General features: G+C 37.4%; 3 protein-coding genes and 1 pseudogene across 5 annotated transcripts in view; 2 read left to right on the forward strand and 2 right to left on the reverse strand.

Annotated features, from left to right (window-relative positions):
• Positions 1-532, reverse strand: part of Mettl2a (methyltransferase 2A, methylcytidine) — a 15,860-nt gene extending 15,328 nt beyond the window's left edge. For 2 of the 3 annotated variants that reach the window (XM_047547771.1, XM_047547769.1), the window contains exons 1-2: positions 402-532; positions 104-195 (exon numbers count right to left, since the gene is read on the reverse strand). In XM_047547771.1, coding sequence (XP_047403727.1) covers positions 104-195; positions 402-511 — 202 coding nt within the window. In that variant the 5' untranslated portion in view covers positions 512-532. Of the gene's footprint in view, positions 1-103; positions 196-313 lie in introns of all 3 variants that reach the window. The other variant, XM_047547770.1, reaches the window with a different exon arrangement.
• Positions 533-6,065: 5,533 nt separating this feature from the next.
• On the reverse strand, positions 6,066-35,512 carry Efcab3 (EF-hand calcium binding domain 3). The gene is made up of 9 exons (XM_047546544.1): positions 35,442-35,512; positions 30,143-30,219; positions 25,966-26,109; positions 24,290-24,361; positions 22,422-22,542; positions 16,425-16,618; positions 15,898-16,082; positions 9,509-9,631; positions 6,066-6,392 (listed from the first exon to the last, which is right to left on the reverse strand). The coding sequence occupies exons 1-9, from the start codon at positions 35,510-35,512 to the stop codon at positions 6,066-6,068; spliced, it is 1,314 nt and encodes a 437-aa protein (XP_047402500.1).
• Positions 21,084-21,452, forward strand: LOC124980697 (NADH dehydrogenase [ubiquinone] 1 alpha subcomplex subunit 1-like). Its single transcript, XM_047546545.1, has one exon. It carries the CDS (start codon positions 21,123-21,125, stop codon positions 21,333-21,335), a length of 213 nt encoding a protein of 70 aa, XP_047402501.1. The 5' UTR covers positions 21,084-21,122; the 3' UTR covers positions 21,336-21,452.
• LOC124981066 (proline-rich protein 13-like) lies at positions 31,156-31,563 on the forward strand (annotated as a pseudogene).
• Positions 35,513-72,089: the final 36,577 nt, after the last annotated feature.

Raw genomic sequence — 72,089 nt, forward strand, 5'->3', positions numbered from 1 at the left:
AACAAAGGATCTTGGCAGCTGCGGTCCGCGGGCCGCTCCGCGAGGCACGTTCTGTAGTACGCTAGTTGTGGGCACCACAGCACTGGCGGCCCACCGGGCGCACCTTGTTTCTCTTGGCACACCCGCTGAGCGCTGTTCTCCTGCACTTTCCTCTCTGCCGCCGCGGCCTGCTCTTCCGACCACTCCACATCGTCCCTGGGAAAACCAAACAGGCAGCTTAGGGGGCTCACGTCTCAGCCGCCGGCAGGGTCAGTCGCCGGCCGGGAAGCGCGTCTTCCCTGGTAGGAGCGCGCCTCGGGCAGGGCAGCAGTACCAGTGGCCGGTGGTCAGGGGCTTCTCCAAGCGCTCCGAGCGGCGGGACGGGGGCAAGCCGCAGGTCGGACGAGGGGCAGGGCAGTTACCAGGCATTGTGGTGGAAGACGCGCGCTGGGTCGCTCAAGAACCGGCTCCCGAACTGCTGCCTCTTCCCGCCGCAGGCGGCGGACACACCCTCAGGGAACGAGTCAGCCATGGTGCCGGAGCCGGAAATGCCCTCTTTCCGCCGCGCGAGTTCCCCCCGCGGGCCACGCCCCTTCCTGGGCGGGAAGCCGGGGGGCGAGGCGGCCAGCGGGTAGCGGAAAGGCCGGGCGGAGCGGTGCGAGCTCTAGGTGTTGCTTCCCGGACATGTGTCTTCCCGGGAGGTCGTTGGTGGGCGTGCAGGGTGGGAAGAGAGCGGGAGGCGTCCCTCTTGAGCCCCAGTTCAGTGGTGGAATCCTGACAGGCTTCCCAGTTTCCCTGAAGTTGTAAGGAAAAATCTTAAGGAGATGAAGGTCCTTAGACCCAGGTGGAGTCGATGCCCAGAGAACTGAAGGTAGCAAGCCGCGGAGTAACTGAAATCGCAGGCGAGCACCACTTCCGCGACCCGCACCGTCAATTTTTTTTTTTAAATCATCCATAGCCCGGCTTAATTAACAATCAAGATTGTACTGGGGTTCAATCCCCAGTACTGGCGGGGATGGGAACTGTAATACATACATACCAATACTTAGTAGTAGTAATACATTTTCAGCTTTACATTTCTAGTTCCAGAACTACTACGAATTGATTCTCAGGGGTCTAGAAATACTCTGTTAATATAAAATAAGGCCGGGTATGGCGACAGCATGCCCGTGATCCCATTTATTCCGGAGTCTGAGGCAGGAGGATCTCAAGTTGGAGGCCAGCCTGGGCAATTGAATGAGATCCTGTTTCAAAAAGAGCTGGGGATGTAGGTCAGCGTGCAAGGACCTGGGTTCCATCCCCAGTACCGAATTTATCTATCAATCATCTATGTGGTTGAAAATACTTTCAAGAGAAGTGTGATGGTTACTACCTAGGAAAGGGTTATTTAATTAGTGCAGTGCTAGACATAGTACATTGGTATTTCATTGCAGATTCTTTCTGTAGGTAAAACTAAGGAGAGCAATGAGAGGGTACTTTTCCCACTAAAGAAGCAGAAACAAACCCAAAGCCCTCTCTAATAATGAAGAAAAAGACATGGGTTGATTAAAAAAAAAAAAAAGTCAAGATCATATACTTTGTTTGAAGACAAAGTACTTTTGTCAATTTCATGGACTTTTGAAGCATCTTGAACAGAAGCTCCATTCCAAAATACAAGGATTTCTTTCTTTTCTCAAGGCCAGCTGTTTGCAGATAAGGTGCTTGAATTAAATTTATTTTTGACATCTTGTTCTTTTATCTAAGGACTATTTCTCTCCCCTCACTAAAAGCTGTTAGTGTTTCCATTATAGTTTCACTGCACATTTTTTCTTTTTTCTTTTTTTCTTTTTGGTACCAGGAATTGAACCCAGTGGGGTTTACCACTGAGCCACATCCCCAGATATTCCCCCTTTTTATTTTAAATTTTGCTAAGTTGCTTAAAGCCTTGCTAAGACTTTGCTTTGAACTTGTGATACTCCTGCCTCAGCTCCTGAGTTGCTGAGATTACAAGCGCACTCCACCATGCCTGGCTTCCACCACATGTTTTCTTTCTTTTATCTTCTTTTTTTTTTTATTTTAAAAGACCATTTTAATTTCACAGTCAAATGTGAGACCATTTATATTCAAAAAAGTGTCTAATTTTACCATTGAATAAAGACATTTTATATTTATTTTTCTATTTTAAGTGAACTCGTTAGGAGCCTAAAATCTTGTAGTCCAGCAAGTTGAGGACCTGATCAGGTCAATCTATTGGTTTAAAATTACACCACTTAAAACTATTCAAGTTAACTAGGAGAGAGACACAGTCACGTTGGCAGAATCATGGCTCTACGGGCAGATCCATCATGGGATGGATCCACTGCATATTTTCTTGCAGAGAGCTCCTTTTCTGTCTTTGCTGGAAGTTACTCTACTAGTTTCAATAATTAGAGCCATTTAAAGTGTCCAACAGTTTGGGTCTTATTGATGAGCCATTTTAAAGTATTCTATACTTGATTTTATAGATTTATCTTTGGCTTGTACAACTGAATTTTTTCCATCTTTTGAAGAATCTGAAATAATTGAAGAAGTTTGGAATACACCCTGGGAGTTTTATCATACTATATTGAGAACTCTTTCAGAGGAGCTAAGGGTCCCTCTGGTGGTGAGTGATGAAAACTCTTCTAGCTCAGCAGGTAATAAGGGTTCAAAGCTTGTGAAGGTTAAGAACTCTTACTCTGGATTTTTGCCTTGTGTGTTAACCCAGGACAAGGGTAATAATTGTTTCATGATTTTCTTTCAGTTATAGTCAGTGAGAATTTTGGGCTGTTTAAGCATAAACTCTGGAACAGAATGACTGAGGAAGGATCCTGGTGTCCTAATTTGCTCTATTTAAGGTTGCACGGAGCCATGTCATTCTTCTAGCAACCCTAGATAATTGTAAAACCTGGTTTAATAAATTTATTTTCTTGTAGCACTGAGGATTAAACCCTGGGTGTGCTGTAGCACTTGATACGCATCCCTAGCTCTTGATGTTTTCTTATTTTAAGATCTTGCTAAACTTCCTAGGCTAGCCTTGAACTTGTGATCCTCCTGCCTTAAGCTCCCAAATTGCTGTTATTACAGGCATGCTCCACCATGCTCAGCTTATTTTTTTAAATATTTTTTTAGATGTCGATAGACCTTTATTTTATTCACTTATTTATATGCGATGCTGAGAATCAAACCCAGTGCCTCACACATGCTAGGTAAGCACTCCACCACTGAGCCACAACTCCAGCCCCTTATTCATTATTTTTCAAGATGGGTTTTTTCAAGATGGGATATCCAAGGCTATCCTTGAACTTGCTTTTTTTGTTTGTTTGTTTTGGTACTGGGGATTGAACCCAGGGGCACTTAACCACTGATCCACATTCCTAGCCCTTTTTAATATTTTATTAGAGACAGGATCTTGCTGAGTTGCTTAGGGCCTTGCTAAGCTGCTGAGGCTGGTGTTGAACCTGTGATCCTCCTGTCTCAGCCTCCTGAGCCTCTGGGATTACTAGCCTTGAACTTCTTGGCTCAAGCAATCCTCTTGCCTCAGCCTCCTGACTAGCTGGGACTCTAGGTTTGTGCTGCCATGTCTGGCTTGCAAATATATTTAGACTTTTGAATATTTGGGGGAACACACATTTTAATGTTATTTTAATAATGTCATAATAGTTTTTGGGGATCTTCACTATCATCACTGCTTTTTCCTGGAATTTTATAATTTTACATTATAATCCACTGTCCTCATCAGTATTGAACATGTCTTTCCCTTTTTCTGGATCATGTTTTTCTAGAATAATGATGTCAAAAGTTTTAGTTCTACCTGGGCATGGTGGCTCATACTTGTAATACCAGTTACTTACCAGATTGAGGCAGAATGATTGCAAATTTGAGGACAACTGGGCAATTTAGTGAGACCTTGTTTTAAAATAAAATAAAAAGGGTTGGGGATATTGCTCAGTGGTAGAGTGCTTGCCTAGTATGCGTGAAGCCCTGTGTTCAATCTCTAGTAACACGCACACGCACACACACACAAAGAAACTAAAATGGCTGGGGGTATAGCTCAGTGTTAGAGCACCCTTGGGTTCAATCCCCGGTACCAAAAAAAAAAAAAAAAGAAAAAAAGAAAAGTGCATTTGTCCCAGGCTGGTGTTTAGTTTCCTGGTCTTGCATCTTTTGCACTAAATATGAACCTGGCTACTGTTCAAGAAACCTACAGGGGCTGGGACTGTAGCTCAGTGGTAGAGTGCTTGCCTAGCATGTGTGAGGCACTCGGTTTGATTCTCAGCACTGCATGTAAATAAATAAAGGTTTATGGACACTAAAAATTAAAAAAAGAAACCTACAAATAGGAATTAACTTGCAAAATGATTCATGACTGACCATGCTCTACATAAACTTAAAGCAAACTGTAATATTCAGAGGATTAATTTTAGCTCCCTTTTTCCATTTTTTATTCCCAAACTGAGGATATATAAAGTCCTCTGTGACCTTTTAATTTCTACCTTTTATTAAATTGGTTGTATGGGGCTGGGAAGGTAGCTCAGTGGTAGAGAACTTGCCTAACATACCTAAAGCTCTGGGTTATATTTCAACACTGGGGGAACATTTGTACTATATGATGATTGGAGTGGATTAGCTACACACCTGCAAATCAGTAAATTGGTCTCTTGGATAATTCTTACAAATAGTATATCTCTTCCCTTACATTTTTAGATCAGAATTAGCACTAAAAACAACACTTTTGCTATCTTTACAGTAGATTAAAAGGTTAATATAAACTGGTGTGGTGACTCACACCTGTAATCCCTGTAATTTGGGAGACTGAGGCAGAAGGATCACAAGTTTGAGACCAGCCTCAGCAACTTAGCAAGGCCCTAAGGAACTTAGACCCTGTTTTAAAATAAAAAGGGTTGGGGATATAGCTCAATGGTGAAGCACCTCTGGGTTCAATTCCAGCTACCAAAAAGAAAAAAAAAAGTTAATATAGATTAATGTTGGTACAATCCAAAAGTTGTCTAAGATCAGCCCTCAAGAACCATAGAAAAATGCCCTAAGAACTATGAGAGTGGAGCTGGGCATGGTGGCACATACCTGCCAGTAGCTTGGGAGATTGAGGCAGGAATATTGCAAGTTTAAAGGCAGCCTTATCAACTTAGCAAGACACTGTCTTGAAAGGAAAAAAAAACTGATTGGGGATGTGGCTTAGTGATTGAGTGCCCGTGGTTCAATCCCTGGTATTGGAGGGGAGTCTGGGGAACTACAAGAATGGAAGTAGGAAGACTAAAAATGCAACAGATGAGATAATACACACTTAAACATTATTAAAACAGTAAATTTTTTAAAAATATTTTTTTAGTTGTCAACAGACATTTATTTATTTATTTATTTTTATGTGGTGCTGAGAGTCAAACCCAGGGCCTCACGCATGCCAGGCAAGGGCTCTACCACTGAGCCACAGCCTCAGTCCCCAAAACAGTAAATTTTATGTAATGCACATTTTACCACAATAAAATTACAATCTTCCAATAACTTGTACTATAGTTATATATTTGTTTCTTCATTAGATATGTGTTCTTCATTAGCATAGGCAATGGATGAGATCAGCAATGGGTAGGAGCAAGCCAAGTGACAGGTGTGCAGGTGTGTGGCTAAGAAGACTTAGGAACATCCAAATCTAATCACCATTCCTCTGGGGGTGGGGGTGGTGATATCATTTCCTGGAATGGAAGGGTTATTATCATGTGCTACCTCTAATCACTTCCACATACATTTGAAAACCTCCTCCCATTTATAGTCACTCAGATGCTTACCTGTTTTTTTTTTTTTTGTTTTTTTTTCCTTTCCTGCTGAGGCCCTGGCTGGTTTAAGCCAGGTGGGGGCAGCAGAGTGTAGGTGGAGCTAACAGTGTGGCATCTACTTATAAAAGATTTAAGGAAAGGGAAACCATTTTATGACTTAAGTTTTTTACTGGTCAGAATCCAAAAGATGGCAAAATTTCCAGCTACTAAGAATGTGCTAGACAAAAGCAAGAAACCATAATTTTGACAACTATGAAAAAGTAGTTTTTGATGAGCTGTTTAGAAAATGTAGAAATTTCATTGTTGAAACCCTTTGAAACCTTTCCGTTTTCTTTTTCTTCCTGTCTCCGTGTCACCTTCATTGGCATTCGATGGGGAAGAGAATCCAGAGTTATGTGAGGAACTTTTATTGGTGTAGGCATCATATAACCGTAAGTCCTTAGGAGAAAGTAATTCTTGGCAAACATTCCAGGACCATGTGTAAGTAGAAAAGGTGTCGTAAAAGGACTCATTTTTAGTGTCTATTCCAATCAAATCCCCTCGAATCTTCTGCCAGAGATTTAGCATTTCTTTCCGATGTGCAAGGGCAACTCCTAAATTATAGTTATCTGTAGCTCTCTTTACCTGCAATGAGAGAGTAGTTTACTGTAGTTACTGCCAAATATCTTTGACTTGTGGATCACAATTATAGTAGCCCAAGAGTTTTATGTATGGAGAATCATTGAATCTGTACGTTAGGTAGTGCCTCTTAAGGACATGTGAGCTAAGTGTTGCTGGACAATCAAAATGTTTTGCTTAGGAAAAATGAGATAAGAAATTTTATAAAAATACAATGGACTAAAATAGGGAAAAGTATGGGATGGAGGTAGGACATATAATTGGTACTTGATTCAGCCTAGGACAGGAGAACCATCTGGGAATGAGTTGAGCTTATAAGTCTTTAAGGATTTGGTAATATTGAGGGAGGGAGTGAGTGGTGATGGGAAGCTGTTTCCAGGGAGGAGACAGCATAAACAAAGGCTGAAATACAGCCGGCATCCTGGAATTGATCAGGGAACTCAGGCACTTTGGTATTGCTGGAGTGTCACATTGAAAGTGGGAGGGAAAGCTGGGCATGGTGGTGCATGCCTGTCATCCCAGTGACTCCAGAAGTGAGGCAGAAGGAGTGCAAGTTGGAGGCCAGCCTTGGCAACTTAGCAAGACCCTGTCTCAATAAAAAATAAAAAGGCTGGGGATGTGGCTCAGTGGTAGAATGCCCCTGGGTTTAATCCCCAATACCAGAAGAAAAAGGTGGAGGTGCGGGGGAAGAGAGGGATGGAGTATCAGTGGAGAACCAGCAGACCCTTAGACTTAATCTTGTAAGTCAGTGATCTCAGTGTGGTTGGAAAAGTCCTTCCTAGTGAAAATCATGTAGTGAGACAAATCCTTCAGTTGTGTGAAGTAGAAAATTGAAAAAGCCTGCCATAGCTGAGAGGGAAGCCTTCACATTTTTGCAGGACAGTGACATGGTTGGATCTTCATGTCAGATCATTAGCAGCTATGTGGAGCATGGTTGGAGGGAGCAGCTATACAGCTAAGGATTGTGGGTTGCAGGTTGTTCTACAGGTTTACACAGGTAAGACCTCTGGAGGGCCTCAGCTAAGGCAGAGGTAATAGAAATGGGATGAAGATAAATTTCAAAAATAACCCAGAATGAGAGGGACTGGATTTGGTGATTGATAGAAGTGAGGAATGAGGAAAAAAGCAAAAGTTAAGGATGGTTCCTGGTCTTAAAGCTTCAGTGACTGAATGGATTCTGTATCAACAACTGAGATACAGAATCCCTAGGGAGAGCCAGTTTGCTGCAAAAGATGAGTTAGTTAGGACATGTTGAATTTGATGTGCTGTGAGATAGCATAGAAGTGGAAATTTTTTTAGGTGATCACTAAGACAAAGTACTGGAAACAAGTCTTGGCGTGGGACAAATTTAAATTCGCAGTATATAAGTGATGTTTGAAACAAGGAAGGTAGATTGAAATAGCTCAAAGAATATCATGCTAGCTGATACAGAGATCCCAGTGTTCTGCTGTGAGTGGATTACAGGGATGCCAAACTGTTGATCTCAAGCTTTATAGGTCTTGGTGCCTGAGGGATGGAGCCCTCTGGCTACATGCACCTTCCATTTACTCTGTTGTGCATGTGAGCCATGATGAGACACAAGTTGGGTGCTCGCTCCTTTGTTTCTGTGGCATGTACTACTGATTCATTTATCCCAACCCATTACTACTGTCTATTTCCTTCGCCATGACTTCTACCCTTACTCAAAACTTACTGAGGGTAAGTATGTTACACTGTTTTTCTCTCTGTGACATCTCCGGATCTCAAAGTTCCTGGGTAAACATTACTGAACAAATGAGTGGGTCAGTGTAAACAATGAGAATAGAAGACTAGGAAATATTAGTACTTAAGGGACTAAGAAAAAAAGGGAAAGGACACAGAAAGACAAGGATAGCTGAAGAGGCAGTATGTAAAGGTCACAGGAAATAGAAGTGTTGAGGAGAACTGGATCATTAGTATCAAGTGCAGAAGGGACAGGAGGCTGAGGCAGTAGGATCACAAGTTCAAGGCTGACCTCGGCAACTTAGTGAGTCCCTGTCTCAAAAAAATAAAAGGGGGTGGGGATGTAGCTCATTGGTAGAGAGCCTCTGGGTTCAATTTCTAGTACCACCAAAACAAAGAAAAAATGCAGAAAGGAAATGGCAAAAAGTAATTATATCCTACTGTTTTTCTGTGGGGTACAAAAATTGCTAAGAAGTCAGGACACAAACTAGACAGGAAGCATAGAGTTGTTAAAAGTGTTTATTCTGGATCCACTCCCACGCTTATAATCCTTAATCTGTTACTAGCTTAGTACCTTTAGGCAAGTCATTTAAACTTTTTATGCACATCTGTAAAATAACAAGGAATAATAACATCTCTTGTCTCAAAGGGTTGTTGTGATAATTAAATGAATCAGTACCCGCAGAGCACTTGTAGAATACTTGTATAGCGCTGCGTCCAGCACTTAGAAAGCACCTTTAAGCTATTGTTAACATTGTTAGTTGCTATAAGGAAGCTTTCATTCTTCTCAATTCTCTGAGTACATTACTCACTGAGATAGTGGGTTTATCACCTTTATTCATTTGCTATTTCCAGCATGAAACATGAATGTTACAGAACTGATGCTGGGTGTACCTACATAGGTGATTGCCAGGATGAATCCTAACATTTAATATTTGAATCTGATTATAGAGCATGAAATGTTGTTGTTACAGTGGATAGAAATGAGAAACCATCCTGTGTCATTTTAATTTTTTTGGTACTAGGAATTGAACCTAAGGGTGCTACACCACTGAGCTACATCCCCGGTCCTTTATATATTTTTTTGAGACAGTCTCACTAAGTTGCCCAGACTGTCCTTGAACCCATGCTCCTCTTGCCTCAGCCTCCCAAGTTGCTGGGATTACATATGTGTGTCACCATGCCCATCTTCCTATCTTGTCTCTTTTTTTTTTTTTTTTTTTGGGTGCTGGGGATCGAACCCAGGGCCTTGTGCTTACAAGGCAAGCACTCTACCGACTGAGCTATCTCCCCAGCCCCTATCTTGTCTCATTTTAAAGACAGGGAGCAGATAAAAATGCTCCTGGTTTTATGGAACAGTATTGAAATGGAAAATATTTTTGTTAATGTAGCTGGGAAGGCATTCAACTATGAACACTCACATGCTGTTTAATAGCAGCTGCATCAGCCACTGTCCAAGTCTGCTTTTTCTTGAGTATTTGGTTGATGGCGAGGATGTCATCTGAATAGTTTGAAGATACGTTGACAGGCTTTATATTTGCTGCCTTTATGTACATTTAAAAAAGAAGATTAGTAATACATTTTAGTTTGAATTATGCATAAAGATATAATAAACAAAAATATATTTCAGTATGAGAGGATCTGCATATGATTTATAAGGTTGTTGTTAAACTATTTGTCATTTGTGTTGGACCCCCTAGCATAGTACCACATATAAATTGGGCATTAGTAAATGCTCTTTAATAATGATGAAACCTACTCATAAGAGAAATACAGATCAGATGGCTTATGGTATGAATATGGGGGGTAGGGGGCGCCAACTCCATCCTGACTCAAACTTTCCAAGCTATTACAAAGCACCAAAAATGAAGGTGCCCTCCACAGAGTACCACCTCTATTACTTCCAAACTTCTCACAGGCAACCCATGTCTGTTTCCCCTATACTGTGCTACTGAACAATTACTAGTGGAAATTACATATACTGCTTGCTCTCTTTGAAAATGTATATTATGTAGTTCTATCCAAGTCACCAGTACTGCTTGACATTCCCTTTCATCATTCACTATTATCACTCTTACAGTGCTTATAGTGGCTGCTGGAAAGCCAGATCTTCAAACTTCCTCAACTGATGATTTTGGCTCTTTTTCTGTTTGTTTGTGGTACTGGGGATTGAACCCAGGGCTTTGCACATGCTAAGCAAGTACTCCACCATTGATCTACATTCCCAGCCTTTTTAATTTTTTATTTGGTGGTAGGGTGTTACTAAATTGGTCAGGTTGGCCTCAACTTGTAATCCTCAGCCTCCTGAGTAGCCAGAATTAATTGGTGTATGCCAACATGCCTGGCTGATCTTCTCTCTTTAAAGCTATTTAATATGAATTCTTTTAACTCTTCTGTTCACCCTGTGATTTCTCCATCCTTTAACCCAATTTTTCTTCCTTTCCTTTTTTTTATGTGAGAGTTTTTCCTGAATTCCTAGGGCAAAGTCAATCCTGTATCCTTTATTTGTTCCTTCCTGTTTGTTTTTTTTTTTTTTTTTTTTTTTTTTTTTTTTTTTTTTGTAATTGAGCACTAAACCACTGAGCCACGTCTCAGCTCTTTTTTTAATTTTTATTTTGATACAGAGTCTTGCTAAGTTGTTTAGGGTCTTACTGAGTTGCTGAGGCTGGTCCTGAACTTGAGATCGTTCTGTCTCAGCTCTGGGATTACAGGCATGGACCACCACACCCAGTCCTTCCTGGGGTCTTATCCCGTTACTTTTCCTTTCTCTAAGGGCCAGCTTCGTGGGCATGTGACTTGTACAATTATATAGGTCTCACACTTAGGAAGGTCCTACATTTGGTTTAATATTCTATTATTGTTGTCTTTCAGTGCTTTGTGTGTGTGTGTGTGTGTGTGTGTGTGTGTGTGGTGCTGGGAATCGAAGCCAGGACCTCACTCATGCCAGGCAAGTGTTTTACCACAGAGCCAAATCTCCAGGACCCTCTGGTTGTTTTTAAAGTGTATTTTCCCATGATCTTCAATTTCACTGCAATGTTTCAAGTCAGTTTTACTTTTATGTAGCTAGCGCCAGAGTGTTTTCTTCAATCTAAGAATTCATGTCTTCCATCACTTTGGATAGTGATCAGTTTACGTAATTCTCAGCCATTATCTATTCAAATATTGCCTCTTCTCCACCCCTTCTATTTTTTTTTTCCCTTTTGGCGCTCTTTTTGTATTATGTTGGAATTACTCATGCTACCCTCCATGTTTATTACCCCTTTAGTTTTTCTTTGTGTTGCATTTTAGGTTAAGTTCCTCAGCTCTCTCTTCCAGTTCACAATCTTCTTGCTATAAATAATCTGCTGTTTAATTTTTAAAAAATTAAATTCTGCATCTCTGGTAGTTCCACTTGGTTCTTTTAAAATCAGCCCTTGTCCCCCATTCTGTATATCACCCCCCATTAGGGTTTTCATTCCTTTTGAAAAATCTCCTGAATAATTTAAAGAGAGTAGATTTACTTTTTTTTTTTTTTTTTGGTACTGGGAATTGAAGCCAGGGGTGCTTTACCACTGAGTCACACCCCTAGCCCTTTTTATTGTTTATTTTGAGAGAGAGTCTCACTAAATTGCTTACAACCTCGCTAAGTTGCTGAGGCTGGCCTTAAACTTGAGTTCTTTCTGCTACCTCCTGAGACTCTGGGATTACAGGCATGTGCCCTTACACCCAGCAAAGAGTAGTATTTACTTTAACAGTTTTTCAGATATTACTCTGTTATATCAAATTATTGTAATACTACTCGTATTTATTTTATTCCTGACTTTCTCGGAGTAGGTTTTTTCCCTTGTATAACTAATTTTTGTCTATCTGTGAAAAAATGTGTGTGTGTGTGAACTGTGTGAATCCTAGGATTTTGATATATTTGTATCTGGTAGACTTTTCAAGGTAGCTAAGATCTGAAATCAGTTTTTAAAATTTTTTTTTTTTTTTTAAATTTCAGTGCTGGGGATCAAACTCATGGCCCCATGGTAGGCAAGTGCTCTACTGCTGAACTACATCCCCAGACCTTAAAATTCGTTTTTAGGATGAATTTAGAGATTTCATCAGATATGGAAATTATAAATTCAGATTACATATCTGTATATTTCACAATCTCAACTTTTAAACTTATCACAAAATACTTGCTTTTCCATTTAGAACTTTGGGCAAATCAAACTTAGGCCTGTGTAGAATTTTTACTTCTCTTTTCACTGAGAAGACAGTCCTTCCAAAATTTGTTTTTGTGGAGGTCTCAATGCCAGCTTACCTCCAGGGGTATACATTTTCTCATCCTGGATGGTCACCCAACCCTAGCCCTTAGACATCAGGGCCTGGAGCCATGTGCTCTACTGCCTCCCCTCCTTGGCCATGCCCAGAGCCACTTCATGAGCTTTCATTCTGGCTTTAGTTTCATTTGGTTTTTATTTTTCATTTTTAAAAATTTATTTATTTTTTGGTACTGAAAATTGAACCCAGGGGAGCTTACCACCAAGCTATATCCCCAGTCCTTTTCATTTTTTATTTTGAGACAGGGTCTTGCTAAGTTGTGAAGACTGGCCTTGAATTTCAGGTCCTTCCACCTCAGCCTCCCAAGGTACTGGGATTACAGGCATGCACCACTGCCAGTTCTCTCTTGCTTTATGAAACCTGAGGATTTTCCTTGCTTTGAATACTGGGAATGTTGTACTGGGGATTGAATCCCAGGGGTACTCTACCACTGAGCTACATACTCAGTCCTTTTTTATTAGACACAGGTCTTGCTAAATTGCCAAGGATGGCCTCAAACCTACAGTCCTTCTGCCTCAGTCTCTGAGCAGCTGGGAATTATAGGTGTGTGCCACTGTAACCTGCCATGTTTGTCATTTAATTTCATCTAGTATTTTTATGTTCTCATGGGAAATCTGTGAGTGGGATGGGGCATGCAGAGTAGCTAGATGGGTGGGGGAGTGTTCATATAGCTCTGTTACTTTCATTCTGAAACTTGAAAGTCCCATTTCTTAGTTCTAAGCAACATTTACAAGTATATAGTAGACTAGATGTTGTAGTATATTAGATTAATGTACTATACAGATCTATGATATAATGTATATTTACTAGATGTACTAATCCGATTAGTACATCTAATATATATTTATACATATATTGTATAGTTAGACATGTAAATATATATCTTAAGATTCGTGACATATTAGATGCAGTATAATATTTATGTACACATATATTAGATGTAGTAGGTGTGGATATAATATACACACATATGCAAAATTTGTGATCTGTTACATGAAGTGTGTAATATATTAGGCAGTAATAAATGTTATGGAGAAAATCAGGGAAGGGGATGGGGTACTAGAGGTTGTGAATTTTTTATTTAAAAAAAATTTTTTTTGGAACCAGGGATTGAACCCAGGGGTGCTTAACCATGGAGTCACTTCCCCAGCCCTTTTTATATTTTAGACAGACAGGATCTCACTATTTGTTAGGACCTCGCTAGGTTGCTGAGGCTGACTTTGAACTCACAATCCTCCTGCTTTAGCCTCCTGAGCCACTGGGATTACAGGAGTGTACCACCATACCTGGTCTAATTATTATTATTTTTGGGGGGGACAAGGTCTCATCACTACATTGCTTAGGACCTCTCACTAACTTCTGAGGCTGACCTTGAACTTGTAATCCTCCAGTTCTGGCTTCCTGAGTTATTGGGATTAGAGGTGTGCACTTCTGCACCCAGCTGAGGTTGTGATTTTAATTAAATACATATGTTAAAATTATTGAGATGAAAATTCACATAACATAAAATTATCCATCTGAAGTGATGGCATTTAGTACACTGGCAATGTGGGGATTGTGATTTTACTACGATTGTTAGAAGGGGCATTCTGAAATGACATTTGAGACAAGAGAAAGAGGCAAGGGAGAGAGCTATGCAGATGTCTAGGAACAGCATTCAAGCAGAGAGAACAAAGCTGGAGTGTGAGATGAGAGCAAGTCTGATGTGTAAGGCACAGTAGAGAGAACTTGCAGTGGAGTGAAGCTGCTGGAGGGTGAGCAGGGGAAGAGAGATTGCTGGACATGCAGTGAGGGTCTTAGTCAGTGATGTCCAGTAAAACTCTTCACAATAATGGAAATGTCCTATTTTTGTGTCATCTAATATGGTATCCATTTGCCACATATGGCTCTTGAGCATTTGAAATGTGGTTAGTATGACCAAGGAACAGGATTTGTAGTTTTATTAATTTAAATTTAAATAGATACTAGTGGCTAAAGTTATTGGAAGGCGTAGATTGAGATTGTGTAGGATCTAAATTGTTATAAAGATTTTGTTTTTATCTCTGAGTTATATGAAAAACTTTTGGAGGATTTCAAGATGATTTTAACAGAGCCATTTTGGTTGGTAAATGGAGAATAGATCAAAGGGGACAAAAGTAGAAGCCAGGGACCATACAGCAAGCTATTGGTGCTTTCTCTGCTAAATTAGTAGCACATAGTGTGTCCTCAAAAAATAAACTATTGGTATTATAATTTTATTTCATCCAAAGGGGCTAGGGGTGTAGCTCAGTGGTAGAGTATATATGCTTAGCATGTTTGAGGTTCTGGGTTTGATTCCCAGCTGCTATCAAACCAAACAAAATAAGAAAATAAAAATAATGGCCAACCTCTGTTTTAAGTGCTAGAGATACTTAGCAAAAGAAATAAAGTTGGGCTGGGGATATAGCTCAGTTCCTGGGTTCAATCCCTAGCATTGCAAAGAAAAAAAAAAGAGAAAGAAAAAGAAAGTTCTTAACTACATGAACTTTATATTCTAGTTGGAAAAATTGACAGTAAACATAATGGGGGAGGGGAGACTCAATGTTGGGATATAATTTTTTTATAGGGGGATTTTTTTAGACCTTTATTATTTATTGTTATGTGGTGCTGAGGATCTAATCCAGTGCTGCACACATGCTAGGCAAGTGCTGTACCATTGAGCTACAACTGTAGCCCCTTGGGACATAAATTTATTTCCATCTTGTCAGTGACATGTGCCTGGGTATGACTTTGTTTGGGGAGATAAAAGTCTGACCACAAGGTAATTTGTAATAGTGATATACCTCCAGTATCCCATAAAAACCCTATAGGGCCTTCATAATGATGTGAACCAGACATAGACCTCTGGAACTCAGATATGCCTCCAACAGGCTGGGCTGGTTTCTAGACAAATCCCAATTCTGTTGCTCAAGCAGAGAGACCTGCAACCAATCTGGGGTAAGGATACAGCTCCTGAGAGAATTCTTCTGAAAATATGAGCATATTTGCCTGTGACCTTAGAATTAATGATGACAAAGTATACAGGGGAAAATAAGTTAGAGGTAATACAGCTTAATCCCAGAAGATACAGCTGGGATTCTAATCAAGGTCAGAATGGTACTTAATTCATATGGACCTGGTCCTGTCATCCATGGTGTCTGGCCAACTACAGTCTTGAGGTGATCAAGGAAGTCCAAAATGCAGCTTCTAGTCCCTGAGACAGTGGGAGAGGAGTGGAGATAGACCTCAAGCCTTTTATTGTTAATATTCTTGAATTCCCTATTCCCAACCCCAAATTTAGGATTGCCATTTTTCAGGAAGCCTTAACAAATTGTTGAAATTAAATGAAATATTTACATCTGGGCTTATTTTTAGGAATATGGTTATGGTTATGGAATCTGGTCTGAAATATAATGACTAAAAAGAAAGCATGTTATTAGTTCTGTTACGTTGGTACTTAAAAATGTAAGAGTTAAAATTAGCTAATGTGACATAACCTAAATCTCACCTGTGTTTTCCAGTCTCTTTTATGGAAAAAATAGTCCTCAAAGAAATTCAGAGGCTCCTTTTTCCTTAGCATTTCTAATTTTTGTATGTCTCTGAATGGCTTTCCCATCACCACCCCATCCACATTAGGAAACAATGGAAAGATGGGTATTTTTGAATATGGGCTATCTGAAGGGAAATTGCATCCTAAAAAGATAAAAACAAAATGGTGTCACTAACAATATAAGAAATTCCTATAAAAGACAAATGTTGTGCCTATTTGCTTTTTGTCTGTTCTTCTCTCATGGGCCATGGCCCCTCTTCTTCACTTTCCTGTTTCTATTCCACACCCATCTGCAGACTTTAGGCTTCACCCAGGAATCTGAAGACTCAGGGGAAGGATACCTTTGCATCCAAATGGTATCTGCATGACAGAGAGCAGTTACTCAGAAGAGTCTCAGGCCCTGCTCTTGGCCTCTAGTATTTATTTCTGAGTAGTCATATCAATAAATCCTTTTAAAAAGTGGGGAGGGAACAAATGGCTCTTACTCTTGAGCTCTTCAAGAAATTTAAATAAATCCTTTTCTTTCATTATTGCAACCCGGGCAGCATTAGCAAAGGCAGCGGTGCTTGAGCTTGGAGGTGTGCATATATCTGGCTTAAATCTCCTTTTTCCATGTTCACTAGGATGGGGACTCCACAATATTTCTCCACGGGCATCCTGGAATTTTCTTCGGAAATAGCTTAAAAAGAAGAAAAAGTAGTTCAGAAAAGGATACAAAGAGTTATAGGACAAAAAGAAAAAGTCTAATTATAAGTTATATATGTTGAATAAATTTATTTTAAATTGAATTCATGTAATCAATAATATTTGAGTGTCTATTCCTATGACATTTGTAGAATATCTACTGATACTTTTCATAGGTCTTTTCCTTTTTCTTATTTTTGGTTCTGGGGATTGAACCTATAAGTGCTTTCCCACTGAGCTACATCCCTGACCCTTTTTTATTTTATTTTAAAATTTTGAGACAGTGTCTCATTAGGTTGCGAAGGGCCTCATTAAATTTCCTAGACTGACTTTGAATTTGTAATCTTCCTGCTTCAACCTCTGAGTAGCTGGGATTATAGGTGTGTGCCACCATGCCCAGTTCCACAGACCATTTGACTGTAGCCCTTGGTCTTTTATTTCTTTCTTCTTGCCCAAGATTTCCTGGTCTTATGTAGAAAAATACTTATTAAGACCACTGACAAACTGGATGTGGTGGTACACACTAATCCCAGGTGCTCTGGATACTGAGGCAGGAGGATCACAAGTTTGAGGATAGCCTCAGCAATTTAGTGAGATCCTATCTCAAAATAAAAATAAAAAGGACTGGAGATTTAGCTCAATGGTAGAGTACCCCTGGGTTCAATCCCTAGTACTGAGAGAGAATATTGTTTAATTTCCATATATGTGTACAATTTCTAAAGTTCCTCTTGTTGATTTTTAGTTTTATGTCCTAGAGAGAATACATGCTATGATTTCAATATTTTTGAATTCTTGAGACTTGTTTTGTGGCCTAATACATGTTATATGCTGGAGAATGTTCTGCATACTGATGAGAATAATATATTCTGTAGCTGTTGGATGAAATGTTCTGAAAATATCTGTTATGATCATTTGGTCTGTAATATAGTTTAAGTCTGATGTTTCTTTGTTTTGTTGATCTTTTTGTCTTCATTGATAAAAGTGGTGTGTTAACGTTCCTATTATTATAATAGAATCTATTTCTCCTTTTAGATCTAATCATGTTTGCTTTATATAATTGGGTGCTCCAGCTTAGGTGCATATATATTTATAATTATTATTTCCTTTTGTTGAATTAATTCCTTTATCAGTATAGAATGACCTTTCTTTCTTTCTTATGACCTTCTTTTTTTTTTTTTTTTTTTTACAGTTTTTGACTTTTAAGTCTATTTTATCTGATTTAAGTATAGCTATACTCACTCACTTTTGGTTTCCATTTACATAGTATATCTTTTTCCATTCTTTCATTTTCAGTGTATGTGGGTCTTTACTGGCTAAGTCAATTTCTTATAGGAAGGATATTGTTGGGTCTCTTTTTTTTTTTTTTTTTTTTTTTTAAATCCATTCAGACAGTCTATATCTTTTCTGGGGGTCGGGGGTGTACCAGGGATTGAACTCAGGGGAACTTGACCACTGAGCAACATCCCCAGTTCTATTTTGTATTTTGTATTTTACTTAGAGACAGGGTGAGTAGCACCTCACTTGTGCTGAGTCTGGCTTTGAACTCATGATCCTCCTGCCTCAGCCTCTTGAGCTGCTAGGATTATAGGTGTGTGCCACTATGCCTGGCCAGACAGTCTATATCTTTTAATTGGGTAACTTAATACCCAGCTTTTGTCTTGTAAAGTTTTTATTTCTCTATAATTTCTGAAGGATAACTTTGTTTGGTATAGTATTATTTACTCTCAGCATTTTGAATAAATCATCCCATTATTTCCTGGCCTGTAAGATATTTGCAGAGAAGTCTGTTGTTAATCTAATGAGGATTCCCTTATATGTTGATGTTTTTCTCTTGTATTTAGAATTCTCTGTCTTGTACTTTAACATGCCTGGGAGAGGATCTTTTTTTGGTTGAATCTATTAGAGATTCTTTGAGCTTACTGGACCTAGATGTTCATATCTTTCCTAAGAATTTCAGCAATTATTCTTTTGAATTTCTTTTCTATGCATTTTCTCTTTTCTTCTCCTGGAACACCCATAATACCAGAGTTTTCTTGCTTAATGGTATCCCTAAAGTCTCTAAGGTTTGCTTCATTCTTTTCAATTTTTTTCTTTTTTCTTTTCTTTTTTTAAATCTGACTGAATCATTTCAAAAGACCTGTCCTCTCAGAGATTCTTTCTTCAGCTTTCTTCGGCTGCTGTTGAGTCACTTAAACTATTTTTTATTCCAATTATTGAGTTCGTTAGCACTAAAAGTTGTGATTGGTTCTTTCTTTTCATTTTGTACTGGATATTGAATACAGGGGTGCTTTACCACTGAGCCACATCCCTAGCTCTTTTTATTTTTAATTTTGAGACAGGGTCTCACTAAGTTGCTTAGGGCCTTGCCAAATTGCTGAGGCTGACGTAAAACTTGAAAACCTCCTGTGTCAGCCTCCAGAGTTTCTGGGATTCCAGGTGTGTGCCACCACAACCAGCTTTTAATTCTTTTATTTTTGTTTTCTTTTTTGCAGCACTGAGAATTGAACCCAGAAGTGTTCTAGCACTTGAGTGACGTCCATACCCCTATTTATTTATTTTCCTAGTCCTTTAAAAATTTTTATTTTGATACAGGGTTTCACTAAGTTGCCTAGGCTAGCCTCACACTTGTAATCCTCCTGCCTCACCTCCTGAGTAGCTAGGATTATATGCCACTATTCCCAGCTCTGATTGGTTCTTACAAATATTTTATTTATATTTGTTTACTGGCTCTTTTTAGTGATATGTATCTCTTTGCTGAATTTCTCATTTATATTATATAATTTTTTTTTTTTTTGATACCAGGGATTGAACTCAGGACCACAGAGCCACATCCCCAGCCCTGTTTTGTATTTTATTTAGAGACAGGGTCTCATTAAGTTGCTTAGTGCCTTGCTTTTGCTGAGGCTGACTTTGAACTCAGGATCCTCCTGCCTTCGCCTCCCAAGCTGCTGAGATTACAGGCATGCGCTACTGTGCCTAGCTATATCGTATAATTTTGTTGAATTGTCTGTCTATATTCTCATAAATTTCAAAGTTTTCTTAAATTCATTCTTTTGAATTTTCAGGCAGTTCATTCATTTCATTTTCTTTGGGCCTGTTGCTACAGAGTTATTGTGATCCTTTGGAGGTGTCATGTTACCTTATTTTTCATGCTTCTGGTAAATCTGGCAGGGCAGTGCCTCTACCAATTTTGTAGGGTGGCTTTGTAGTAAAAGATTTTTCTGCTGGTGATATGTGCTATAGTGCCTGTCAATTGGATATACTCTGTTGACTTTGGTTGTGGGTGGGTGCTTTAGTGTGGTGTCCATCTTGTTTCTTCAGCTGTGATCCATGTTGGTGATGTCTGATTAGAGTTTCCTTTCTGGCTTCCCTTAGGCGTTTTGTCTTAGACAATTTAAATTTCCTTAGGAACCAGACGATAACAAGATGATCAGGAGGGCTGGGGAGATAGCTCAGTTGGTAGAGTGCTTGCCTTGCAAGCCCAAGGCCCTGGGTTCGATCCCCAGCACCCCCCCCCAAAAAAAAAAAAGATGATCAGGTAATTAACAACTAAATAGGATAATTAGATAAATATCAACTGTAATCCAATTTCAATAAAAACACTAACATCAGTTAACATTTCCTATATACTTACTGGGTGTAGGAGGAAGCATAGAGAATAGATAAAAGGATGGGTTCTGGAATCAGACTGCTAAAATCTAAGCATCACTGACTCCTGGGCAAGTTATTTAACTGACCTGTACTTCAATCCCCAGTACCAAAAACAAAACAAAACAAAACAAAACCCTGAACCCAGGGTTTAACCACTAAGCAACACTCCCATCTCTTTTTATCTTTTCTTTTTGAGACAGATTCTTGCTACATTGCATAGGGCCTCATTAAGTTGCTGAGGTTGGCTTTGATCTTGCGGTCCTCCTGCCTCAGCCTCCTGAGTTGCTGGGATTACAGATGTGTACTGCCGAATCTGGCTGTTTTTTCATTGTAAAAATTGGGGTGATAGTATATACTCATTAGGGAGGTGAGGGTTAAAATCTATTATATGTATGTTCTATGCTTAGAATAATTATTTCCACATAATATAACATTTATTGAGCTTTATTATGTGGTAAGCACTTCACATATCCTTTTCACATATCATTCCTACAACTTCCCTTTAAGGCAGATGTTATTATCTTCTTCATTTTATAGATGAGGAAACTGAGGCTGAGAGGTTAAGTGAAGTGCCAAATTTGTGTACCAATAGCAAGCATTTAATATATATCTTTATTAAATTATATCTAAATATCTAAATTAAATTAATAATACCAGGTGCAGTGGCACATGCCTGTAACTAGCAACTTAGGAGGCAGAGGCAGGAGGATTGCAAGTTCCAGGCCAGCCTGGGTAACTTAGGGAGAACCTGTCTCAAAATAAAAAAGGACTGACTGGGAAAGGAACCAATCCCGGTCACCTCTAAGGAGCCTAAGGGGTAGGGATTTGGTTTAGATAACCGTGCCGAAATGTGGTTCAAAATTCTTCCAGGACTCGGTATAATGGGCATGTGCTTGGTTATCCCGGGAGTGGCCACTGCCTACATCCACAGGTTCACTAACGGGAGCAAGGAAAAAAGGGTTGCCCATTTTCCCTACCAGTGGAGTTTGATGGAAAGAGATAGATGGGTATCCGGAGTTAATTGTTATTATAAATCAAAGGGTTTGGAGAACATTGATTAAGGAAGCATTTTCCTGATTGATGGAAAAAACTCAGTATGGTCATCTACCCATGCTAGAACATTATTTGATATACTATGTAGCATGCAGTGTGTTATGTAATACATAATCAAAATAAAATGAAAACCAAAATAAAATAAAATGAAAAATAAAAAAAAAATAAAAAAAATAAAAAAGGACTGGGGATGTAGCTCAGGGCTAGAGTACCCCTGAGTTTAATCCCAGTATCCTCCCTCCAAAAAAAAAAGGCTTTGAACTGGAATGAAATGAAAAGTAGAAGTTTGTGTACCCTTCTCTGTTCTACATCTGATGGAGAGAGAGGATAATAGACTACCCATTGAGAGGCATAAGACTATTTTTACCCTTTTGGTGGTATTTTGTATTTCTAAGTCTTAAGTGTGGTACCAGAAAACTTTAAAGAATATGAATTGAACAGATTGATAATGGCAACATTTAATTTCTATAATACAATGATAAAAATAGATTGAAGGGATTTATTTTTAGTGCTCTTTGCTGGAATAAATTAACACACTTGGATGTGAGAATGTTTTCTCATCTTTTATACTGAAGTCTAATTCTGGTCCCATGCTAGTCCAGACAACCTTGGGAGGTCTTAACTTGCTACACCTCTCAAAGTCAGAGGACCTGTTGAGAGTCTCTGGTAGTTCTAGTGGGTATGGGAGGGTCTTGTATTCCACACTGGATTTTGATGCTCCACTTAAAATCATTCCTGCACACCTTTAATCCCAGCAAATCCAGAGGCTGAGACAGGAGGATGGCAAGTTCAAGGCCAGCCTCAGCAATTTACTGAGGGCCCTAAGCAACTTAGCAAGATTGGGTTCTCTTTCTCTGGTATTAGGTAGGGAAGGCTGAACTTTCTTGGATATCTTAGGCTCACAACAGGGTCCTGAGTTTGTCTGAGCTCAGCCTTGCAATTTCAGAGCTGGGCAGGAATGTTATGGCACATGACCATTTGCTTAGATAATTTCTCCTATGTTTTGGATCAGACATCATAGAGTAGGATGTTAGTGACATATCCTTGTAAGTGCTTCTGAGAAGGTTGTTCTTGCCTCTTTCCTTGCCACTTACCTTACTATTTCCAATATAGCCTTTCTTGGCAGGGCTGAAGTCTCTACAAGCTTCGATAGGATTTCAAATAATAGGACCCCTGGGTTGCCAGTTAAATCTAAATGGTATTCCTTCTCTGGAACTATGGAAGGGGAAACATAGATTTCAAAATGCATTCTGAACAAACCATCCATCAAAAAGTAATAAACAGTCTTTTTACTGCATATTTCCTATAATAGCATTAAATAAGGAACTAGATATAGTAATCATTAAAATTTTGTTCTAATTGGTAGAAAGTTCATTTTGATTACTTGACCGAGTAATCATCAAATATAAAAATACTTTTAGCTCAATGACTTCTAAGTAAATATAGTAATACTTTTAACACAGGCATGGACTGTATGTTACGAACTATGTCTTGTTCTTCTGGCAAAGAAATTGTACATAAACTTATCTCTGGCTTGCAGGAAAACTCCCACTGTCAAAGTATTTGCAAGCAGTAACTTTTCTTTGTCTTAAAGACAATTCATAATTTAGGGATGGCTGTGTTTTCTAAACTGTGCAGTATTTGGAATTTGAAATGTATTTATCCTAGAAAACATGATATGAATAGTGGTTAGATTTTCCAAGGAAGCTTGTTAAGTTCATAAACTATGAGAGCACAAATAACAATATTTCAAATATACCTATAGAGCATTTATAGCCTTGTGTGAGAAAATGCTCTTTAACCTCTAGCAGATTTTTACTGAGGGTAGAGGCATCATCAGAGTGAAGATGGACTTTTTTCTTTCTTTCTTTGTTTTTGGTACCAGCGATTGAACCCAGGGGCGCTTAACCACTGAGCCACATCCCCAGCCTTTTTTACTTTTTCTTTTGAGACAAGGTCTCACTAAGTTGATAAGGCTGGCCTCAGACTTGCCATCCTACTGTCTCAGCCTCCTGACCTGCTGGGATTGCAGGTGTTCGCCTAGCCAAGAGGGATTTTTTTTACAAACAGTATATTATCAGCAGGCACTGAAGCATTTATGTATGTAAACCCAGAAACTTTGAGGATCATAAATTTGAGATCAAACTCAGCAACTTAGTGAGGCCCTAAAGAAATAAGCAAGACCCTGCCTCAAAAAAAAAAAAAAAAAAATACTGGGGATATATAGCTCAGTGGTAAAGTACCCCTGGGTTTAATCCCTAGTACCAAAAACCAAAATGAACAAGCTAACAAAAGACCCCAGTATATTATCATTCCATGCATGAGAGCATGTTTGTTTTTCTAAAGAAATGTTTTTTCTTCTGTAAAAGGAATGCCTCTGAAAGTAGTGCACATCCTTGGTAAGGAATTAAAACACTATGAAAATGAAACTAAAATTTTCTACCCTTGTCACTTATGTTCTCATTGGAGACTAAAGGGCAGTATCACCCGAAGTAGAACTTTAGATAATACCAGTACCTGCGTGATTATTTCAGTTAAAATTCTAAAACTGGGTTTGGGCATACTGGTACACATCTATAATCCCAGATACCTGAAGGCTAAGGCAAGAGAATTTCAAGTTTGAAGGCAGCCTGGGCAACTTAGTGAGACTTTGTCTAGAATGAAAAATAAAAACTGGAGGTGTAGCTCAGTGGCACAGTGCCCCTGGTTCAATCCCCAGTACCACACACACACACACACACACACACACACACACACAAAACAAAACAAAACAAAACAAAAACAAACTAAAACCCTATTTGTTTAGCAAATAATGTTTTGGAGAAGCAGCACAACAATAAATCATATCCCAAAATTACAGCTTCCTGATTTGTCTCCTGATTGGAGGCATAAGTGAACAATGTTTACATGTAGTAGGTTGTAGCTACCCAACTGCCATCTATTCGGTAACATCTCTGCTCACCCACAGCCTTGAGGAAGCGGTTCTTATCTGTTAGCACCTTTATGAAGTCTGAGAAGTTCACCTTCCCATCTCCTGCAACAGAAATATAAGCTCAGAACAAGGATAAGATACAAAAAAATATTAGAATATATATTAATTGTAAAAGATAAAGCACCCTGGACCACTTAATACTTAAAAATCAGAGCATTTTAGGGCTAGAGAGATGCTCAGATAAGCTCTGGTCTTAAAGTCATCGTAGCATCATTACACTAGACTCCTGCAGCCTGCAGAAACAAGGGTGAGTGTAAACACTCTGCCAGGGCTCCCCAGCACTGCAGGCCTGTCCGTTCACTCCTTTTCCAGAGATTTATCATTTTTACAAGGAATTCACCCATCCTCCCACTCCATATCCAGTCCTATTATACTATAAAATATCCAAGCTGTATCCCATTTTTTCTAAAATTAGAAGATTGTGAGGGCAATTAAAGGGGATATGTGTGTATTTCCTAGGAAGAACAGAAAATAAAATTAGGCAGTTAGTGGAAACTAGTGATACCTTAACTGGTGACATTAAATCACACGTGGAACTTGACCGAATGGGCACTGACAGTTGGGTGAGGTGAGGTGAAAGGAGATAATGTGCTGAATATATTTTCCACACAATGTATCAGCTTGGAGTACTAATCCATTAGGTCAGGATATTCAATAAAAATGTGATCTTTATGCTTTAAAAATATCAACAAAAATTCTCTGTCATTTAAAACTCAGTGTAGGTGGATCCTAATGATACAAGGGAGATTTGTACTATTATGACTTAAATGGATTTTCTTGGCATCCTGTCAGTTTTGAAATTGTTTATGCCTCTGTATTTGTTATTTCAAGGTACCTTCCAAAATGAACATCATGAAAGGTAACCTGAATTTGATATTGAGAGAAGATAATCATTGTTAGTTTCCATACAGGATTTTTCAAAAAATAGTTCAGAGGATTAATTTGATTTCATAATTTGTTCACATACCTCTTGATATCTTTACAGGGAAATATATACAGTAGTCCCCCATATCTGCACAGGATATGTTCCAAGACCTCCAGTGGATGCCTAAAACCTCAAATAGTTTATTTTTGGTACCAAGGATTGAACCCAGGGGCGCTTAACCAGTGAGCCACATCCCCAGCCCTTTTGGTACTTTATTTAGAGACAGAGTCTCACTGAGTTGCTGAGGTTGACTTGGAACTCAAGATCCTCCTGCCTCAGCCTCCTGAGCTGCTGGTATTACAGGTGTGCACCACTGTACCAGGCTCCAATAGTTCTGAACCCCATTTATACTATGTTTCTTTCTATACATTTGTACCTATGATAAAGCTTAATTTATAAATTAGGCACAGTAAGAGATTAACAATAATAACTAACATTAAAACAGAATAATTATAACAATATACCACAATAAAAGTTATATGAATGTGGTTTCTTTCTTTAGAAAGAGTCAAGACAAATATACATGTTTTGGGGGATCATGGTTGACCATGGCTAACTGAAACCATTAAAGTAAAACTGTGAATAAAGGTTTTACTTAATTTTGGCAAACAGGGAGATTTATTTCTCCCTTTATCCAGTCAAGTGAGAAAAAAACATATATTTGTAAAAGTCTTTTTTTAAAGTCTTTTATGAGAAGATAATGAGAAGTTAAAATACTCACGATCAATATCTGCACATTTTAATTCATTATAGACATCATGTTTGGTTACATTCATTCCCAATTTAGCTAAAGTGCACATCAGTCCATGTAAATCGATACAGCCAGTTTTATCCTTGCTGAAGAAGTCATAGGCATGATGGAAGGCTGGGGAATGGAATTAAATTATGACAGTTATTTAAGAAATACAAATGCTAATAGGACTAGAACAGACAATACAGCTGATTGGAGATCATGTTCTAGAAAAGTATTGAGAAAAAAATAGGTACTTAATAGACTCTTTTGGGGGTGTATACTGAGGATTAAACCCAGGGGAGCCCTTTATATTTTGAGACATTGCTAAGTGGTTTAGGGCCCCACTAAGTTGCCTAGGCTGACCTCGAATGTGTTATCATCCTGCCTCAGCCTCCCAAATTGCTGGGATTATAGTCCTGTACTACTACAACCGGCTATTACTAGATGTTTCTGACACTGCCCTTCCTTGGAATTTGAAGTGGAGTAAGCTAATAGGTAGAAAACCAAATATGGTAGGTGAGATAATCTTCCAAAGACATCCACACCCTAATCTCTGGAACCTGTGACTACATTACTTTACATGGTAAAAGGGACTTTGCAGATATAATTAAGATAGGTTTATCCTGGATTATCTGAGTGGGCCCAATCTATTTTTTTTTTTTTTTTTTTTTTTTTTTTGCAGTGCTGGGGATCGAACCCAAGGCATTGTGCTTACAAGGCAAGCACTCTACCAACTGAGCTATCTCCCCAGATCGGGCCCAATCTAAATATGTAATTCATTACGGAGTTAGAAGCAAGGCAGATATAGCATAAAAAGTTAGAAATTCAGGCATGTGTAAGACTCCCCCACCATTGCTGGTTTGAAGATAGGGTGTGGGGAGCAACATGGTATGTGACATAGATAGGGGACTAAGAGAGTCTCCCAGTTGATTGGCAGCAAGAAAACTGGGACCTCAGCTCTGCAACTGCAAAGAACTTGTTCTGCCACAAATCTGAATGAGATTAGCAGCAGATTCTCTGGACTCTCCAGATAAGAATCCCTGCATAAGGGGGTGGGGAGGCAACTCAGTGGTAGAGAGCTTGCCTAGCATGGGTTTGATCCCCAGTACGGTAAAAGAAAAAAAGGAAGGTATCCTCCAAAATAAGAGCCCAGGCTGGACAACACCTAAATCTATTTATTTTCCCCCTGTTCCTTCCCCTTTCCTTCCTTCCTCCCTGTCCTGGGAATTGAACCCAGGGGCACTCTACCATGGAGCTGCACCCCCATCCTTTATTTTTTATTGTGAGACAGGGTCTTAGTTGCCCAGGCTAGCCTCAAACTTCCCTTGTTCCTGCCTCAACCTCTGGAGTCTGTGATGACAGGTGTGTACTACCACACCGGATTCAACACCTAAATTTGGAACCTGTAAGACCTGAAGGAGAGAAGCTAGTTAAGCCAGTCAAGCCTATCTGGACTTCTGACCTCCACAACCTGCTGTTTTACGCTATTAAGTGTGTGATAACTTGTTATGATAGCAGTAGAAAACTAATAGATGGAGCTGGACTCAAATATGTGTATATATGTGTTATACAGACCTAAAGTTTTTTCAAAGAAATACTCAAAGCACTAACTGAAGCCAAATTGGGTATGTGTTTTCTAAAATTAATGAATGAAAAAATAAACACAGAACAAAGCATATCCCAAATGGCACCAGAATAGAATTTATTTTGTGTCACATTCAAGTCTCAGCATTTCTATGTACAAGAAGTGATTAATCCCACAGAGATAATGATAACTGCTTTATAACTGTGTGAAAGGATAACACCTATCTCCCTTGATAAAAGATAAACTTCTTTTTATTTATTTATTTGTTTATTTATTTATTTTTATTGTAAACAAATGGGATACATGTTGTTTCTCTATTTGTACATGGAGTCAAGGCATACCATTTGTGTAATTATAAATTTACATAGGGCAATGTTGTTTGATTCATTGTTATTTTTTCCCTTCCCCCCACCCCTCCCCACCCCTCCCCACCCCTCTTTTCCCTCTGTACGGTCCTTCCTTCCTCCATTCTTACCACCTTCCTTATCCCTAACCCTAAACCTATCCCTAACCCTAACACTAACACCTCCCACCCCCCATTATATGTCCTCATCTGCTTATTAGCGAGATCATTCATCCTTTACTTTTTTGAGATTGGCTTATCTCACTAAGCATGATATTCTCCAATTTCATCCATTTGCCTGCAAATGCCATGATTTTATCATTCTTCATGGCAGAGTAATATTCCATTATATATATATGCCACAGTTTCTTTATCCATTCATCAACTGAAGGGCATCTAGGTGGTTCCACAATCTGGTTATGGTGAATTGAGCAGCTCTCAGCAAAGGAAACTCTCAGTAATGTGAAGAGAGAGCCTACAGAGTGGGAGAATATCTTTGCCACTCATACTTCAGATAGAGCGTTAATTTCCAGAATCTATAAAGAACTCAAAAAACTCTACACCAAGAATACAAATAGTCCAATCAACAAAATGGGCTAAGGAAATGAACAGACACTTCACAGAGGAAGATATACAAGCAATCAACAGATATATGAAAAAATGTTCAACATCTCTAGTAATAAGAGAAATGCAAATCAAAACTACCCTAAGATTTCATCTCACCCCAATTAGAATGGCGATTATCAAGAAAGATAAGCTTCTTTAGAGCTGGAATCAAACCATCTCTGACTCACTTCTTCTCATGGCCTCTTTAGCATGTTTTAGGCATACATCTATTCATGCAACTTAGCAACTATTTATTGCATGCTTTCATTGTGCCAGGTACTGCTGCTCTAAGTGCTTAGGATACACTAAAGTTTGAAATAGACAAACATCTCTGTCCTCATATAAATGGAATAAGTAGGTAAATTAGATACCATTTTAGAAGGTGGTCTATACCATGAAAAAAAGAAAAAGTAATGCTGGGTGGGGGATTGGGAAGAAGAGACAGATAGAATTTTGACAAGATTCCCACCTTTTTCTTTTTCTTTTGGTACTGGTTATTGAACCCAGGGGCACTTAACCACTGAGCCACATCTCCAGCCCTTTTTGGGATTTTATTTAGAGAGAGTCTCCTGAGGTGCTTAGTACCTCACTAAGTTGCTGAGATTGGCTTTGAACATGCGTTGTAGGTGAATGCGCTACCACTCAGCCACAACTCCAGCCCCATGCTTGACTTTTATTTGTTATTTTATTTTACTTTTTGTGGTACTAGGGATTGAATCCAGTGGTACTCTACCATTGAGCTACAACCCCAGCTCTTTTTATTTTTTTGCAGGGTCTCACTGAGTTGCTAAGGTTGGCCTTGAACTTGCAATCCTCCTGCCTCAGACTCCCAAATAGCAGAAATTCTTTCAGCTTTTCTACTGCATAATGCATTCCCTTTTATTCTGGGCATTTATAGATCTGTTCTTTCTACCTGGAATTCTCCTCTCTGTGTTCTTTGCCCAATTTATTCCTACTTACCATTCAGCTTTCTCTGGGACTCCCCTTCTCCCTTCATGAGACCAAGTCAGGGAACTTCCTTTTATGCTCCTGTTAAGACTCTATACTTCCATATCATGACTCGTGTCATATTGTACTTAAGTGATTCATTCAACAAATTCATGGTTTAACCATCTGTCTTTACTGTTAGACTTTCTATCAAGGCAGAGACCATGTCTGACTTATTTTATTGTGTTTCTCATGCCTGGCACATTGCTGGTTTTAAATAGGTAATTGTTTAGATGAATGAATTGTAGACAGTGTAGCTCATTTTTTTTATTATTATTTTTTCTTCTCTGAGAAACCTTTGGAACTTCAGTTGTTTATATTGTTCCATTGCTTGATTTACATTTGACTTTGAATTTGTTCTTTTCTATCCCCACAAGTTCTCCTTTGAATTAAAATATTTGGTCAGGATTTTCAAAATTCTGGAGAGATGCCAATTTGAAAACAGTTTCTCTCCAATCCACAAAGAGCTAGGGAGATACTCTACCACCGAGCTACATCCCAGTCCCCACAAAGTTTTTTTTCTTTTCTTTTTTCTGTCTTAAGTCAACAATCCCTGAAATCTCATAGCTCTGTTAAAGAAGAAAGGATCAGACATATTAAGGAGCTGTTGTTTATCCTTTAATTTCTAGGATGATTCTCGTTACCTTCTGTTTGTGAAGGGCTCAACTTCTTTTCTTTGTGTTTTATTTGGCATTGAAGGTATTCTGGTAAATGTTTATCCCTGAAAAGAGATATGAAAAGATTTAGACTTAACACATATGTGAAACCAGCAAATGTTAGTCCTCTCCATCAATCTTTGCTGAATGGAATGACAAAGTATCACAATATATCCAGTCACAGTACCTAAAGGGATCAGTTACTGTCATTTGCCAAGAGCTGCAGCATGGACAGTGAGTACATGTTGGCCACGGAAATATGCACCTTGGTCCTATACTTGCAAATCATCTTCACCTTACTTAAAAAAAAAATCCCATGTTCTTGAACGGGAAACAGAGGCTCAAAGGAATTAAATAAGTTATCCAAAGTCACAGAGGTGGGACAGACCTGAGATTCAAACCCAGGTCTAACTCAAAAGCTCAAGATGATAAACCTTTAATTATTCCTGTTGTTATAAATATGTTATTTAAAATTTTGTAACTAGTGTAAGTCATGTTGTGATGAGTATTCTTATAGAGAAAACTTTGCATCCATGATTATTGCCAGATTGCATTTTTACCACATGTCAGAAAGATCCAGAAAAAGATAGACAAGTATAAAACCCTTTTGGAAAGTCTGGGATGCTGGGTGGCCTTTTCATTTCCTCAAGAAAGTAAAATATGGAAAAAAAGGGAGAATATTAATACTTAGGGGATACTTTATGTACATCTTCAGTAATTTAATTAGGAATATAGAAATTTATTTTGTAAATCTGGATTTATATAATATGGTAAGTCAAATAATTAATCAAATGTAGATTAATAGTAAATTAAAATAACTATAATTTTATAAATTTATTTTATTTAATACTAATAGAACCAAAAGTTCAAAAACTATGGAATCACTTGGTTTTTGTAGTTTTGTAAGAAGTAGTTAAAGAAGTGAAATGAGAGACTAGAGGACGATGGAGGAAGCCCTGGCAGCCATGGGAAGGCGACCGGGCTGGGGGAAATACCTGAATATGTGGAATCCCAGTGCTGGGCACCCAGGGCCAAATCCGTTATCCCCCAACATCGGGGAACCCTGGAAGTTCCAATCTTGGGCATCCTCCTACCGCATCCACCACCTATCAATCCAGCCTTTCCTCCTTGCCCCTGACCCACTCCCCAGGGGATGCCAAATTTTCCTCCAGGGGGTCCCCTTATCCTCTGCCGTAGCCAGGATATCCAGTACACAACCCTCAGGTCCCTACTCTCCTCCACATGTGCCATCTGCTCCTGTCCTGCCTCCTGTGAACCCCATGGCTCCTGCAGGTAGGCCAGGAATGATAACAGACAAGAAGATGTGGAAGGAAATGAAGAAAGCTCATAAAAAGATGCACAATCACCACAGGCATGGCAAGAATTCCTCCTCTTCCACACTGCAGTGACTGACTGAATAAGGGCCTGGACCCTCTTCTCAAGTCTCGCCAGTTCTGCTTTCCCATCAAGCTTCAGCTGCTGTGCTGTATTAACCCCTGTGCTCCCTCCCTATCCTGCCCCACGCAAGCCTTAGTCGGTTGGGGAAATGGGGAGAGGATTGCCATTGGCTTGTAAAGGCAGCCTTCTCATTGCATGATAGATCTTACATAGCTGAAGAGTTTAGCAGGGAAGCTGAATTTTGAAGTTGGTGAGACCTCTGAGCTAGATGATGAAGATAAGTTTAAATTCTGTAAAATGTGATCTTTTAAAATTTCCTTTTGTAATATGGGTAGTTAGGAGGGTTTGTGGAAATTTTACTATGATTAAAACCTGTACTTTTTTTGTAATACTGGCACACTGCAGTGATTTAGTGCATATATTTCCCACAGACCTCTTACTGATTGTGCTAACAAGCAAGGCTGCTAGGAAGTAGAGTCCATTTGGCTGATGAGCTCTAACTGCCCTTTTGTAAGCTAATGTCTACTCCTTAGCTCAATATGCTATCTCGGGTCCTACTCTCATTCTCCAGCTCTGGGTCCAAATAAAACTATTTCTCCTGGAAAAGAAAAAAAAAGTGAAATGAGAAAAAAAAAAAAAAAAACAATAAAAAAATAAAATTATTGCAGTTTATTAATTTAGTATCCTGTATAGAGTATCTATTAGATTCAACTCATTTTCATAGAGGGACCTGGGAGAAAAGGAAGTGACCAGCTTTTATTTATTTGCATTGCTGGAAATCAAGTCCAGGGCCTCTCTGCTAGGTTAAGTGCTCTCCCACTGAGCTACACCCAGCCAGATGTGATTTTGTTTTTTTTTTGTATTTTGGCAGTCCTGGTTATTGAAACTACCTCTGAGCTATATCCCTACCTCTTTTTCAAATTTTGAGACAGGGTTTTGTTAAGTTGCCCGGGCTGGCCTTGAACTTGTGATCCTCCTGCCTAAGGCTCCCAAGTAGCTGGAATTTTAGGTATATACTACTACATCTGGCAATATTGATTTCTTCTGAGATGTTTTCTGTTTATCATCTACTTCTAAAATTCTAAAGACTCTTAGATTATTTTATATTTATTTTGTTTCTAAATATAAACATTTCTTTTTTATTATTATATTTTTTTAGTTGTAGATGGACACAATAGCTTTATTTTATTTATTTTTATGTGGTGCTGAGGATTGAACCCAGTGCCTCACATGTACAAGGCAAGCACTCTACCACTGAGTTTATATATAAGAATATAAATGTATTTCTTTTGGATGATGTAAAATATGTGGCAGACCCAGAAATATGATGTTCTTTTCTTTTTTTTTTTTTTCTTCCTTTTTTTTTTTGGCAGTACAGGGGATTGAACCCAGGGTCTTGTGCTTTCAAGGAAAGCACTCTACCAACTGAGCTATCTCCCCAACCCCTATGATGTTCTTAAAAATTCAGAGGAAAGTAGAATGCCAGGCAGTCTAAATTTTTTTTTTCTTTTTTGGTATTGGGATTGAACCCAGGGTCACTTAACCACTGAGCCATATCCCCAAACCTTTTATTTATTTTTATTTATTTATTAGATTAACTTTTTAAAATTAAATTAAATTTTTAAAAATTTCTACAGACTGCATTTTTATTCCATTGTACACAAAGTAGGTACAAATTTTCATTTCTATGGTTGTACACAATGTAGATTCACACCATTCATGTAATACATATACATAGGGTAATATTGTCTGTCTCATTCTACTATCTTTCCTTCCCCCACCCCTCCCTTCCCATTTTCCTCTACACCATCCAAAGTTCCTCCATTCTTCTCTTCCCCCCCCCCCCGCCCCCCGCAACACCCCTCGTTATGTATCATCATCCACTTATCAGAGAAAACATTCAATCTTTGGTGTTTTGGGCTTGGCCTATTTTACTTAGCATGATATTTTCCAACTTCATCCATTTACCAGCAAATGCCATAATTTTATTCTTCTTAATGGCTGAGTAATATGCCATTGTGTATATATACCACAGTTTCTTTATCCATTCATCAATTGAAGAGCATCTCAGTTGGTTCCACAATTTAGTTATTGTGAATTGAACTACTATGAACATTGTTGTGGCTACATCACTGTAGTATGCTGACTTTAAGTCCTTTGGGTATAGGCCAAGAAGTGGGATAGCTGGGTTAAATGGTGGTTCCATTCCAAGTTTTCTAAGGAACTTCCATAGTGCTTCCCAGAGTGGCTGCAAATATTTGCAACTCCATCAGCAATGTGTGAGTGTGCCTTTTCCACCACATTCACACCAACACTTATCATTGCTTGTGTTCTTGATAATAGACATTCTAATTGGAGTTAGATGAAATCTTAGGGTAGTTTTCATTTGAATTTCTCTAATTACTAGGGATGATGAGTATTTTTTCATAAATTTGTTGATCACCTGTATATCTTCTGTGAAGTGTCTGCCCAGTTCCTTAGCCATTTATTGATTGGGTTCTTTGTATTTTTGGTGTAAAGTTTTTAAAGTTCTTTATAAACTTTGGAGATTAGTGCTCTGTCTGAAGTGTGTGTGGAAAAGATTTTCTACCATTCTGTAGACTCTCTTTTCACATTATTGATTGTTTCCTTTGCTGAGAAAAAGCTTTTTAGTTTGAATCTATCCCATTTATTGATTCTTGCTTTTATTTCTATGAGGGTCTTGTTAAGGAAGTCTGGTCCTAAGCCAACATGATGGAGATTTGGGCCTACTTTTTCTTTACTTTTTCTTTACTTTTCTGTTTGGTGAGGGGTCTCATGTCTACTTCGGAGGTTCTTAATCCATTTTGAGGTGAGTTTTTGCAGGGTTAGAGATAGGGGTTAGGTTTCATTTTAATGCATATGGATTTCTAGTTTTCCCAACACTTTGTTGAAGAGACTATCTTTCCTCCATTGTATGTTTTTGGGACCTTGGTCTAGTATGAGATAACTGTATTTATGTGGGTGTGTCTCTGTGTCCTCTATTCTGTACCATTGGTCTACCTGTCTATTTTGGTGCCAATACCATGCTGTTTTTGTTACTATTGCTCTGTAGTATAGCTGAAGTTCTGGTATTGTGGTACCACCTGCTTTGCTCTTCCTGCTAAGAACTGCTTTAGCTATTCTGGGTCTCTCATTCTTCCAAATGAATTTCATGATTGCTTTCTCTATTTCTATGAAAAATGTCATTGGGATTTTAATTGGAATTGCATTGAATTTGTATAGCACCTTTGGAAGTATGGCCATTTTGACAAAATTGATTCTGCCTGTCCAAGAACATGGAAGATCTTTCCATCTTCTAAGGTTTTCTTTAATTTCTTTTCTTTCTGTAGTTCTGATTGTAGAGCTCTTTCACCTCTTTTGTTAGATTGATCCCCAATTATTTTATTTTTTTGAGACTATTGTGAATGGGGTAGTTTTCCTAATTTCTCTTTCAGAGGATTCATCACTTATGAATAAAAATGCATTAGATTTATGAGTGTTGATTTTATATCCTCCTACTTTACTGAATTCATTTATGAGTTCTAGAAGTTTTCTGGTGGAATTTTTTTGATCCTCTAAATACAGATCACAAGTTCAAGTTCACAGCCAGCATTCGCAACTTCATGAGGCCCTGTTTCAGTATTTAAAAAAAAAAAAAGACTGGGGATGTAGCTCAGTGGCAGAATGCTTGCCTAGTATACAATTCCCATTATCTCAAAAAAAGAACAAAATAATCTGTCTTCAGTTCACATATTTTGCTTTATAACTGAATTTGTTACAGAACAGATACTTAAAGAACATTCTAACTTGTCTAGTCATAGCCTTTATGGGTATTTAATATAGTCATCACCTTAATAATTTATTACATATTAATACCTTAATTACTTACCTCTTGCTGTGGAACACAGGTACTTTTAAGGGATTCAGCTTAAGTTTTGTTTTAACTTCTGAAACTGCCATTTGGTCAGTGACTCCGTCTGGAATTCAGAAGACAAGGATTAACTCACAGATTATTTATATTCTTTTGCAACTTCCCTAGCTCAAGTCCTGGCATTTAAAAAATCTAGGACTTTAAGGAATGAGACTAGACTTATGTGCAAAGTTGGAGGGTCATGTGGAAGGGTCCCTTTTGTTGTTGCTAGATCTCTAAGCAAAACTTCTTGCCATTACTCCCCCTTTCAAATACTATCATTCTGATGCTATATAAAAATAAATGCTGCCGGGTCCAGTGGTGCACATCTGGAATCCAAGTGACTCGGGAGGCTGAGGCAGGAAGATTGCAAGTTCAAGGCCAACTCAGTAACTTGTGAGGCCCTGAGCAACTTATTGAGACCCTGTCCCAAAATAAAAAACAAACAAAAAAAGGGCTGGGGATGTGTCTCAGTGGTAAAGACCTCTGGGTTCAATTCCCAGTACCAAACATACAAATAAATATTAAGAGAAATAAACCAATTACACAAATCAAATACTGTATGTTTTTAATTATTTGTGGGATCTAAAATAGTTATACAAAAGCAAAGAGTAGAATGTTGGGAGAAGGGGATATGAGATATTGGTCAAGAGGTACAAAGTTTCGGTTATACAAGGTGAGTAAGTTCTGAAGCTCTAATGTGTGGTGACTGGAGGTGATAATACTGTACTGTATACTTGAAATTTGTTAAGTATGTCCTTAGTGTTCTCACTCTCCTGCCAGTGGACTATGTGAGTCGATAGATACAGTAATCATCTTGATTGTAGTGACTATTTCACAATATATATATATATATATATATATATATACATATATATATATTTATAAAACCATCAAAGTTGTACATCATAAATACTAAAAATGGGGTCACAGTGATGCAGATAAAAGTATCCTAGAAATATGTGGAAGAAGTTATTTAAAGACAAAATTTATTTATGAAACCAGAACATTTCATTTCTTAATTGACCAAGAACAAAATGTTACAGCATTTCTAAAATATTTGCCCACTTGTTTCTGTTTTTAGATATGTCTGGTAGTAAGTAGATTTTCCCAGGGTTTTTTCCCATTGCCCTGTTGATTCTCATGAACTCACTGGTCTTTCTGAACAGTAGGAGCAGGTAAGGGATACGGTGCTATTTGTGACCTTAGGCCCTCTTGTATGGACTCTTTCACTGCTATGGCCTCCCTAGTCCTCCCTTTCCACTTCTGCATAGTTTGAGACACAGGGTCTGTGGACCAGGAGCTAGTGGGTAGGGTTTTTCCTTGTATTATTTTTATTGCTCCAGTAGAGTATATCAGGTGGTTCATTGATAAGATAACTGGGTTTCTAACTTAGGAATAATAAATAAGAATACTACTTTTAAACTATGAAAAAATTTCTGAAAGTTGGGTTAGAATTGATCTTTCCCAGGTCTTCACCTCAGAATCTGGAAAGCAGTTGTTTCTATACCACTCAATTACACATGTTCAGAGTCTAGAAACATACCACAGAGCTGGAACTCCAGAGATGCTCAACGATTTAGGTACTTGAAAGGTGCTGTGAAATCATCCTCATGGCTCAAAATAATCATTACTTTAAAAAAAAATCTTTGATCTCTTATAGAGATAATAGATTTTTTTAAAAAAGGACTCAGCATAGAATCATACAAAATCCTGATATTTACTATTTTTAGACTGGGCTACTAACCACTTTGGGGCTTCAGTCAGATCAAGAATCCAATAAAGGGTTTGTTCCATCACACGACTGTGACCTCATTCAGTGCTCAGGCCCAGGCCAGGGAGAGAATGGGCCACAAGCTTCTTCCAGAGTTAGAGCGTTAACACAATTAGTGTTTGCAGTGGGGTTCACTCAGCACCCTTGGGGTACGTGACAGTGTGAATTACAGAATCAAAACATTTTGACATTGTTGAGGTTTCAGGGAAGGGGAAGCTTTTTTGTTTTAAATTTCATATTGGTATATTTTCATTAGTAAGTTGAAAGTTGTTCAAGTTAAACATTTTATCCAGGTGCCTTGACTGGATGGTGATTAAAAAGGATTTCGGGGCTGGGGAGATAGCTCAGCTGGTAGAGTACTTGCCTTGTAGCACAAGGCCCTGAGTTCGATCCCCAGTACCGCAAAAAAAAAAAAAAAAAAAAAGGATTTCATTGTGTAAGCCTAGAAAGAGAGGGAAAAAATCAATCTCTCATAGACTTGTAGTTTTTAATATTAGTAGGAAAACTGACTAAAAAAAAAGCAATTAAAGCAAAGTTTGTGTTGAGCAGAAAGCATGATATTCACAGTCTGAAGTGCTCCAGCACAGGAGTAGGAGTGTCTTTAGTCTATTACAGCTAAACAAAGCCTCCAGTGGCACCGAGGTTTAGTTAGTGTTAGAGTGGGACTTTCAAAAGTGCCCTAGGCTTCACTTAGTGGCAATGTTTCTAGGAGTTTCCTACTCCTGCTGTGGGAGTTTATTCATTATGAATATAATTTGACTTTACCAAGGTCTTCTCAGACTTGGTACATTGCCTCTCATTCTGGTCAGGAACAGAAAAGGAAAGAAAGGAAAGGTTTAATTTATAAATTAATTCAACAAGTATTTACTAAGGGCTCACTATATTAAAGGCTACCAAGATTTAAAATAGGGATAATGACAGTTCCTATCTGAAGTGGTTGGTGAGAAGTAAAATTTTATATTTTTTAAGAGCTAGTGATCACTATATTTCCCAGAGGGCCTCAAATTCCTGAACTGAAGTGATCCTCCTGCCTCAGCCTCCTTAGTACCTGGCATTATAGGTGAGGTTACTGCACTCAGCTAGAAGTAAAATTTCAAAATTATGATTTACCTTTAACTGTGGTAGAATACATATCACATAAAATTTATCATCTTAATTTTTAAGTGTATTACTATCATTAAATATGTTCACTTTGTTGTGCAACCAATCTATGGAATGTTTTCATCTTGTAAAACTGAAACTCTATACTCATTAAATAATATCTCCTCGTTTTCCACTTCCACCAACCCCTGGTAACCACTACACCTTTTTCTTTCCATGAATTCAGCCACTCTAGATATCTCATATAAGTGGAATCATATGATGTTAATCTTTATTTATTTATTTATTTTTGTACTGGGGTTAAACTAGGGGCGCTTAACCACTGAGCCACATCCCAGCCCTTTTAACTTTTTATTTTGAGTCAGGGTCAGTGAGACTAAGTTGCTGAGGCTGGTCTTGAACTTTATTTTCTTTCTTTCCTTTTTAGTTTTGAGTACTTTTTTATTCTTAAAATGTTTTTATTAGAGCTTTGTACATAGTAATTTGGCTTCATCTGGACAAACTCATACATGCATGGAATTCAATTTCAGTTCATGATCCCCCCTTTTGCTGTCCCTTTTCCCTTCATTCTCCCTCCCCTCTCCTATTTTTCTTCCTCTACTGGACTTCCTTTTACTCATCTATTTACTTATATTTGATTGGTTCTTTCTACCTGTGCATAAAAGTGAAGTTCCTTGTCATATATTTATATATGCATATGACATGATTTTTTAAAGAATTCATTCTGCATTAGTTCTCCTTACCCATCCCTCCATTCTCTCAATTTCCTTCTTTTACATTACCAATCTTCCCTTTATCTTTCTTATCTTGTCCTTCCCTTCCCTTTTCCTTTTACTCTAGTTTCTGCATATGACAGAAACATTTGCTTTGAGTTTCTGAATTTGGTTTATTTCACTTAGCATGCATGAGATTCTCCATTTCCATTCATTTACCAGCAAATGCCATAATTTCATTCTTTCGTGCATATATATATGTATATATATATACATACAATGAATATATATACAAAAAAATTATATATATACAATTTGTGTGTATATATACATACACACATATATATACAAAAATTCATTGTATACCACAATTTATTAATGCATTCATCTATTGATAGGCATCTGGGTTGATTCCATAATTTAGCTATTGTGAATTATGTTGCTATAAACATTGATGTGGCCATCCCCAGCACCTTTTAAATTTATTTTGAGACAGGATCTCACACAGTTTCCCAGGCTGGCCTTGAACTTGCTATCCTTCTTTATTAGCCTCCTGGAGTTGCTGGGATTATAGGTATGTGCAACTACACCTTGATTATTTCTGGAATTTTCCATTTAATACTTTGGCCTACAATTGACTGCAGGCAACTGGAGCTTCGGAAAGTACAACTGTGGAAAAGGGGGAATATCTGTATTTGTCTCTATTATTGAGTTATAAAGGATCTTTATGTATTTTAGATACTTGATCCTTGTCAGTATATCATTTCCAACTATTTTTTCCTATTTTGTATACTGTATTTTCACTTTGATTGTGTTCTTTCAGCTACAAATTAGTCCTAGAATTTTATTTTATTTTTTAAATAATTTAATATTTATTTTGATGTTGATATAGTAACAACAAAATAATGCTCAATAAGTTACACAACTATTTTCTAAAAACACTGCAAAAAAGGAAGGATAAAACAGTAGGAATGACATCATGAATTTAATACTCAAAATTTAAAGTATAGTCATTTATCTTTTAAACAGAGTTGAACTGATGATTTCTACATGAACAAAAACATTTAAAATATAGAAATAGTCTTTCTTAATAATGTACTAGGTACTATCTAAAGGCTCAATTTTATTGCACACTTTGGTTTAAGCTTATTTGATCATGTACCATGCAGAAAAATAAATCATGAAATAAAAGTAGGGAGAATGTTATTTTGTACTACAAAAAAATTAGATGAGGGATGATACACTTCATAGCTTAATCTTCAGGAAATTTTAACTATTGCATAAAGCCATTGGTTACAGTCATTACACATTCAAACTAGAGCTATTAAATGTAGTAAAATAGTTCTACATATGGTACATAACCTACTCTTTTAATTGATACCAATTATCACTCTCCAGCCACCTAAAAAGGTGGTCTTCACATAATTTTTAAAAAACATTAAATCACAAAATCTTAGGTGCGTATGTATATTTGGTTTATAAAAATATTCACATAATTGGCACATAATCAAAATTTTACCATTTTAAATACGGAAAAACTAGGAGGATCTGGAGTTAGACATAACCTGTAAACCAGTTTCTAAACAGAGCTAGCAAACTTGTTTTACTTCTCGAATGTATTCAGTCAAACACTGTGGTACTTGTATTGAATGTAAACATTTTCATTTATTTCCTGAGGTAAGTGAGAAACTCACCTCAAAATAAAAAATAAAAAGGGTTGGGGATGCAGCTCAGTGTAGAGCACCACTAGGTTCAATCCCCAGTACCTTTCTAGCCCTAGAATTTTAAAGCTGAAAGAAAATTAATAGATTATCAGTCAAATTCACTCTCTTCATTTTATTGATGAGGAGACTACAGTTTCATTTCTTTGATGGTAGAGCCAGGAACATCTAACTTTGTAAATGGCATTGTGATACCAAATAGGTTATAATGTAATTAGAAGCTAAAAAAAGTAGCAAATGAAGCCTTTAGAAAACAATATAAAATGCCTGATAATCAATAGTGATGCTGGGTGGTATGGCAAAAGGCAAAAGGAACTTAGAAAAACTTTTGAGAGCTAATGGTGTCCAATCACTTTATGGATTAGTAGACAGAGGGTAGAAACCAACAAACCCACTAGGGAAAATAATTATGGGATTAAAAACTATAAATCAAAGTACTATCCCCGTCTTCACAATGCGTGCCCATCACCTTTCACACTCACCTTTAATAGCCCTGGCAGCTTTCATCAGCTTTCGTAGAGACACTGTTCCTTTTGCTTAAAGACAAGATTGAGAGTCCAGATCATATACATTTCTGAAGTTACTGAACGTGAAATAGGAGGGGTATAGTTTATCTTATTTTCTCCCCAGATGAGTGGGAAACTGAAGAAAATTGAAGTTATCTTAACTCATATTCCTTCTTTGCCACCTTAATGTATTAAACTCCAAAAGCAAAAAATTGAAAAGCACTAGAATCAGAATTGAAATCAAGACTATTCATTTATCATTTACTCCTTTTTTGCCCTTCAAAATTCAAGGTCGTTTGTTTCCTAAACATGATGAGATTAACTCTTAGGGGAAAGGTGGTGTACATAAAAATCCAGTTTCCTATATTTGGTTTCATTTGGCCTAGCCAGATAAATCAACTATATATTATTTTAAAAACAAGAAAGATCTGTGGCAGGTTATGGAAGTATGGAAAATGTTTAGGGATATCTTTAGGTTATGGAGTTTATATAAGGTAAAATATATAATGGAGAAAGTAGTACATATAAAGTAGAAATATTCTCTTTATTGAGGGAGGGTTAATTCAAATATGAACACATATAATTTGTAGAATTAAGAAAAACCTACCAAATGCCTTTTATATCCCTTCCTCTGACCTCTCCTCCCACACATTTTCTCCTCTTTATTGTTTGATTCTTCTCTCTTCCTAAATATTAGTTTGCTAGAGAGGTACCCTATATCATTCTTGGATACTGCACGTAGCACCATTTGGGTTGGGAATGTGACATAGATGCTTTCTTTTTTAGACAAGAAGCAGACTTTAGTTTTTACACTTAAATTTTTTCTAAGTGTATATTAGAGTTTCTCTATGTCTTTTTTAAGTGTGGTTTTGGAAATCCTTATGTAGAACTTTGCAATCCATGTACCTCTGAAGTCTGGGTGGAGTTCTGAATGTTCAGTATCAAATGACAGAAATATTAGCAGGTCTTGAGGTTGTTCATATGTAATATATGAGGGTTATTTCTGTTATCATGCTTAGGTAACTGAAATCCACACTTTTTTTCCTTAGAAAATACAAATGGTGAATTAGAAATTGGGGAAAAAGTTATTTAAGTGTGAAAATATCATTATACTTATGTCTAGTCCAAGTGTCTGGGATTACAGGTTTGTGCTACTGTGCCTGACTTGTGTATTTTTCTGAATAATTTTTTTGAACTAAAAATGTAAGTGTAGAATTGAAATTTGTTTTTTCTTATTAAAGTTCATTTTGTGCATATGCACATAAAGTTTCTTAAATCAGGCTTAAATCCTTTTTTGAAACACAATGACTTTTGGAGACATACACATTTTTTTGGGTCATATTTGTTAGGAAATGCCGGTATAGGGAGCAAATAAAAATTAAGAATAAAGCACAGGTTGAGGTTCTGTGTTTGTGGGAAGAGGGCTAGACAAGTTTTACTTTGCCTCTACTGACCAATTTCACAGCATAATGTTCAAAACTTCCATTCCTTCTTTTCTGTACAAGCACAGAATGTAAATGCACAAAGTTGTGCATGTATAGGGGAAAGTTTATGGTGATAAAATTATGTATTATCATTAGAGGATAGAATTAAGAATTATTAAAAATTTCCTTTTTATGTGTTATTTTCCTGGACTGTGACATTTGTGATACTTGCAGCTCCTTCCAATGTGCAATTTGTTGATTTCTTGTTTCATTCTAATTCAGTATTCACATTTGTGCTTAATTTAAAAAATTTCCTTTTTAATTCCTTCATTTTCTGATATAGAAAAATTTCTACATTTACTTTTATAATTCAGAAAACAAATAAATCAAACATGGCATCAGTTTATCAATGTTATGTTGTGTCATGAATTTTCACTCATGTCTAAACTTCTTCAGGCCCTCCATTATGGAATTCATGGTAACCTTCCCATTTCCTGTAAAACATTTTGAATCAGATACAGAGGGAGTCACATAAAAACTCATAAAAGTTGATAAAAATTGTGAAGTTATAAAAAATAGCAGTGGCTGAAACTTATTCCATGAGTTTGCTTTGGAATTTGGATTCATTTTTCTTTCAGGTGAGTGTGATAAATAAGAGAATAAATTTTTCAGGGAGACAAACAATTCTAGTCTTAAAAAAAAATTAGATATGGGGGATTGAACCCAGGGTCTCATGCATGCTAGGCAAGTTCTCTACCACTGAGCTGTTTTCAGCTCAGCCTCAACCCCCTTTTTTTCTTTTTTTTTGTGGTGCTGAGGATTGAACCTTTTTTAAAATTTCTATTTTGAGGACATAAAAGGACCCTGGGTGGTACTCTCAAGAATTCTAAGGAGGTGATAAGGCACAGGAACCTGAAGCTACTACTGCCCCTTGTTCTGTCTTCACAGTACTGTCCCTTCCCCCAGCTCCTCCAGACCCCAAGAACCAGGACACATAACTCTTATAGCTAACTGCTTCCAATGAAGCAGTATGCTTTGACTATACTCTGATGTCAGTCTATAACGAAAGAAACTGGGGGCCCCAGCCTGCTGATAAGCCCTTAGTCCACCCAGTCAGGGTACTCCCCACTTGCATGCAGGAGGCAACACCTATCTGCTACCATCAGCCCCTTCCAGAACCCATCTGCCCTGCCCAGCCCTGCCTTGCCCAGCTATCCCCTGCTCTTTCCTATCTTGGGGTGCTCATGGATGGGCTGGTAGGGTTGCACCCAGTCTCTCTGGTAAGCAGAGACTCGAGAAACCTCTAGGGTCCTGTTTTGTGGTTGAGTGATCACCAAAATGCCCCTTGGGTGTCTGAACAGAAGGGAAAGGGAGGGAGGGCCGTACCCCTGCAGTCTTGCTCTGCTGATATAGAGGGTATCTGCCCACCCCCACCTCACCCCACCCTACCCCAACCCATGGACTCCTGAGTTGGCAGATTGAGCATTTTATAAATTGTATTTTAAAAAACATGTTTCAAATTTGTCAAAAAAGTGAATTCTGATAAGAAAATAATTTTTTATGTGTGTTCTCTCAGTTTTTTTTTTTACTTTGATTCATTGTACACAAATGGGGTACAACTTTCATTTCTCTGGTTCTTTCATTTCTCTGATTCTAAGTAGAATCACACCATTTGTGTAATCATACATGTACATAGGGTAATGATGTTTGCCTCATTCTATTATCTTTCCTTCCCTCACCCGTCAATAGATGAATGGATAAAGAAACTGTGGTATATATACACAATGGCATATTACTCAGTCATAAAGAAGAATAAAATTATGGCATTTCCAATTTAAGGGATGGAGTTGGATAATATCATGCTAAGTTAAATAAGCCAATCCCAAAAAAACCAAAGGCCAAATGATAAAGCCCTCCTGGGTTCAATTTTTGATTCCAAAACCAAAACCAAAACCAAAATGATGGAGATGGAGATGGAGGGAACAGAGAGCATTTTAGACAGAGGAAATTACATTGAGGAATAAAAAAGTAGGAAGGAACAAGGTATTTTGAAAGGACCATGGGTAGTTCAGGTGGTTTGGAGCATAACATGATAGAAGTAGTGGAGGAGAAAGATGAGGAATACATGGGGACTATGATACAGTGTTTTTTTTTTGAGCCAGTGCTGCTGGAGGTCAAACCCAGAGCCTTGCACATGCTAGGGCAAGTGCTTTACCACTGAGCTATACCCCCAGTCCAGTATATAGTCTTAAATGCAAGGGTGGAGCTCCATAGAAACAATCTGGCAACATTACTGTAATACTGCCCTCCAATGTCTTAGATAAATTTTTCTTTTGTATTGGAACAACAAAAAAGTGGTAAAAGTAAAAAAGTAGTTATATAATACAATGCCAGTGGGTAAGTCATATCACTAGACTCCATAAGCAATATTAAAAATATTGATAAACAAATAAGCAAAATCAACCAACCCCAAACTCCTCTTCCTGCTCTATGTCCCTCTCTAATACCCATTTTTTGTTTCTTTTTTCATTTTTTTTTTTTGAACCAGGAATTTAACCCAGAGGTGCTTAACCACTGAACCACATGCCTAGCCCCTGGCCTAGTATTTGTGATCCTCAGGTCTCAGCCTCCCAGGTCTCTGGGATTACAGGTGTGCGCTGACATGCCCAGATCAATTTTAATTTCTAATGTGAATTACTTTATTACTTTCCCTTCTTTTTTGGACTGGAATCATGCCCTCAGAGAAAAATTAGCATATTGGTTGTGCTTGTGATTTTAGGAAATGAAAGTCTAGGCATAATCTTAATATATCATCTCTTTTCTTCACCTTTTAGGTCCTTGATATGCACAATGTGGTCCATGGAGTGCCATCACTGGCATCAGCTGGGAGCTTATTAGAAAGGCAGAACCTCAGGTTCTACAGTGGATCTGAATCAAAATCTGCATTTTAACAAGCTGCTGAGATGATTTATATTCACATTCAAATTTGAGAACCACTGCACTAGGTGATGTAAAAGTAAGGATCATTTTGAGGATCTTCTTTACAAGATACCAAAAATGCACTTTTAGGAAGACAACATAATTAATTACACACACACACACACACACACACACACACACACACACACACATATCTCACCATTAAATGTCAAAAGAGGCATCAGATCCTTCATTTCTTCTTCGGTGAACTCAATCCCCTCACTTGCTAAAAGATTGTCTAAGTTCTCAATATCAACCACCTCTCCTTAAAAAAGGTGAGAAATGAGTTGTGGAAATATTATGGAACTATTAAGATAAAAAACACTAACTGTGCTTATATATAACATCACCCACATGCACCCAAAATTAATAGGAGAGTCAGAAAAAGGCCCTGTGTTTTTAATTCTGGTTTAGAGGATCAGAAGTTGGCTATGAAAAAGAAAAGTACACTGGGGATAGGAATTGCAAAATCCATTTCAAGTTAAGCTACATATAGGAATTTAGTTTTACTTTCTCCCTTCCCCTTATTCTACTTAAATATTAAACTTTTTTCTACACATCAATTCTATTTATAATTTTTTTGAGACAAGTTCTCCCTGTGTGGCCATGTTGCTTATGTTGCCTGTGTTGCCAGGCTGGTCTTAAACTTGTGATTCCCTTGCCTCAGCCTCCCACGCATCTGGGACTACAGGTGTGTGCCACTGCACCAGAAATATGTATCAATTTTCAAAATTTAAGTTTTATTTATTTTAGAATATATTTGCCAATAATTTGATTCGCTGGTCATTATGTATTCCAGGAATTTTATTAATCTCAATAAAATCAGAGTGCATTATTTTCTCATGCATTGTACAAGTGATGTAATAACAGTAAAGAAAATGGAAATGTAAAAGGAGAAAACATAATTCTCTTACCCTATCATAAAATTTTTTAGTTTTTCATATCCCATTCTAGTCTTTGACAATAAGATTGCACTTTTCTAATGTGAAAATCTATATAAGTACAATTTTATATTTTGCTTTTCCAATCTAAAATCGTTCCTTTATAAACATGTTTCCAGGTTGCCACATAATCTCCACAGTTGGCATTTCCACGCATTCTATCCTATTAAACTGAATAACATGGCTTATGTAGTAATTTCCATATGGTTAGATATTTCTGACCTTTTACATTTTCTTACTAATATGAGAATGAGAGTCTTTAGGCAAAGTTTTTTTCTTTTACTCAAGAAAATTTTTTCCATAGGATGAATTTCTAGGAGTTAGTGGGGAAAGGGGTACAAATAGTTCTGTGGTTCTTGACATTTAAGTCTTTTGGGAAAATTTCAGAGAATATTATGGACATCAATATATAAATATAGATTTGTAACTGTTTTCTTAAGTTCAGCAGCAACCATGGAAATATGTTATATGCAGAATATAGGAAATATTTTTCTCTACCATTAATTGCAAAGTATTAAGATGCTATTTGTAAGTTTTTTTTTTCATCATAGCTTGTAACTTACCCTTGATATAACTGGCTGCATCCATCAGATCATTCAGATCAACTGTTGCGCTGTCTGTAAAGCAAGGGGAATATCCTTAAGACTCAGATAAATCAATGTTATGGGGCTCACAATATTTAAACTGTATTAAGTTCTGAAACTATAAAGATTAGAAGAATTCATTGACTTTTTCTAACTTTCCTCAGAATTTTTATGGATCTATCCTCAGAGATTATAGTGTTCTCTTAGAAACAAATCTTTTAGTCTATAACAAATCATCATCACATCGTCATCATGTTGCAGTATTAGGGGTTGAACTCAGGGCCTCACACTTGCTAGGCAAATGCTCTACCACTGAGCTACATCATCATCTTCTTATGAATCATTATTGTATCTTCCTTTTTTCTTTGCTCTAAAGACCAGAATTGTCCAAAAGAAGTGATTGATTAAATGTAGGGAGACAGGATAAATAAGTCTGACCCTACAAATTTTTATTTCATCAGTCAATCAACAAATATTTATGGAGCACCTCTATGTGCTTCCATGCGATTTTTGCATTTTGTTGACCTTGAAGGTACAAAAGTAAGCAAATTGACTGAATTTGTTCTCAGGGAATATACAATCTAGCAAGGAAGACAGAAAACAAAATATAAACAAAAAATACAAAACGACTTTTATAAAGGATATATAATGGCAACTCTTACTTAAACTAGATACTCTCACAAGAACTAGATATTGCCAGTTATTACTTTTTGCTAGTCCAAGGAGTAAAAAATAGTTCTGAATCATGTTTTACTTTGTATTTTCATGATTATTGGTGAGATTGAACATCTTTTCATAATTTATTGGGCATTTACATTACATTTTCTTTCTATAATCACCTATTCGCATATTTGCCTATTTTCTATTCTGTTTCTTACCAATATGCAAAACCTTTTTCCACTTTAGGACATTAGGTCTTTCTCTTGAAACCCTCTCTCCTAGTTATCATTTGACTTTTAACTTTCTTAATTTTTCTCTTAAATTTCCCTTCAAGTAATGAAGTGTGTTGGTTGTTGAGACCTCTTGAAATTACTGAAGAAAAGGGAATTTTTTTCTATTTTTGATATCATGTTCTTTTGGATATAAACTTCACTTAACTGGAATACCTATGGAATGTGAAGTGGTTAACAAAATACTAACTGGCAAACAGTCTGTAGCAGTGATTATAGAAAGTACTTCTCCCTTAAAAAGTATGATGTGCCAGAGATAAATTAGTGTTTTTTTTAAAAATATTTTTTAGTTGTCAAAGGAGTTTTTATTTTATTTATTTATATGTGGTGCTGAGGATCAAACTCAGGGCCTCACACATGCCAGGCAAGCATTTTACCACTGAGTCACAACTCCAGCTCTAGTTAGTGTTTTTTGATATTTGAAGGATTTTGCATGCTTCATTTGTTGTAATTTGTAACTGAATATCAGCCTGCCTGGGCCTGGTGCAAGAAAGGGAACAGTTTACTGACATTGGGACAGCACCTGGAATTTTTAAAAATAAAATGTTTGCTGGGTGCAGTGGTGCATGCTTGTAATCCCAGCGGCTTGGGAGCCTGAGGCAGGAGGATCACAAGTTCAAAACCAGACTCAGCAAAAGCGAGGTGCTAAGTAACTCAGTGAGACCCTGTCTCTAAATAAAATATGAAATAGGACTGGGAATGTGGCTCAGTGGTTGAGTGTCCCCGAGTTCAATCCCCAGTATCCACCCTCCAAAAAAAATGTTTATTATCCTTTTACTATTAAATAAAATTCCCTTCTATTCTTTCTTTCAGCTCCTCAAGTGTGTGGCATTTCCATACCATGGCTGAGTTCTGCAAATAGAATCCTGAACCTCCATTTTCAAAAGCATTTTTAAAGATAGTGTTTCTTCATGAATTAGGATTAAGTGTTCCTATTTGCATTTATTTCCTTGTGATACTAAAAAGTTTTCTTTCAGCTGTTGTAATAGGAGAGCGAATGTTTCTGTGAAGAGCATACTGATGTCTGTAATACTCACCATCAGTTGATAGTTCAGTCATTAGTTCCCGAAGTTCTTCTTCTTTGATTTTAATTCCCATGTTTTCCAAAAGAGATTCCACTTTTTTGATTTTGACTCGTGGCCCTTAGGAAAAACAGAATGGAATAAGAACATGAGTATTGTTGCTTAAGAATGAAAAATACTAATCATTGTCATGCATCAAAACCCCAAACAGAGGGGTAAAGCATACTAGCATAAAGAAACTGTGTGTATGCGCACGCACACACATAGATTTAGATACAGCTGTTAGTAGTAAGGAAAAATTGAGAAAGATATCACTGAATCGTTAACAGTATTTGCCTTCATGGAAGAGATGAGATTGGTTAGGGGAACTTTCACTTCTTTATATCATTTTCAAGTGGTTAGAGTTATCATTTTCAAGTATTTTAAAATATATTTTCAAATTAAAGGAATAACTATTTGCACAGAATGAGTATGTGAAGTAGAAATAGGATATTCCCCTTTAATACTGACCTGGGTTTATTTTTTTATAAGTGGTCATTAGCTAGGAGTAGGCGAGTCTAATTTCTCTTGGTTGAAATAACAGTCTATACAAGTAAAAGTGTTAAAATTTTTCTACAATGATGTGATACTTTACTTATATTCCACAAATTCTGTCCACCCAAAGAGAACTCATAAGTTATGTGTCATAACAATGGACCACAGTGCAGAAAGCAAAGTTGGATATCTGAAAGAAATTTCTAAGCATGTGTTTCTCACTCACCACTAAGGGCCTTCACACCTTTTAGCAATCTATTCTTGTATGTCTTTCCATCACCTGTAAGATAAGACACTATTCAGAATATAGGTTAAGTGACAGGAAGACTAACAAAGACTGCACAAAGACAACACAAAATCCATAACTTTAGGGGGAAAAACCCAAACATTTGTTTGAACATTCATTCTATTTTTACCTCATGTAAGAATTAAACCAAAGATAAGTACGTTTTTACTATTATTAACATACTCATTGGTTGAATTAAAGAGTCTTAATTTCCTGTTCTTGCTTTTTCCTTCCTTCTCTTACTTCCCTGGTTTTCCTTTTCTTGTAAATGACTTAGATTAAGCAATGCCCCCAGGGCTACAGAAAAATTTGTATTTGATGGTGGAGACAAGTGAAAGATGTTGCCAGTTTTCAGTATTAAATATAAATCATCTGTGGGTAGAGTAGTGCATGCCTGTAATCCCAGCAATTCAGGAGAATCTTAAATTCCATGTAAGCCTTGGTGATTTAGCAAGATTCCGTCTCAAAATAAAAAATAAAAAAAGGACTGGGAATGTAGCTCAGTGTAGAATGTCTCTGGGTTCAATCCCCAGTACCAATCAATCAATCAGTAAAATATAAGTGACAAAATAGGAAATAAAATTTCTTCTCCTGTGACAGTTGTGTTTTCTAAATGGGTTTTACTGGACAAACACATGCATAGTTTCAGAACTGTTCACATCCAAGCCCCTAAGGCTAACTTCAAAGAGCATGTTAAATACTCACTGTTCGTGGGCAGAGTTTCCAGCAGCTTCTTTTGCTCCTCATTGGTGAGTATTAGCCCCATTTTCCTCAGCACTTTGCCCAGATCACTGATATCAACTTTCTCTCCTTTAGAAAGACAGGAATTGTTAACAAGAAGAATTTTTACAATAGCCTAATAATTTCAAATTATGAAAATGATTGCCTCTGTGACATTCCTCCTTAGAGGAGCAAATTACAATGAGACTTGTTAAACTAAGTAGATTCAAAGGACATGTGATTGTGTAGTTAAGTTAGAAAGAATATTTCTACTTTCAAGTGAAGAGAAAGAAAAGTCCATATAATTCCAGATACAAGTTGAATACCATCATATTACCTGAATTATGGGGTCTTCTTGTAGTAACTATACTACCAAAGTTTCAGCTTGATATTGAACAGTGCTGAGTATATTTTGTTTGTTTAAACAGTGGTGATGTGGAAAAACATTTTGTTCACAACTCTACATAATATAGCTTTGTATAGGAAAAAAATCCAAAATCAAATAGGATTATGAAACAAACATTTCACTGTTAAATTTGTAGAGGAGTCAATTTAGCATATCAGAAATAGCCTGAAGAGAAAATAACTGTTTTAAAAAATTCTGTCCTGGGGCTGGGGCTGTGGCTCATGTGAGGCACTGGATTCAATCCTCAGCACCACATAAAAAAATAAATTTAGGACTCGGAGCAACCACTGGGGCTCCGGGTGGCTGCCTGAGGAGGAGATGCGTGGCGAGCTGTTTAGACCCAGAACGACCGCTTCTGAACACCGGGGGGTTGCCCGGAGGAAGAGGAGAAGCGCGGCGGGTCGATTGGTCTCAGAGTGACTGCATCAGAGCCACAGGCGGTTGCCAGAGGAGGAGGCGAGTGGTGAGTTGATTGGACTAAAAGCGACCGCTCCTGAACACCGGTGGCCTGTCTGGAGGAGGAGCGTGGTGGGTCACTTGGTCTCGGAGCCACCGCCCCTGAACACCTGGGGGGCTACCCCGAGGAGGAGGAGGAGGAACAGGGAGGGTCACTTGGACTTGGAGTGACTGCCTAGGGCTACGGGCGGTTGGCGGGAGGAGGAGACGCGAAGTGAATTGCTTGGGCTCCTAGTGACTGTGTTGGAAACCGGCCGCTGTCCAGAGGAGGAGGTGTGTGGCGGGTCTCTGGGTCTCAGAGCTATTGTACGGGGCTCCAGGTGGCGGCTCAGAGGAGGGGCCGCATAGCCAGGCGATTAGGTGCAGAGCAGGGTCCCAGGAGCTAGGTGGCTTCTTGATAGAAGAGCCGCACAAAGACACACCTAGGGGCGGAGCGAAGTTTCCAGGACTGCGGGCAGATTCTCTGGGAGAGGCAGCCTAAGGAGACTCGCCTGCGAAGGGTGAGGCTCCCAGGCCCAGGAGGTAGGTCCGGGCCCCTGGGAACGTTGCAGAGGAAGACAGCCCAGCCCAGGCGGTAGTTGTAGATTGAGGGGAACCTCTAGGAGGGGAACTGATCAGCAAGACGTCCCCACTGGGTGAGTCTTCCCTGCCGGGTGAGGTTTTCCCACAGGGACGGTAAAACCAGAGACACAGGCACAAACAGGCCTTGCCTCAGCCTGCAGTCTAGTTCCCCGTTGGATGACCATTGGTCAACAAGTGGAGGCACCTCTGCCCACTAGCAGGGAATATACGCCACCTGAGGGTCACCAGCCCTAGAGAGGCAGCTTCTTCGTGGAGCTCCGCATTATCAACTTCCTCCAAGACTTCAGGCTACTGAAGGATAAGAGGGGATATACTAGCAATCTTCAGGGACATTATAAGTCGATAGAGGAAATCTGCAATATCTTAATGACCCACTGATTCCTGAAAAATATGAGAAAACAAGGGAAGAAAATGCCCCAAACAAATCTAGATGTTGCATCAATAAAATCCAACGACAGCATGGCAGAAGAAATGACAGAAAGGGAGTTCAGAATGTACATAATTAAAATGATTAGGGAAGCAAATGATGAGATGAAAGAGCAAATGCAGGCATTGAATGATGAGATGAAAATGAGCAAATGCAGGCATTGAATGATGAGATGAAAGAGCAAATGTAGGCATTGAATGAAGGCACCAATCGACAGTTAAAAGAGCAAATACAGGAAGCAAAAGATCATTTCAATAAAGAGAGATATTGAAAAAAAACCAAACAGAAATCCTTGAAATGAAGGAAACAATAAACCAAATTAAGAACTCCATAGAAAGCATAACCAATAGGATAGAACACCTGGAAGACAGAACTTCAGATATTGAAGACAAAATATTTAATCTCGAAAACAAAGTTGAACAAACAGAGAAGATGGTAAGAAATCATGAACAGAATCTGCAAGAACTATGGGATATCATGAAAAGGCCAAATTTGAGAATTATTGGGATTGAGGAAGGCTTAGAGAAACAAACCAAAGGAATGAATAATCTATTCAATGAAATAATATCAGAAAATTTCCCAAATCTGAAGAATGAAATGGAAAATCAAGTCCAAGAGGCTTATAGGACTCCAAATACACAAAATTACAACAGACCCACATCAAGGCACATTATAATGAAAATACCTAACATACAAAATAAAGACAGAATTTTAAAGGCTGTGAGAGAAAGAACCAAATTACATTCAGGGGGAAACCAATACGGATATCAGCAGATTTTTCAATCCAGACCCTAAAAGCTAGAAGGGCCTGGAACAACAGTTTTCAAGCTCTGAAAGAAAATGGATGCCAACCAAGAATCTTATACCCAGCAAAACTTACCTTCAAATTTGACAATGAAATAAAATCATTCCATGATAAACAAAAGCTAAAAGAATTTACAAAAATAAAGCCAGCATTACAGAACATTCTCAGCAAAATATTTCATGAGGAAGAGATAAAAAACAAAGAACATATCAGCAAAGGGAGGAATTACCCTAAAGGAACTGTCAAATAAAGGAGGAACCAAGATGTGTCAAAAAAGAAATAAATAAATAAACAAAATTTTAAATATGAACCAAATGACCGGGAATACAAATCATATCTCAATAATAACCCTGAATGTTAATGGCCCGAATTCATCAATCAAAAGACAAAGACTGGCAGATTGGATTAAAAAGAAAGATCCAACAATATGTTGCCTGCAAGAGACTCACCTCATAGAAAGAGATACCCATAGACTAAAGGTGAAAGGATGGGGAAAAACATACCATGCACATGGACTCAGCAAAAAAGCTGGAGTATCCATCCTCATTTCAGATAATGTGGACTTCAAGCCAATGTTAGTCAGAAGGGATAAAGAAGGACATTTCATACTGCTTAAGGGAAGCATAAATCAGCAAGATATAACAATCATAAACATCTATGCCCCAAACAGTGGCTCATCCATGTATGTTAACAAATCCTTCTCAATTTTAGAAATCAAATAGACCACAACACAATAATACTAGGTGATTTTAACACACCTCTCTCATCAAAGGACAGATCTTCCAAACAAAAATTGAACAAAGAAACCATAGATCTCAATAACACAATCAATAATTTAGACTTAACAGACATTTATAGAATATACCATCCAACCAAGAGCAAATACACTTTCTTCTCAGCAGCACATGGATCCTTCTCTAAAATAGACCATATATTATGCCACAAAGCTAATGTCAGCAAATACAAGAAGATAGAGACACTACCTTGTATTCTATCAGATCATAATGGATTGAAGTTAGAAATCAATGAAAGAGTAAAAAACAGAAACTACTCCAACACCTGGAGATTAAACAATATGCTATTATATGATGAATGGATAACAGAAGATATTAGGAAGGAAATTAAAAAATTCTTAGAGGTAAATGAGAACAAAGAAACATCATACCAAAATCTCTGGGACACTATGAAAGCAGTACTTAGAGGAAAATTTATTTCATGGAGCGCATTTAATAAAAGAAGTAAAACTCAAAAAATAAACGACCTAACTACAGCTCAAAGTCCTAGAAAAGGAAGAACAGACCAACACCAAAAGTAGTAGAAGACAGGAAATAGTTAAACTCACAGCTGAAATCAACGAAATTGGAACAAAAGAAACAATACAAAAAATTGACAAAATATATAGTTGGTTCTTCGAAAAAATAAACAAAATTGATAAACCTTTAGCCACACTAACAAAGAGAAGACGAGAGAAAACCCAAATCACTAAAATTCGGAATGAACAAGGAAATATCACAACAGACACGACTGAAATACAAAACATAATTAGAAGCTATTTTGAAAATCTATACTCTAACAAAATAGAAAATTTTGAAGACATCAACAGGTTTCTAGAGACATATGAATTGCCTAAACTGAACAAGGAGGACATACACAATTTAAATAGACCAATTTCAAGTAATGAAATAGAAGAAGTCATCAATAGCCTACCAACAAAGAAAAGTCCAGGACCAGATGGGTTCTCAGCCGAGTTCTACAAAACCTTTAAAGAAGAGCTCATTCCAATACTTCTCAAAGTATTCCATAAAATAAAAGAGGAGGGAACCCTCCCAAACTCATTCTATGAAGCCAATATCACCCTGATACCTAAACCAAACAGAGACACATCGAGGAAAGAAAATTTCAGACCAATATCCTTAATGAACATCGACGCAAAAATTCTCAACAAAATTTTAGCAAATCGCATACAAAAACATATTAAAAAGATAGTGCACCATGATCAAATGGGTTTCATCCCAGGGATGCAAGGTTGGTTCAACATCAGGAAATCAATAAATGTCCTTCACCAGATCAATAGACTTAAAGTCAAGAATCACATGATTATTTCGATAGATGCAGAAAAAGCATTTGATAAAATACAGCACCCCTTCATGCTCAAAACACTAGAAAAAATAGGGATAGTGGGAACATTCCTTAACATTGTAAAGGCCATCTACGCTAAGCCCATGGCTAATATCATTCTAAATGGTGAAAAACTGAAAGCATTCCCTCTAAAAACTGGAACAAGGCAGGGATGCCCTCTTTCACCACTTCTATTCAATTTCGCCCTTGAAACTCTAGCCAGAGCAATTAGACAGACCAAAGAAATTAAAGGGATGTGAATAGGAAAAGAAGAACTCAAACTATCCCTATTTTCTGATGATATGATTGTATACTTAGAGGAACCAGGAAATTCTACCAGAAAACTTTTAGATCTCATAAGTGAATTCAGTAAAGTAGCAGGATATAAGATCAATGCACATAAATCTAAGGCATTTTTATACATAAGCGATGAATCTTCAGAAAGAGAAATCAGGAAAACTACCCCATTCACAATAGCTTCGAAAAAAATAAAATACTTGGGAATCAATCTCACAAAAGAGGTGAAAGACCTCTACAATGAGAACTACAGAACACTAAAGAAAGAAATTCAAGAAAACCTTAGAAGATGGAAAGATCTCCCATGTTCTTGGATAGGAAGAATTAATATTGTCAAAATGGCCATACTACCAAAAGTGCTATACAGATTCAGTGCAATTCCAATTCAAATCCCAATGATGTACCTTACAGAAATAGAGCAAGAAATTATGAAATTCATCTGGAAGAATAAAAAACCCAGAATAGCTAAAGCAATCCTTGGCAGAAAGAGTGAAGCAGGGGGTATCGCAATACCAGATCTTCAACTCTACTACAAAGCAATAGTAACAAAAACGGCATGGTATTGGTACCAAAATAGAAAGGTGGATCAATGGTACAGAATAGAGGACATGGACACAAACCCAAATAAATACAATTTTCTCATACTAGACAAAGGGGCCAAAAATATGCAATGGAGAAAAGATAGCCTCTTCAACAAATGGTGCTGGGAGAATTGGAAATCCATATGCAACAGAATAAAACTAAACCCATATCTCTCACCATGCACAAAACTAAACTCAAAATGGATTAAGGATCTCAGAATCAGACCAGAGACCTTGCATCTTATAGAAGAAAAAGTAGGTCCAGAGCTTCAACATGTCGACTTAGGATCAGACTTCCTCAATAGAACTCCCATAGCACAAGAAATAAAAGCAAGAATTAATAACTGGGATAGATTCAAACTAAAAAGCTTTCTCTCAGCAAAGGAAACTATCAGCAATGTGAAGAAATGTGGGAGAAAATCTTTGCCAATCATACTTCAGATAGAGCGCTAATCTCCAGAATCTATAAAGAACTCAAAAAACTCTACACCAAGAATGCAAATAATCCAATTGACAAATGGGCTAAGGAAATGAATAGACACTTCACAGAAGAAGATCTACAAGCAATCAACAAACATATGGAAAAATGTTCAACATCTCTAGTAATAAGAGAAATGCCAATCAAAACCACCCTAAGATTCCATCTCACCCCAATTAGAATGGCGATTATCAAGAATACAAGCAACAACAGGTGTTGGCGAGGATGTGGGGAGAAAGGTATACTCTTACATTGCTGGTGGGGCTGCAAATTAGTGCAGCCACTCTGGAAAGCAGTAGGAGACTCCTTAGAAAACTTGGAATGGAACCACCATTTGACCCAGCTATCCCACTCCTTGGCCTATACCCAAAGGACTTAAAATCAGCATATTACAGAGATACAGCCACATCAATGTTCATAGCTGCTCAGTTCACAATAGCCAGATTGTGGAACCAACCTAGATGTCCTTCAATTGATGAATGGATAAAGAAAATGTGGTATATATATACAATGGAATATTACTCAGCCATAAAGAATGATAAAATTATGGCATTTGCAGGCAAATGGATGAAACTGGAGAATATCATGCTTAGTGAGATAAGCCAATCTCAAAAAACCAATGGACGAATGATATCGCTAATAAATGGATGATGACACATAATGGGCGGTGGGAGGGGTTAGTGTTAGGGTTAGAGTTAGGGTTAGGAGGGGGGCAAGAATGGAGGAAGGAAGGACTGTATAGAGGGAAAAGAGGGGTGGGAGGGGTGGGGGGGAAGGGAAAAAAAAATAACAGAATGAATCAAACAACATTACCCTATGTAAATTTATGATTACACAAATGGTATGCCTTTACGCCATGTACAAACAGAGAAACAACATGTATCCCATTTGTTTACAATAAAAAAAATAAAATAAATTTAAAAAATAAAGGTATTATATCCATCTATAACTTAAAAAATATATATATAAATCCTGTTCTTTCCTATAAAGCATTCAGGTCTTAGTTAATGATGAATGCCCTTTCCACCCTAACTTCTCACTTACCTGAAAAAGTTTTTGCTTCATCCATCAGCACATTCAAGTCAACACTTTCATTCTCTGTAAGAAAAGATAATTCAGGCACAGAGATCAAATCTTAGAAAAGTGACATGAAAAAGAGTAATTTATAACGTAAAGGGTTACAGTTCAGCTGTTTTTCACAATTTTCTCTAGTAACTCTTTTAGTTCAAAATAAATAAGAAACAGGAAAGAAAAAGAGCAAGTTGTAACTTTAATTTATTTATTTTGGTACTGGGGATTGAACCCAGGGGTGCTTTACCACTGAGTTACATCCCCAGTCCTTCCTTTTTTTTTTTTTTAAATGGTGGTGGGGATTGAACTCAGGACCTCATGCATACAAGATAAGCACTCTGCCTACTGAGCTACATCCTCAGTCCTCCTTTCCCTTTTAGAGACAAGGCTTTACTAAGTTGCTGAGGGTCTTGCTTAATTGCCGAGGCTGACCTTCTAAAAATGATCCTCCCTCCTCAGCCTCCTAAACCACTGGGATTACAGGCATACACCATTGTGCCCTGCTCAAGATATAAGTTTAAAGTAAACATTCATTTAACTAATACCATTTTGAGACAGAGGAGTTTTACAGTAGTTCCTTTTAATAGACCTCTTCCTCTTTTAGACCCATAAGGAGAACATATTTCAATAGACATGATTGAATTTGAAATCTAAAAGTCATTTATTTACATAAGCAGATAACCCTTAAACTTTAACAGCATGCAGTCTCACTCTCTAAATTTTGCTTATGTTGCCTATCTCTCTCTAACCCTCAAGATGGTAAGCTATTTGAGGCTTGGGATGATGCCTTAATTTTCTTTATACAACTAGATAGAAATTTCCACTTTAGTTCAAAGTTTTGCACTAGTTTAGCTAGTTAGTACTAAACAAATGAAATAATGCAAGTGGTACAGAAATAGGCTATGGGATTAGGAAGAAAAAAATTCTGTCATTTAAGTCAAGCATGGTAGTGCACACTTGTAATCCCAATGATTTGGGAGGCTGAGGCAGGAGGATCTCAAGTTCAAAGCCCGCCTCAATAATTTAGCAAGACTGTCTAAAAATATGTAATAAAAGAAGGGCTTGGGATATAGCTCAGTGGTAGAGTACCTCTAGGTTCAATATAGCACTGAAAAAAAAAGGAAAGAGAAAAAAGATAAAATAGTCATTAAAAAAAAATCAAGGGCTCTAAAAAACACCTTTGGCAACAATACCTCTTCCAGTAGGAAGCATTTGAGGGCTCCCTAGATAATATGTAGAGATAATATCAAAATTAAAAAGTAACTTATTATGATTTTTTTTTATGATAGGAAGAGAAGCCAGACAAAATTATGGATAATTACATTCTTGTTAAGCCCAGGGAAAGTGAAGTTTTTTTAAAAAAGATTTTTAGTTGTAGATAGACACAATAGTTTTATTTATTTATTTTTATGTGATGCTGAGGATTGAACCCAATGCCACTGAGATACAACCCCAGCCCTGAGAGTGAAGTTTTAAACTACAAGCTAGGCCAAAACTGTTTTCTATCTTAGGGCAACTATAGGCAAGGGTAGCATGGAAGTGTCAGTAGGTAGTAGTGGCCTACCTTAGCTACACCTGCCAATCATTAGTTGATAGGAGAAACCCTGAATTAGTAACTTATTATGATTTTTTGTTATGATAGGAAGAGAAGAACTATTATTTCTGAATTAGCATGTGCTTGCTCTACTGAAAGATGTGCTCTGTGTCTCTGATGGAAACTTGTTTTGTTTCATCAGGTTTTTAACCCCATTGGCTCTGGGTTAGAATCCAAGTACCCTCTAATAAGGAAATCTTTGGTTGGGGCTAATCCCTTAATAGTTTCTTCTTATGCATTATGCTAGTTTTGCCTCTTTGACATTTTTATCTATCTAAATTGATCTTATTAAGACATCTTCTTATTATTATTACTATTATCTTATTTAAAAAGCTATACATGGGAAAGAAGGAAGGAAGGGAAAAATGAGAGAAAAATGGATGAAGCAAATGATAACATTTGTTAACTCTGGCTATTGGGCATCTGATGTTTGTTATTGCTTTTATGAATGTTTAAAATATTTCATTAGTTTTCAAAGAGATTAGAAAATAGATTTACTTTCAGAAGGCCACACACGGAAGCCCTAAGATTCCTTCCAAGTACAATGGTGTCTGAAACACTTACCATCAATTGGCAGGTGGGTTAGTAGGTCCTTGTATTCCTCTTCCCCAAGCTCGAGCTCCATATTCTCTAGAATGGTTCCCAGTTTACTGACATGGACTCTTTTTCCTTAGGATATAAGAAATATAAGTGATTTCAAGAAGATGCTAGCTTTGAGAGAATGCCTCTCCCTAAGTGGAGAGTAAAATATTGGCTACTTAGATGAACCTAGAATGTCAGTGTCAGAGTGGAGAAGAGAAGATGCTCCCTCAGCACGGAGCTATAACTTTGAATTGAAATGATTGTGGATGTGATAAAGGAAGAATTAGACAAATGTGATGAATTGGAATAAGGATAACCAACCTATATGGAAGCAAAACTTAAAAGTCACTAACAATGATTTTCTCAAATATAGTTATACCCAAAGAAGAATGGTTGATTAAGACACATACTCTCAGAATCAGGAAAGTAGCAGAACAGTGGAATGGCACGATTCTAGTAAGTGAGAAATTTAAAGAAACAAATGCAAGGCACAACAATTTAGCTGCTGTTCTCATGATTCTTACCTTTGAAAGGCTTCAAACCATCCAGTAATCTTTTCACATACACTGTGCCATCTGCTGTAAGATTAGTTAAATTCAAGTCAAAGGAGGATAAGAGGCTCTACAATTTTGTAAGACATTTTATATGATCATCTATAAAATATCATTCTATTTTGCTCTCAATCATAGAGGATAAGGACTGCTTTCAATATGGTCAGTCTGTCCCCTAGTTGAAACACATGGCCGTAGCTGATGTGTATTGTAAACAGGCACACATGGGTGTTTTTCTCTCCTGCTTTCTTCTTGTTCTCTTCTTTTGTTGCACTTTGACCCTCTGTCTCTTCCTCTTTTCCCTGCTTATGCTATGGGCCCATAAGGTATGCTTTTATGTTTAGCCCAAAAGGTAGGCCCTATGAAGAGATGATTTAAAAAGTTATCAACTTGAATAGTAATAAAATAATATTTAAATAAAAATTAAATATTTTGATCTCTAAACAAACCCCATAAATGGAGGTGAAATTTAATTGAAACAGAGACTAGGGGGTCCATCCTCGTGGGTCCTATCTTTCCCCAGAGGTCTCCATCTTGTGGTGGGAATGTCTGGGGTGTTGAAGAAACCCTCAGTGCCTGGCATCTGTCTCTCCAATAGTCTCCATTACAGTTCATTTGCATCTCCTTCCTGCTTTCTCAGAACCAAAGTACTAAGAAAGAGGCAATTCTCACAACTGGCCCCTGAAAAGATCAAACTAGGGGAAATGCCAGATACAACAAAGTGGCCACAGCCTTAAGTTATCTGAGAAGAATTCAGATAGATATGGAACATTTGCTGTCCAGTTGGCTGCTTCTACCTTTGGGGCACTAGCCCCTGGCAATGTGCAGGCTTGCTCTTACCTGGGGGACAACTGGAGACCTGCACTGTAAGGCCAGGGAAAGATGTCTATATGGAGGTGTTCTGGTTTGGACATGAGGTCCCCCAGAAACCCACATGTGAGACAATGTAAGAAGGTTCAGAGGAGAAATGACTAGGTTTTGAGAGTCTTAACCTAATCAGTGAATTAATCCCTGATGGGATTAATCCCAGTTAATGGGATTATACATATATCCCAAATGTATGTATATACATTTGTATCTGGAGAGTGGAGTCTCTCTGCTTTCTGATCATCATGATGTAAGCTGCTTCCCTCCACCACCCTCTCCTGTCATGATGTTCAGCTTCACCTTGAGCCCCAAGGAATGGAGCTGGCCTTCTATGGACTAAGATCTCTGAAACTGTGAGCCCTCAAATCAACATTTCCTCCTGTACCATTGTGCTAATTATGTCATTTAGTCACAGCAGCGAAATAGCTGACTGAAACAGGAGGTCCCTGGAGGAGGCACAGGTGAGCACAGGCTGGTCTAGGGTTTATGAGTGAGTCTAGGCAAATGTCCAGGAGGACGAACTTTTGAGGACCTGATGGGTTGTGCCACTGACCAATCAGAACAGATAATGATGGTAGAATAGAAGCACATGATCCTGGAGGCCCCTGATCTCAGGTGTTTACCTTTTTTTTTTTAAGTTGCTGGATTGTGGGGAGATAGAAGGGCCCTCAAGAGAGAGACTGAGGATGTGTGTTGTATAATAGGGATATTTACCTGTGTCACTATGAAAATATTTAGCAGGGGTCACTGGCTGAATGCAAAAGAGAGAAGTTTCTCACTTGTAAATTAAAATAAAAGCAACAAGAACAGTGTTTCTAATACCAGAACTACATATTTTTCCCCTTAGGATAGTTCTCAGAGTTCTCACCCAGAAGCCCACAACACATTTCCCTGAATACCATGACGGTATGCTAAATACTCACTACAGATGGGCAGAGTTTTTAACAGTTTCAACTGTTCTTTTTCAGTGACCTCAATTCCCATGTTTCCCAGCACATCTTTCAGGTCACTGGCTTGAACTTTTTCTCCTTTGAAGAGAAGGGAATTGTTTCAGGGAAGGTATTTAGGTTTCATATTAAGGTGTTTAGTTATTCCAAATTATGAATAATATAATGAAATACAGCATTATTTTTAACTTCAGAATGAAGTATAATACACGAGCCAACTTATTTACATAGAGTTATTTTGAAATTCAGCATATGAAAGGATTTTTTAAAATTGTCAATGGATCTTTTATTTTAATTATTTTTATGTGGCGCTGAGGATTGAACCCAGGGCCTCGCACCTGCCAGGCAAGCGCTCTGCCACTGAACCACATCTCTAGCCCCCATGAAAGAATTCTTTTAATTCAAATAAGATTACACTTCTCTTCTGTCTACAGTATATAGTATGTGGCATTTTGTTATAGTAGCATGAATGAACTAAGACAGATGGTATAAAGAAGTTACATAATTCAGGGGCTGGATTGTGGCTCAGGGATAGAGCGCATATGAGGCACTGGGTTTGATCCTCAGCACCACATAAAAATAAAATAATTAAATGATGGTTTTAAAAAAAGAATTTACTTAATTCTACCTTAAAGTAACATCTCTGTTATTTCTTCATGGCTTGAATTATGGGCCTAACTATTCATAGTAGCCATATGTCCTGATGTAAAAACTTCACATTGAAATTTACTGTGTTCACCCACATTTTGGTTCTTTAAACACCAGTGAAACAAACACTACTGGCCCAAATATTGAAGACGTTAATACTTCTCTTTGAAAGTATCAAAATTTATCCTAAATTTCTAATAATCTAAATTGTTGTAAGAAAATTACCAATGAATAGACAAAAGAGCAGAATGAATTTATATCAGTGATTGCTGGAGGGAGTAAGTTACTGCTTTAAAAAGGCAATTCTTTACAAAGATTTAGATCTCATTTTTATCATATTTTATATAAATGCTCACCCATAAAATGGTTTGCTGCATCCATCAACACATCTAACTCAATCTTTTCATCTTCTGTAAGAAAATTCAGAATTGGGATTCAGCGATGAAGATAGTGAGGTATAAAATTCTTAAATTAAAATATGGTATATAGAATTACAGAAATTTTTATGCTCTACTCTAGAATTTTTATTATTATTCTTAATCCACAGGAACATGTAGAAAAGAAGAGTTAAGCTCTAAGAATATATCCATTCATAACTTTTTTCTTCTCTCAGTTACTAGCTGTTAAACGTCTATGGAGTGTTATGGTGTGTGGGTTTTGTCTGTTGGAGTCAGCTCTGTTCCACAGGTCAGTCCTCCTCTGTTCAGACCTTTTACACTGTGTGGAAGGCTGAGGCACGTCAGAGCAGTGGTTCTCAAGTGTGGTCCATGGACCTCTGGAGTCACTCAATACCCTCTGCCTTTTTCAAAGTGTTGGCATTTGCACTGATGGTGCAAAAGCAAAGGTGGGTAAAACTGCTGGCATTGTCGTATGAATCAAGGCAGCGGCAGCCAGCTGCACTGGCAGTCATTGTATGTAACTGTAAATGCTTATAAAATGATGTCAGAGAACGTCCTTGATAAAGCAGGTGTTCCATGGCTCAGGATACAAGCAGCGGGAGTGCTGCTTCTCAGCAAGGCGAGTGAAAGAGGAATTTCGTCAAAACTCAATATTGGACAGAGTGTTTCAGAGACTCAGAAATCTGGGTGCATTAAGCAAAGAACAAAAAAAGAGCACATTTTTTCCATCTGGGAGTGGCAGTGGCAGCAATAGGGATTCGCCACAGAGGGGAGGGATAACACAGAGAGAAACAAGATGGTCAGATTTGGCATGGAAAACCCTGTAGATCAGAAAAGCAGCCTGAAATTAGCTGATCCGGAGGCTGCACAGTGAACTGGTATTTGGAAAATATTCTGCATTTCTTAACTGGCAAGTGGAGAGTTGAGGCAGAAACCATCTTCAGGAAGCTACACTTCAGCTTGCTGCTGTAGGAGCCCAGGAGATTGTAGCAAACATTGCCATACTTCCCTGGCAAGTGCCTAGCTTATGGCCTAGGGTGTACCAAGAAGAACTTGAGCTAAACAGGCACCAAGAAGAATGTACCGAGACCAACTCGCTTTTCTTTGAGTCACGACTAGCTGAAGAATGTTGGGAAATTGAACCAGGAGGTGTAAATACACTCAGGGACTAAACCTGGAAAGGCTATATAAATTCATGGGCAGCAGAGTGTGCAGAGGCTTGGCTCCCCTGCCCTGTGAGTAGAATTCTTGGAAGGCTCCTGAGATTCAGACTCCCAGCAGAGATCAGCACTTGCCTGGCGTTAGGAGTTTATTGACCTAATCTCTCCAGAGCGGATACCACACGACAAAATCATTAAGGCCTGATTAGACCTAAGCCCCGACTGCCAGAACTCCCTTCACAGAACTGCAGCAGCCCCATCCTGGGAGCGCACTGATCTGGTCTGTGCAAACTCCAATCCACAGTACTTCCCGTTGCATCCTACCTTACTCTGATGGGAAGGAAGCGGAGAGCTATTAAAACCAGCTTCAGTTTTAGGCCACTCCAACTGGCAGCTTGGTGGGCAACATGAGAACAGGAAGGGTTAACAACCCCCAATGCTTGCACACATGCACACACATCTCTCTCTCTCTCTCTCTCTCTCTCTCTCTCTCTCTCTCTCTCTCTCTCTCAGTATATAGTCCAAGAAAAAATGGAAAGAAGGACAGCTGGGCACAGGCAGTGACTATTCATTCTTGTTGACCATTTTGCCCACCTCAGTGAAATGATTCGTGTTTCATCAAGAGCCTTCCTCCTTTCCTTCCTCCCTCCCTCCCTTCCTTTCTTCCTTTCTTTCAGTGTGTGGTGTGTTCTTACTGTGATGATTGGTTCATAGACATATATAAAACATACATATTTCTTTTTTTCTCATTTTTAGCATTTTTTAATAGTTATTTTTCCTTGCATTATATTTTGAGGGCTAAGGTTTTTAGTTTGTTTTGGTTTTGTTTCTCTTATTTCTCTTTCTTCTTCCATTAGTAGCCAAATTCTCTTGTTCTCACTTTCTCTTTCCCTTTGTTTTCCTATTATTCTTCTTTAGAATCATCACTTGCTACATTTCTTTTGAATTCTCTTTGTTCACATTTTGAACATCCCTCTTCTACCTTCCTATTACATTTTCTTTTCTCTTAATGAACTGTATCTTTTCCATCTTTTATAACTATTTGGTTTTTATAAATCCTGCCCCTATCATTCATATTGTAACAATTATTAGTGCTGTGGATGACATAGCAGACACCTGCTGTTTATTTTAATGCCAGCACTAGTTTACAGTTATCTATCGTTTTTAATGTTGGCTATTGCTGACTCCACCATTCTTGTTTTTGTGGTGGTGGTGCAGATGTCGTAGTAGGCACTGGGCATTTATTTTAGTACAGTATATGGTTTGCATTGGTTGTTGCTATTGTTTGTTTTCCTCTCTTCTATGAGGTAGTAGGAAGCTACATAAACACTGCAAGTTCACAAGGTAGAGACTCTGCTTCTGAAATAAAAGACAGTGTGCTTTTTTGCTCCACACAAAAATTAATGATGCTCAAACTTCAGCTGTGTTTTAATACAAAGAAGAGACAAAGATAGTAATGGCCAGGTCCCTAATAGGAACAGTAAGGGGTGGGCCCTCAGGCCCCACTCATGGACATTGACTCCTATAGTAAGAACACAGAATTAACACAAAATCTATGGACCACACCTCTGAGGGGGTCTCGATCTAGATCACTCTAGGACACTTTGGCAAGAAAAGGCAATGCCCTAAAAAGGCCCACACATAAGAATGAAAGAGAAATTCATCCCAACAGATGCATAAAAGTCAACACAGGAATACAATAAACAGGGAAAAAAAAAAAAAAAAAAAACAAGGTAACATGATTCCTCCTAAAATTCAGAATTCACCAGCAACTGACTACAAAGATACTGAAGTGGATGAAATATAAAATAATAATTAAAAAGAATGATTATAAAAATGATCAAATAATTTCAAGAGAAGCAGAAAACAACTGAATGAGGTTAGTTGTTAAGGAAGTCAGTACAGCATATGAAAGAAAAATTCAGAAAGGAGATAATGATATGAAAAAAGAACCAAACAAAAATCTTGGAAATGAAAAAAAAAATCTTGGAAATGAAACATACAATAAAGCAAATGAAGTGTTCAGTTGAGTTTCTCTAATAGAGTAGTCGATGCTGAAGACAATCTCAGAGTTTGAAGACAACATGATCAGCCTTGAACAGACAGTATTAAAGTAAAGGAAACTAGTAACAATGATCAGAACAAACAAGAATTCTGGGACAAATAAGAGACCAAATTTAAGAATTATTGGAATTGAAAAGAGTTGTAAGATGCAGAATAATGGAATGGATAACCACTTCAGGGAAATAGTAACAGAAAATCTTCTAAAACTTGAGAGTGAGATGGACATCCAGATACAGGAAGTGTTCAGAACCCCAAATAGACAAGATCAAAAAAGAAACTGTCCACCACACATCATAATCAAAATGCCTAACATACAAAACAAAAATAGAATTTTAAAAGCCTCAAGAGAAAAATGCCAGGTGTGCACACTTAGAGGCAAACCAACAGAATTCATAGCACTAACTCTAAAAGTCAGGAGGGCTTGCAATGATGTGTCCAAGTCCTAAAATTGTCCACCAATATTGTTATATCCATCAAAGCTATCCTTCAAAATCTAAGAATAAGTAAAAACATTTCAAGGTAAGCAGAAACAAAACAAGTTCATGTCTACCAAGTGGCACTATAGAAAATACTTAAAGAAATACTCCATACAAAAGAAATAAAAGCAAAGCCCAGAGCTCACAAATGAACAAATATCATATGAAGAGTAGCTAAGCAAATGAGAAACATTAGAGAAACATTAGAAATAAATCAAAATGGTAGGAATAAACATCTCTTTATAATATTATATGTTAATAATCTTGACTTTCCAATTAAAAGACATAGGCTGACAGAATGAATTAAAAAACAAGACTCGAACTGTATGTCATTTGCAAGAGTCACACTTTATAGGCAAGGATAGCCACAGGCTGAAAGTGAAATGATGGAAAATGATAATCAAATGGAGCCCCCAAACAAGGAATAGTTACTCTCATATCCAACAAGGCAGACTTCAAGCCAAAATTAATCCAAAGAGACAGAGAAGGTCACATTATACTGGAAAAGGGAACAATCCAACAAGAAGTTGTAATGATACTAAATATTTATGCCCTCAATGTGGGTGCAGCTAATTACCTAAAAGAGACATTGCTTGAATTAAATAAAGTCTCACATCCATTACAATAATACTGGGTGATTTCAACACACTTCTCTCACCAATAGATAGGTCATTCAGACATAAACTCAGTAAAGACTCTCAAGTCTAAAAATATTATAAATCAAATAGAATTAATGGCATCTATAGAATATTTCATCAAACAACAACCAAATACACTTCTCAGAGGTTTATGGAAACTTCTCCAGAATAAATTGTATTTTAGTTCACAAAACAATTCTTTTTTAAAAAAATTTTTAGTTGAACCTTTATTTATTTATATGCAGTGTTGAAAATTGAACACAGTGCCTCACACATGATAGGCAAGCGTTCTGCCACTGAGCCACAACCACAGCTTCACAAAACAATTCTTAATAAATACAAATAATTGATATAATTCCTTGTATCTTATCAGATAATAATGAAATTAAATTAGAAGTCAATACCAAAAATCCCTACAGAAACTACATAAACACAGTGATTTTTTTTTTTTTTTTTTTTTTTTGTGGTGCTGGGGATTGAACCCAGGGCCTTGTGCATGTGAGGCAAGCATTCCACAAACTGAGCCCCAACACATGGTAATTGAACAATACACTTTCAAATGATGAATGACTGAATGAAGAAATTTGGGGAAAAAATTTAAAAATTCTTAGAATCAAATAAGAATAGTGATAGAACATGCCAGAACCTCTAGGACACTATGAAGGCAGTTCTACAAGGAGAGTTTATCAGTGTCTATATAAGCAAATCAAAATGTTCCCAAATAAATAAACTTGAATGATGCATCTCAAGGCCCTTGAAAAGAAGGAGGAAAAAAAATTCCAAAACCAGTAGAAAGAATGAAATAATTAAGATCAGAGCCAAAATCAAGGAAGCCAAGAATAAAAAAATCAATTCAAGGGATCAATGAAATGAAGAGTAGGTTCTTTGAAAAGATAAATGAGATTGATAAGCTCTTAGCCAAATACTCAAGCAGAAAAGAAGACCCAAATTAATAAAAAGTATAGATGTAAAAGGAGAAATCACCACAGACATCACAGAAATCCAATGCATCATTAAGGACGATTTTGAAAATGTATACTCCAAGAAATCGGAAAATCTAGCAGAAATGGATACATTAGTAGGACCACATGATCTGTCAAAATTGAATCAAGAGACACAGAAAATCTAAACAGACTAATAAGTTGTAATGAGATAGAAGCAGTAATAAGAAGCCTTCCAATGAAGAAAAGTCTAGAACCAGATGAATTCTCAGCTGAATTCTGTCAGACCTTAAAAGAAGAACCGATGCCAATACTCCTCAAATTATTCTATAAAATGGAAAAGGATGCAATACTTCCAAATTCATTCTATGAAGCCTGTATCACACTCTACCAAAACCAGATAAGGGCATATCAAGGAAAGAAAACTACAGACCAATATCCCTGATGAACTTAGATGCAAAAATTCTTAATAAAATACTGGCAAATCATATTTAACAACATAGTAAGAAGACTGTACATCATGACCAAGTTGGATTTATCCCAGAGAATGCAAGGATGATTTAACACATTGCAAATAAATAAATGCAATTCATCACAAACATAGAATTAAGGATAAAAAAACACTTAATCATCTCAACAGATGGAGAGAAAACCTTCAACAAAATTCAGCACCCATTCATGACAAAAACACTGAAGAAACTTGGTATAGCAGGAACCTACCTCAATATCATAAAGACATCTATTAAAAACCCAAAGTTAACATCATACTGAATGGGGAAAAACTAAAAGCATTTTCTATAAAATCTGGAAGAACACAAGGATGTTCACTTTCACCACTCCTATTTAATATAGCACTAGAAATTCTAGTCAGAGAAATTAGGCAAGAGAAGGAAATAAAGGGGATAAAAATAGGAAAGGAAGAAGTCAAAGTATCACTGTTCGCAGATAATATGAGCCTACACTTAGAAGATCCAAAAAGTTTCACCAGAAGACTGCTAGAGCTAATAAATTCAGCAAAGTAGCAGGTTACAAAACAAATATACAAAAATAAATAGCTTTCCAATATACTAATAATGAATCTGCTGAGAAAGAAATCAGGAAAAAAAATCTCATTCATAATAGTCTGAAAAAAAAAAAAAAAACAAAAAGAAAACCAAACTAGGAATAAATCTAACCAAGGAGGTGAAAGACTTCTATGATGAAAACTATAGAACATTGAAGAAAGAAACTGAAGAGAACACAGGAAGATGGAAATCCCCCACTCCCATGTTCATGAGTGGTCAGAGTTAATATTGTTAAAATGGCCACACTACCTAAAGTGATATACACATTCAATGCAATCCCCATCAAAAAGCCAATGCATTCATCACAGAACTAGAAAAAATAGTTGTAAAATTCATTTGGAAGAATAAAAGACCCAGAATAGCCAAAGCAATTCTAAACCAAAAAAGCAATGCTGGAGGGATTATAATACCTGTCTTCTAATTACACTATGGAAAAAATGCATAGCACTGGAATAAAAACAGACACAAATATCAATGGTATAGAATAGAATACAGAGACAGAGAGTCATCTGATCCTTGACAAAAGTGCCAAAAACATACACTGGAGAAAAGACAGTCTTTTGCATAAACAGTGCTGGGAAAACTGTTTATCCACATGTAGAAGAATGAAACTAGACCCTTATCTCTTACCAGCTATAAAAGTGAACTCAAAATGAATCAAAGGTCTCGGAATTGACTAGGAACTGTGCAACTCCAAGAAGAAAATATAGGGTCAACACTCTAGCATATAGGCATAAGTAATCACTTTTCAATAGAACTCCTAAGGCTCAGGAAATAATTCCAAGATTTAATAAATGGGATGGTATCAACTTAAAAAGCTTCTGCACAGCAAAGGAAAAAATTAAGACTGAAGAGAGAACCTATACAATAGGAGAAAATCTGCTATTTACTCTTTTGACAAAGGATTAATATCCAGAATATATAAAGAACTCAAAAAATTTAACACCAAAAAAAGATCAACCCATTAATAAGTGGGCCAATGAACTACACAGACACTTCTCAAGAGAAGAAATACAATGGCCAACAAGTACATGAAAAAATGTTCATTATCATAAGCAATTAGGGGAATGCAAGTCAAAACTACACAGATTTCATCTCACTCCAGTCAGAATGGCAACCATCAAGAATACAGTCAATCATAAATGCTGAAGAGGATGTGGAGAAAAAGAAAAAATTTTACACAATTGGTGGTACTGTAAATTATTACCACCACTCTGGAAGTTGGTAGGTAGGTTCCTCAAAACACTAGGGATGGAACAACCATATGATCCAGCTATACCACTCTTCAGTATTTATCCTAAAGAATTAAAGCACCATACTACAGTGATACATGCATGCCCATGTTTATAACAGCACAATTCACAATAGCTAAACTATTGAACCAAACTAGATGTCCATATTTGGATGAATGAATAAAGAAAATGAGGTCAAAATACACATGGGAGTTTTATTCAGCCATAAAGAAAAACGAAATTATATGAGTTTCGGGAAAATGGATGGAACTAGAGATTATTATGTTAAGTGAAATAAGCCAAACTGAGAAGGTCAAGGAACATGTTTTTTTTGTTTGTTTGTTTTGTTTTGTTTTTTCATGTGTAGAAGCTAGGAAGGAAAAAGGAAAAGAAAAGAAAAGTGTATGGAAGCGAAATCTCATGAATATTGAAGGAAGATCAGTAGAGTAGAGGAATAGACTAGGGAAAAGAGGGGGGGAGAGAAAGGGGAACTACTGGGAAATGACATTAGTCAAATTAATTATTTTGTGTGCATGTATAAATATGTAACAACAAATCTTACTATTATGTACAACTATAATGCATCAATTAAAATATGGAAAAGAATGTCCTCAATAAAGCAATAAAAGTTATTTTGTTAAATCTTAACTCATGAGTACACACCTTTTAAATATTCTGTGTAATGAAATCAGAAGTATGCCAAAAGTACTTCCAGTTACATACTGAAATATGAAGAATTCTTGAGAAAATGAACTTGTTGTGATTGAGTTATAAGCAAACTAGTTGCTTTTTCATGGAATACCATTTGAACTTGAGAAAATGATGAATGAAATATAGTTTTTCAGGGTTGGGTGTATGGGGACATTCTTGAAAATGAACAAAGTGAGCCTATTATTTTAAGAAAAACTGATAATGGATGTTTTAATGGTAGAGGCTCAAACTTTCAAACAAAAATTTGAATTTTGAAAAACATCTCTGCATTGTGAGTT

Source organism: Sciurus carolinensis, chromosome 3 (genome assembly GCF_902686445.1).
Source record: "Sciurus carolinensis chromosome 3, mSciCar1.2, whole genome shotgun sequence".
NCBI classification, from domain to species: Eukaryota; Metazoa; Chordata; class Mammalia; order Rodentia; family Sciuridae; genus Sciurus; species Sciurus carolinensis.

Excerpts from the sequence above, each read along its gene's own strand:
- LOC124980697 (XM_047546545.1), top strand. The coding sequence starts at position 21,123 with ATGTGGTTCAAAATTCTTCCAGGACTCGGTATAATGGGCATGTGCTTG.
- Efcab3 (XM_047546544.1), bottom strand. The coding sequence starts at position 35,512 with ATGGCAGTTTCAGAAGTTAAAACAAAACTTAAGCTGAATCCCTTAAAA. Across the intron at positions 24,362-25,965 it reads AAAATGTGCAGATATTGATC|GAGATGGGAAGGTGAACTTC; the intron begins GTGAGTATTTTA and ends TTTCTGTTGCAG. Across the intron at positions 16,083-16,424 it reads ATTTCTTGAAGAGCTCAAGA|GATGCAATTTCCCTTCAGAT; the intron begins GTAAGAGCCATT and ends TTATCTTTTTAG.